Source organism: Oncorhynchus clarkii, chromosome 6 (genome assembly GCF_045791955.1).
Source record: "Oncorhynchus clarkii lewisi isolate Uvic-CL-2024 chromosome 6, UVic_Ocla_1.0, whole genome shotgun sequence".
Taxonomy (NCBI): domain Eukaryota; kingdom Metazoa; phylum Chordata; class Actinopteri; order Salmoniformes; family Salmonidae; genus Oncorhynchus; species Oncorhynchus clarkii.
In genome coordinates, this window is record NC_092152.1 from 7,940,576 (window position 1) to 8,012,664 (window position 72,089).

The 72,089-nt window shown below is 43.8% G+C and overlaps 3 protein-coding genes across 3 annotated transcripts; all 3 read left to right on the forward strand.

Annotated features, from left to right (window-relative positions):
* The first annotated feature begins 4,556 nt into the window (after positions 1 to 4,556).
* LOC139411849 (golgin subfamily A member 6-like protein 22) lies at positions 4,557 to 6,833 on the forward strand. Its single transcript, XM_071158591.1, has 2 exons — positions 4,557 to 5,608; positions 6,116 to 6,833. Exons 1-2 carry the CDS (start codon positions 4,557 to 4,559, stop codon positions 6,831 to 6,833), a joined length of 1,770 nt encoding a protein of 589 aa, XP_071014692.1.
* Positions 6,834 to 19,616: 12,783 nt separating this feature from the next.
* LOC139411850 (trichohyalin-like) lies at positions 19,617 to 24,193 on the forward strand. Its single transcript, XM_071158592.1, has 3 exons — positions 19,617 to 20,668; positions 21,959 to 23,058; positions 23,643 to 24,193. The coding sequence occupies exons 1-3, from the start codon at positions 19,617 to 19,619 to the stop codon at positions 24,191 to 24,193; spliced, it is 2,703 nt and encodes a 900-aa protein (XP_071014693.1).
* A 13,809-nt stretch (positions 24,194 to 38,002) lies between these two features.
* On the forward strand, positions 38,003 to 42,090 carry LOC139411851 (trichohyalin-like). Its single transcript, XM_071158593.1, has 3 exons — positions 38,003 to 39,054; positions 39,856 to 40,955; positions 41,540 to 42,090. The coding sequence occupies exons 1-3, from the start codon at positions 38,003 to 38,005 to the stop codon at positions 42,088 to 42,090; spliced, it is 2,703 nt and encodes a 900-aa protein (XP_071014694.1).
* Positions 42,091 to 72,089: the final 29,999 nt, after the last annotated feature.

The following is a 72,089-nucleotide window of genomic DNA, read 5'->3' on the forward strand; positions in this document are numbered from 1 at the left end:
TCCTATGAACGTCATAATTGGTGCTCAAATCAAAATCTAATTTTATTGGTCACAACACATGGTTAGTAGATGTTATTGGGAGTCTAGCGAAATGCTTGTGCTTCTAGTTCCGACAGTGCAGTATTATCTAACAAGTAATATCTAACAATTTCACAAATACCTAATAGACAATCCTTTTACATGGAAATGCCCTACTGTACCTCTAGAGATACTATCTAGGCTACTGGCCTCTCCAGCTTCAGCCTGAATCCCACCCATGATGAGAGGAGGTTTACTGGACACACAGGGAGAAACTACAGTCTGAATCACACCCATGATGAGAGGAGGTTTACTGGACACACAGAGAGAAACTACAGTCTGAATCACACCCATGATGAGAGGAGGTTTACTGGACACACAGGGAGAACCTACAGTCTGAATCACACCCATGATGAGAGGAGGTTTACTGGACACACAGGGAGAAACTACAGTCTGAATCACACCCATGATGAGACTACCTTTAAGGCATAAGGGTTTGGTTAATGTTAGGGTTAAGGTTAGGGTTAATGTTAGGGTTGAGGTTAGGGTTAAGGTTAGGGTTAATGTTAGGGTTAATGTTAGGGTTAGTGTTAAGGTTAGGGTTAATGTAAGGATTAAGGTTAGTGTTAAGGTTAGGGTCCGTTTTAGGATTTGGTCAGACGGGCTGTCAATGGGATGTTGGTCAGAAAAGTCCATGTAGTTTTTCCCTTCTCAAACCTGTCCTCCCCCTAACCAGTTCATATCATGTATTCCACCACCAGGACACCTGATTCACTAATTAGAGGTTTGGATGATTAGTTGACCAGTGGAACAAAGTGGACTGGATCTAGGTGAACTATGTGGAGAGTCTTCCAGGGACAGTACAGTACAGACTGAGAAGCTAACAACAGTGTAGTTTACTCAACTCATTCAAACTATCATGAATATTGTTTAGAGAGAAGATCTGCACAAGGGCAAAAAGTTTAAGATATAGCAAGAGAGGACAATATGGTGCAAGGTAGCCAAAGTGGAATCAAAAGTCATAGGCCTAATCATCAATCAAATATGAAATATAAAACCAAAATATAATCTACATATAAAGACAACATGTCATCTACATGTGTTATAGAATAGCTCCCTTCTCACATCCCAGGTCATGTTTGGACTGGAACGTGACAACTCAACGGGCTATGCGCATCTCACCAATAGCCTACAGACAACTTTCCTGAGTGCAATGTCATTAATGTGACCGATATGTACAGTATAATAAGCATATTGGAGAAGGAAAAGATCCCACCTCTGACACACAGCAGAGACATCGCTGCTGAGATTTCCCCTGGAGCAAGAGTCCCTCAAGAATTTAAAAACAGTCATTGCGTTACAATGAATGTCCTCCCCAAACGCTTGTTGCATCGTGAACTATCCTCCCAGTCCCTTGGGAGTTCAGCGGATGGATGATGCGCCGCTGCCATTTACTTGGATGAGAAGTTGGACGAACGCTCCTCCAGCTCACGATACGAAATGGTGGAGAACTACAGTGTAATGATGTGTCGTTCACGAACGAACGGCTCTTTTTGAACGGATCTTTTTGTTGAACCTCGGGAACCGAATTGCATCGGTGAAAGAGCCATTCATCTGGCTCTATGATTTGCAAACTGCTACTACTGCTTGTTGAGATCAGAACAACGTTTTTCTGTAGATAAATTACAACATCATTATCTAAAGGGGATGAATCCTCACTGCAGAAATAATAAAGAGTGGGGAGAGAGTTGTGATTGAATGTTTGTTTGTACAGTTATGGCTGTAATGTTATTATTTTGTGTTCTCACTAAACACCCACATTTGTATTTGTGTGGGAAATGTTTGTAGGCTGAGGTTGCTGTTTGTATTTCATTGAACTTTAGGCCCATACAAAGACAAATCACACAACATAGACTACCAAATAACCTTAGGCAAAAATACACGAAATAAAAGTCAAGTGAAAATAGTTATAAATGACTTTATCAATTATGAGTAGCTAAACATTATCGACTTTTGGACACTGATGCGCAGGAGAACCCCTAGCTGTCAATCAAGCAGGCGCGGTGAACGGATTATGACGCTCAAGCGTTCCAAATGACGCAACAATACAGCTCCAGACCAGAGAAAGTTAATGCCGAGGATATTATTCGGTTCAACACTAAAACTGAGGTTTGACACGTGTGATTTGAGGTGAGTCAAATATTTACAAAAGTTTACAATACATTAACCATCCGCTTCGTTATTTCTGTTGCTATCAATCACTCCATCTGTATCTACTCTTCTGTCTGTCTGTCGGACTATCTGAATTGTCTGTGTACTGTCTAGCCAGCATATGCCAGAAAGGCTCATATTCACAAAGTCTCATAGAAGGAGTGCTGATCAATAATCAGTTTGGTCTTTTAAATTAAACTGAATACGTTTTGATGGACAGGAGGCGACCTGATCCTAGATCAGCACTCCTCCCCTGAAACACTTTGTGAACACAATCCAGGTGTACTGTGATTATGAAGTTGTGATGAGGTATTATTATATTAGTTGTGCTGATGCATGATGGGTTGTAGGCTAGAGCTTGAGCGACTCAACTCTGAAGACTGTTTCTGAATTCACTGACCTGGTGAGTAAATGTTGTGTACAATGGCACCATCTAGTGACAGAAACATAGAAACACACATTGTTGCTGAACGAAGGCATCTCTTTATTTTCCAGAAATAAAACGTGTAGACCTTTCCTGCAGTCTCTGACGAGATGGACACCTCTTCTTCTTCTGGACGATCTCCGTCTCCTACTGGGACTGTCTTCTTACCCCCTCCTATCATGTGGAACAGTCTGTAAGTCATTCATCACATAACCTAGCTCTGGTCCAGGGCATTATGTGCGGCTTGCTGAAGGAAGGCTCAGTGTCTGCAAGCTGTACGTAACGCCCTGGACCAGAGCTACACATTACCCACCTCTGGCCATCATGGACAGTCAACTCATCACATTCACATACTGTGAGTCACAGTTGTGTGATTTGTGTTATTAAAGACAGTTAAATTGAGCAGAAGTTGAATTATTATTTTAATATTGTAGTAAATTGTCTGAGTTCACTTCCTAAATAATGTGTTGACATTCCTTTGCTCCCAGCTACAAGCAGGCAGAGATGGAGGTTTACTTCCCGAGAGAAGAGAAGAAGACCTATACAGAGAAGGAAGCCCACATGCTTGAGTTGATGGGGAAGGATCGAACGATCCGAAATCAGAAGAAGGAGATGGGCAGACTTCAAGTGTGCCTCTGGGAGGAGGAAAAGAAGAAGAGGAATGGTGGAACAGAGAAGGACAAGATCATTGAACAATTAGAGTCTGAGACAGACCATCTCCGAGCCCTTTTAAAAGACGAAAGGAGGAGAAGAAGAGTAGAAAGGGGTATCATGAAAGAGTGGAAGGCTGAGATCCTGAGACTGAGGGAGGCAGAGAGCCAGAGGGAGGCAGAGAGCCAGAGGGAGGCAGAGAGCCAGAGAGAGGAAGAGAGCCAGAGAGAGGCAGATAGAGAGAGAGATGCAGAGAGAGAGAGAGAGGCAGAGATACAGAGAGAAGCAGAGAGACAGAGAGAAGCAGAGAGACAGAGGGAGGCAGAGAGACAGAGAGAGGCAGAGAGACAGAGAGAGGCAGAGAGACAGAGAGAGGCAGAGAGACAGAGAGAAGCAGAGAGACAGAGAGAAGCAGAGAGACAGAGGGAAGCAGAGAGAGCCACAGAAGCAATGGAGTACCAGAGAAAACTGCAGGAGATCCACAGACTCAAACAACTGCTGGATCTACTGATGGTGGACCTACAACTGGCCCACGTAAGACATGTCATTGTTATTATTAAAAGGCAGTGTATATTTACCCAGCTGAAAATGAATAGTGGCAGACAGCGGTACGCTAACCCAATGTTAACTTTTATTCCTTTCCTTAACCCTTACCTTAACCTCACTGAAACTATACCTAACCTTTACCTTAACCCAACCCTAGGTCCTGAACCTAACCTTCATTTATCTCAACCCCTATGCCTTTCTTCTGCCGGTTGAATATCCACTTCCTTATTAACGTCATTACTGTTGTTGTTGTTGATAACTGTATCTGTGCAGGTTGTAAATAGTTGCATTAGTGAAGCATCATTTGTAGGAGTAATTTCTACAAGCATAAACATCAGAGGCAACATTGTTGTAACATCACACAAATTGTAACAGGAATTTCTCAAACCCCTAACTGAATGAGCAAGAAGGTTGTGTGTTTGTATTTGTACACATTTTGGACATAATTGATTCCATAAAATGTCTCATAATTTTTTCAAACCATGTCAATACATTAATTGACAATGAATTGTCCAGATGAATTGATCAACATGACCCTGCTATTGATGTTGTCCAGTGTTTGATTCAATTACCTAGCTCTAGGTTGTATTTCTGTGTATCATTCTCTGCAAATCCTTTGAAAGTATGTCTTGGTAATAGATTATCACTAATTTAACCTTTTAAAATGAAGCAAGAGATTGAGAGATTGAGGCTATGGCAGAAAGTCATGGAGGAGCAGCGACCAAGACTGGCCTGGAACAACAAACCTATTGAAACAGGAAGAGAGAGGGAAAGAGAGAGGGAAAAAGAGAGAGAAAGGGAGATGGAAAGTGAGAATAAAGCAGAATTGGAAAGACAAGAAATGAAGAAGAAAGTGGAACAGGCAGAAGAAACGATAAAAGCGTTAGAACGAGAGATTGAGAGATTGAAAGAGATTGAGAAGGAAATCATATTTGAAAGAGAAAGAGACATGCGTATTGCAGAGAATGAGAAAGTCAAACTGGTTAACGAAAAGGTAAAAGAGTTAGAGAGAGAGGTTGAGAGACTGAAAGAAGATATGACAACAAAAGAGTTTCAATACAAAATCAAATTTGAAAGAGCGAAAGAAGCGTTTAGAAGACAGAATGAGAGAGTGAAACAGGTTAACCAAAATGTACTAGTGTTAGACAGAGAGGTTGTGAGAATGAAAGAAGAGATTAGATTGAAAGACGAGACTGAACCAGAGAGAACATTTGATAGAGACAGAGAGAGAGAAAATGATTGGAGACGAAGTGAAGAGGAGTTGAAAAATAGAGTGGAGAGAGAGATGGAGATGGAGACAGCCCTCATCAATGACAAAAATACGTCTGAATTGGAGGAAGTCTTCAAGAAAATCAAGGAACAGCAGATAGAATTAGAAAATATGGAAACCGACAAATATAAATGGAAACAGAACCAAATGGACATGGAGGAGAAGATGGAGGGTGAGCACAACAAACAGAAAGAGGTAGAAAGAAAGAGAATGGAGAAAATACCAAAACAGAGACAAGAAGAAGATGAGAAGAAGAAGGAGATGGAGAGAGAAGAAGAAGAGGAGAGACGCAAACAGAAGCACATAGAGATGGAAGAGGAAGAAAGAGAGAGGGAGAAAGAGAGACAGAGACAGATCAAAAGGAAGAGAATGGAGAAGAGACAGAAAATTATGGAAAGAGAAGAAGAGAGACAGAGAGAGATTGAAAGAGAGATTGAAGAAGAAAGATGTAAACAGAAGCAAATAGAGATGGAAGAGGAAGAACGAGAGAGGGAGAAGAGACAGAGAGAGATCAAAAGAGAGAATGATGAAGAAATGTGTAAACAGAAGCAAAAAGAGATGGAAGAGGAAGTACAAGAGAAGGAGAAAGAGAGACAGAGAGAGATCAAAAGAAAGATCATGGAAAAGAGACAAAAACATATCGGAAGAGAAGAAGAGAGACAGAAAGAGATTGAAAGAGAGAATGAAGAAGAAAGATGTAAACAGAAGAAAATAGAGATGGAAGAGAAAGAAAGAGAAGAAGAGAGACAGAAAGAGATTGAAAGAGAGAATGAAGAACAACTATTTAAACAGAAGCAAATAGAGATGGAAGAGGAAGAAAGAGAAGAAGAGAGACAGAGAGAGATCAAAAGAGAGAATGATGAAGAAAGATGTAAACAGAAGAAAATAGAGATGGAAGAGGAAGAAAGAGAAGAAGAGAGACAGAGAGAGATCAAAAGAGAGAATGATGAAGAAAGATGTCAACAGAAGCAAATAGAGATGGAAGAGGAAGAAAGAGAAGAAGAGAGACAGAGAGCGATCGAAGAGAAAGAGAGACAGAGAGAGATTGGAGAGAAAGAAAGACGACAACAACAAGTGGAGAGAAAGATAATGTTTGAGAGAGATCAAGAAGAAGAAAATATATGGAAACAGAAGCAAATTGACATGGAGAAGGAGGGAAGAGAGAGGGAGAACAAGAGACAGAGAGAGATAGAAGAGATACACAGACGACAACAACAAGAGGAGAGACAGAAACAAAAGGAGAAGGAGAAAGAAAGGGAGAAAGACAATGACAATCAGAGAGAGATGGAATTAAAAGATCAGCAACAGAAAGAGATGGAGAAAGAAAAGATGATTATGAGAGATAGGGAGGAAGCAGGAAGAAGAAAGGAAGGGCAGAAAAATATTTTGGGGGAAATTGAGGGACAGAATGAACTGGAGATAGAACAGGAGAGAGAGATGGAAGAAAAGCAGGAAGTGATTAAGGAAGCAGAGGAAGAGTACAGGGAAAGAGAAGAGAGAGGAAAGGAAGTAAGCATGAAGAAACATGTAGTAGTTAATGTTAAAGCAAAAGCACGGGAAGTCTTCAATAGGCGTAAAGAGAGGAGGTTAGAAGTGTTGAAGGGGGAACGAGAACACAGAAAGAGGACAACAAATCAGGAGGGAGAAGGAGGAAAGACGGCTGGAGATGGAAAGAAAACAGGAGAGGGCAAGACAACAAGAGGAGCAGGATAAAAAACGAGAGATTGAAATTGCTAGACAGAAAGAAATGTTGAGACTAAGAGAGGAGGAGAGGCAGAGAGAGGAAGAGAGAGAGGAGGAGAGAAAGAAAGCCATTAAATCCCATTTATCTTTAATCAGAGAGAGAGAAAAAATAATACAGGCAAAAAAAAGAGAGGAGATGGTGGAAGAGGAAAGAAGGGAGATCCTTGAGTACAAGAGGGGTGACTTAGAGGAGGAGGAGAAGGAAGATGACAAGGAGGACATTCTCTCACCCGATAAAAGTATCCGAAGGAGAGCCGTGGGCTGGGTGAATAAAAAATGGGAGAAGAGGAACCTCAGAAAGATAGAGAGAACGTATCAGAGAGAGGCTGAGGAGGGCTATAAGATCGTCCACATAGGTAAGACCTGTTTTCCCTCTACTTATGACATTATCCTCTTTAGTCTCCTCTACACACATTTGTTCCACACCAGTCATCATGTTGCATCATTGTTTCAATATAAAACTACTGTCCAAAGAATATGTTAGCTGACATGGCTCATTGAGTGACTGACTGACATAACAAGAAAAATACTGCTGATAACAACCACGTTTTTAAATGGTACCTTGTGTCATCTACTAGTCTAACTCTCAAGACTAAGTAGAGACCCAGAAAGAGTTCCTAAAAACACACACACAAAAACGTGTTTTGGGGGGATCCGGGGGCTACTAGTGGCCATGGGGCCCTAAGCGATCACATATGCCCTGGCACTATACAAAGAATAGGTGCCATTCTGGACTCATGTTCAACTTAGGGCCAGGTCAATTCGGGATGGGAATTATTGCACTTTATTGACAAATTCCATGCCTTGCTCAACTGAAAAGAGTAAAGAATCATTGAGATCCAATTGTGTTTTCTATTCTTCATTCCCTGTGTCCATTACATTTAAGTTGATACCAGATCCACTAAGATGAATGTGAACTCTACTTCTTCTCCCCTCCCAGCCATCCCTGGACACACAAGGCTAACATCCACCATGACCCGGGCAGAGAGAGAGAGGGAGAAGAGGAAGGAGCTGCTGAAGGCTGAGGAGAGAAGGAAGAAGATGGAGGATTTCAATAAGCAGTGGAGAGAGCGGTCCCTGCTTAAAAAACAGACTCATCAACAACTGAAGGAGGAGAGGGAGAGGATGAAGGAAAACTACCTGGATCAGATGAATCTGGAGGCTGATGCTCAAATCAACACCCGGTGTCTAACCACCCAACACAGCCACGATTACAACCACGGTCAGGAGTTGCCCGGGTGGGCCAATGGCCAACAAGTAAGCCAAGAGCCCACTGGATCTGCTGATGGCCACCAGGAAAGGCCAAGGAGGCAACAGGCATGGGCAGAGAACCAGGAGGGGAGTTCAGAGAACCATCAGGGGGGGCCAGACAGCCAGCAGCTAGAAGCTCCAGAAGAGGCTGAAACATCAGAGCGAATATCCAAGACAAAGAAAAAGCCAAGCATCTGGAAGAAAATTAGGATGAGGTAAAGAATGTTTAAACATCTATTCATGTTTTACACTGTTAATATACATGCCATCACTTTAAAAAGTGACATTATCCAAATGTGAGGGTTTAGTGTACATGCAACACACATGTAAATATATAGATACTTACCTGTCTCTGTGATGTCTGACAGCATTCTGCCTAGAGCTGGAACTCGATGAAGCCACAGTTCCACTGAGGTTACGTTGGTAATTAAAAGTGTCGCCCAATAATTCCTCCTCCTCTTTAAGTCATCGAGCCACATTTCTTCCTCAAAACATTATAGTCTCCTCAAGCCAGCAAGTATCCTCTTTATCAGGCAACAAACCATCGAAGGTCAGTGACCCTCCTCCCAAGAACAGAGACTCTCATCTGTATCCTAGTTAAATTAATCTCTGCTTACCACCTCTACAGTCTTAGAAAATATCCCAAAAATGGAAATGGTTTCAACAGAAGTCCTCCCCTCAGACCAGTGGCTCCACAGACCAGAGTTTCTCATCTTTATTCAAGTTGAATGCAACTCTGATCATTTCCACCACCTCTCCTGTTAAGGGGAGGTGCTGAAAAGGAGGTCTGGGAGGAGGTCTGCAGGTAGCCTGGACCGGACCGGTAGCAGCTAAGTTGCTGGCTCCATCCCCGGGCAGAGCTGCTCAAGTCAGGCCAGTGATGTTTGATGATGTCATTTTTGTTAGCAAAGTTTTACTCTTTAATAAAAACATTTAGTAAAAAAGCAATATTGTTGTTACGGTGTGGATTGTTTTGTTATTTATTAGAATTGAAACATCCAGTAGTCATGGTAGATGTTAGACTTTCAATGAGACACCTAACATTCCATCAGTTTGATACAATGTGTGACATGTTATATTAGAGAGGAGTCCTCTATACACATCTATTTTAGACCATAGGAGAAATATCAGATTGAAATAGCTTCTCTAAGAATCTGAGGAGAGAGCAACAGTAGATGCATCGTTAGCTCTCCCACCTCCAGTTCAGTACTCCTCCAGTTCAGTACCAATTGAGTACCTTTTGGGGGGTGTAACTTTATATTTCACCTAATTCTAACATTCTGTCATAAGGAGCACATGTTCAACTTAATAAAAAACATGTTTTCCATCTCAAAGTAACAAATACATACTATAGTAAGTGCCTATTAAGTGCCAAATAAAGTGACAGGGTTGACTGTAACAGAGTTGACTATTTCATCTAGAATCAACCATAGATCCCCATGTGACAGGGGGAATGGAATGCAAGCTTACCAAACACATGTAAATAGTTTAAACATTTCTAGACTGTCTATCTATAGGTAACAGGGTTGGTGTGTTATAATTCACCCACCCAGTGGTGATTGCAGCATGTACATCTTGGTGGGGAAAACTCCCCCAAAATGTTTTAGATGAATACCAGCAAAGCCACTACACAACACAACACTAAACAATACATTAATTGCACTATAAATTTAACAAACGGTGCCCACAAACTGTTAGGGTCGACATAAAGCTGTCCCAACAGCAGAGCTTTCTTTTCAGCACCATGGAGAGAATCCTTTTTAAAAAACATAGCTGATATGGCTGACTTGCTTAAACAAATGTGGTTTCTACTGACAATTGAGATGTACAAACTATGGCATAAGGGGACAACGAGTGGACTACAGGATATCTGTAATTTAGATTAAGACAATGAGAGACCTAGGATGGACGTCGTCAATATAACTATTTGTTCAGCACTTTTGAAATGTACAGCGACAGAATTTTGAACATGGGCCATTCTTACAGTATTCTCCCTGTACACCAAGTCATAACTGCATATAAGCAGACAATGAAAGCTCTTACAATATTTGATGATTACATTTCTCTAAAACAGGCTATAGTCTACATGTACAAGACTCCCTAAATTTTATCAGCATATTGATTGCGCAACCAGGGGTGGAAAGACCTTGGATCATTAAACTCTAACTTCCGCGACGCATATAAGGCCCTGCCACGCCCCCCTTTCGGAAAAGCTGACCACGACTCCATTTTGTTGATCCCTGCCTACAGACAGAAACTAAAACAAGAGGCTCCCACGCTGAGGTCTGTCCAACGCTGGTCCGACCAAGCTGACTCCACACTCCAAGACTGCTTCCATCACGTGGACTGGGACATGTTTCGTATTGCGTCAGACAACAACATTGACGAATACGCTGATTCGGTGTGCGAGTTCATTAGAACGTGCATTGAAGATGTCGTTCCCATAGCAACGATTAAAACATTCCCTAACCAGAAACCGTGGATTGATGGCAGCATTCGCGTGAAACTGAAAGCACGAACCACTGCTTTTAATCAGGGCAAGGTGTCTGGTAACATGACCGAATACAAACAGTGCAGCTATTCCCTCCGCAAGGCTATCAAACAAGCTAAGCGTCAGTACAGAGACAAAGTAGAATCTCAATTCAACGGCTCAGACACAAGAGGCATGTGGCAGGGTCTACAGTCAATCACGGACTACAGGAAGAAATCCAGCCCAGTCACGGACCAGGATGTCCTGCTCCCAGGCAGACTAAATAACTTTTTTGCCCGCTTTGAGGACAATACAGTGCCACTGACACGGCCTGCAACGAAAACATGCGGTCTCTCCTTCACTGCAGCCGAGGTGAGTAAGACATTTAAACCTGTTAACCCTCGCAAGGCTGCAGGCCCAGACGGCATCCCCAGCCGCGCCCTCAGATCATGCGCAGACCAGCTGGCCGGTGTGTTTACGGACATATTCAATCAATCCCTATACCAGTCTGCTGTTCCCACATGCTTCAAGAGGGCCACCATTGTTCCTGTTCCCAAGAAAGCTAAGGTAACTGAGCTAAACGACTACCGCCCCGTAGCACTCACTTCCGTCATCATGAAGTGCTTTGAGAGACTAGTCAAGGACCATATCACCTCCACCCTACCTGACACCCTAGACCCACTCCATTTTGCTTACCGCCCAAATAGGTCCAGAGACGATGCAATCTCAACCACACTGCACACTGCCCTAACCCATCTGGACAAGAGGAATACCTATGTGAGAATGCTGTTCATTGACTACAGCTCGGCATTCAACACCATAGTACCCTCCAAGCTCGTCATCAAGCTCGAGACCCTGGGTCTCGACCCCGCCCTGTGCAACTGGGTACTGGACTTCCTGACGGGCCGCCCCCAGGTGGTGAGGGTAGGCAACAACATCTCCTCCCCGCTGATCCTCAACACTGGGGCCCCACAAGGGTGCGTTCTGAGCCCTCTCCTGTACTCCCTGTTCACCCACGACTGCGTGGCCACGCACGCCTCCAACTCAATCATCAAGTTTGCGGACGACACAACAGTGGTAGGCTTGATTACCAACAACGACGAGACGGCCTACAGGGAGGAGGTGAGGGCCCTCGGAGTGTGGTGTCAGGAAAATAACCTCACACTCAACGTCAACAAAACTAAGGAGATGATTGTGGACTTCAGGAAACAGCAGAGGGAACACCCCCCTATCCACATCGATGGAACAGTAGTGGAGAGGGTAGCAAGTTTTAAGTTCCTCGGCATACACATCACAGACAAACTGAATTGGTCCACTCACACAGACAGCATTGTGAAGAAGGCGCAGCAGCGCCTCTTCAACCTCAGGAGGCTGAAGAAATTCGGCTTGTCACCAAAAGCACTCACAAACTTCTACAGATGCACAATCGAGAGCATCCTGGCGGGCTGTATCACCGCCTGGTACGGCAACTGCTCCGCCCTCAACCGTAAGGCTCTCCAGAGGGTAGTGAGGTCTGCACAACGCATCACCGGGGGCAAACTACCTGCCCTCCAGGACACCTACACCACCCGATGTCACAGGAAGGCCATAAAGATCATCAAGGACATCAACCACCCGAGCCACTGCCTGTTCACCCCGCGATCATCCAGAAGGCGAGGTCAGTACAGGTGCATCAAAGCTGGGACCGAGAGACTGAAAAACAGCTTCTATCTCAAGGCCATCAGACTGTTAAACAGCCACCACTAACATTGAGTGGCTGCTGCCAACACACTGACACTGACTCAACTCCAGCCACTTTAATAATGGGAATTGATGGGAAATTATGTAAATATATCACTAGCCACTTTAAACAATGCTACCTTATATAATGTTACTTACCCTACATTATTCATCTCATATGCATACGCATATACTGTACTATATCATCGACTGTATCCTTATGTAATACATGTATCACTAGCCACTTTAACTATGCCACTTTGTTTACATACTCATCTCATATGTATATACTGTACTCGATACCATCTACTGTATCTTGCCTATGCTGCTCTGTACCATCACTCATTCATATATCCTTATGTACATATTCTTTATCCCCTTACACTGTGTACAAGACAGTAGTTTTGGAATTGTTAGTTAGATTACTTGTTGGTTATTACTGCATTGTCAGAACTAGAAGCACATTTCTTCTCCAAAGGTTAGCTCTGACATGCTTGTGCCACCAGTGGCACCCTCAGAATGTGGTGAGTTCTGAGGGATGTTCTGAGGGATGCTCCAACAGCTCATTGGGTATAAACGGCGGTACATTCGAAATCGTTACCCTTGTTGACGGAGAGAAAAGCGCCGTAACTTGAATAAACATTCCTTTAAGAAGTACGCCATGCTCAACCATACGATCTACAAGACTCTCTTCTTTAAGAAGTACACCATGCTCAACCATACGATCTACAAGACTCTCTTCTTTAAGAAGTACACCATGCTCAACCATACGATCTACAAGACTCTCTTCTTTTAGAAGTACACCATGCTCAACCATACGATCTACAAGACTCTCTTCTTTAAGCAAAACCACCACCCCTTTATTCATCCGTGACGCATAAGCAACATTCTCATATCCCACCTTCTCTCCTACGGCGACCAGAAACTCCTCCACAGTGACAGTAGCTTCAGTAACACACCTAAAGCCGTGCTGAAGTGACAGGGACGGCATCCCCATGTGGGTCGCCACCCCCGCCAAAGCCAATTTCAACACGAAAAACAATGTACTTAATTCTACCACAACAACTAAATAAAAATACTGATAACCTCAATGATGCATAGGAAGAGAAAAAAGACACCACCAAGAAAAATAAATGTAAAAGAAAAAGCAGGATATGTAACTCTACACAACACTCACTCATACAATTCCCAGCATGCACCAAACACTCTCAGCATGCAGAGAGAGATTGTCCAGACAGACTGTTTTAACACTGTTAATTTGACCACCAGAGAAGAGAAAGAAAACTGTTATGAGCTGAACAATATGCCAGTGGAAAGGAGGACAGTACCAGGTGACCCAATTGTGGTTTGTGACTATTATGATTTCCCATTTCAGCCAATTCAGTTGCAGTAATTCGGTTACAGATTTCTTGGTAATTCCACTAGCATTTTGGTAACGGAATTACGAATTTTAATCACTTAATAATTCACCCAAAAAATATACATCAGAAAAATCACTAGAACTAATTGTTAGCCCCACCATTACTTCTGTGAACTTTCATTATCCCCCTCCTCACAATGACAAATGTGAAAATATCTTGAAGTTATGTGGGTTTTTAGTAACGGAATTACAAGGCACAAGGTAATATTTCTGAAACTTAAAGAAGGTTAATGATTTCTCCAAAACCAAATGTAAGTGTTGATATTAGTAGTCAGGGGTCCTTATGTCAACATGATTCTGTTTTTATGTAGTTCTGATATTGGACCTTTTAAGACTTTTTCTGGTGATGTTTTCTAAGATCCCTTTTCCATCTGTTTACCCAGAAATCAAAGCCTTCACTGGTTGAAAAATGTATCTAGAATTACATTTACCAAAAATATACACTCTTAGATTTCATTTGACAGCCAATTACACATGCTCCTATGAACGATGCGTTGGTGCTCAAATCAAATCAAATTTTACTCTTCACAACACATGGTTAGCAAATGTTATTGCGACTGTAGCGAAATGCTTGTGCTTCTAGTTCTGAAAGTACAGCAATATCTAACAAGTAATATCTAACAATTTCAAAACAAATACCTAATAGACAATCCTTTCACATGGAAATGCCCTACTGTACCTCTAGAGATACTATCCAGCCCCAACTAGTAATAAAGTGGTCGGGCTGGTTGCTACTGGCCTCTCCAGCTTCAGCCTGAATCCCACCCATGATGAGAGGAGGTTTCCTGGACACACAGGGAGAAACTACAGTCTGAATCACACCCATGATGAGAGGAGGTTTACTGGACACACAGGGAGAAACTACAGGCTGAATCACACCCATGATGAGAGGAGGTTTACTGGACACACAGGGAGAAACTACAGTCTGAATCACACCCATGATCAGAGGAGGTTTACTGGACACACTGAGAGAAACTACAGTCTGAATCACACCCATGATGAGAGGAGGTTTACTGGACACACAGGGAGAAACTACAGTCTGAATCACACCCATGATGAGAGGAGGTTTACTGGACACACAGGGAGAAACTACAGTCTGAATCACACCCATGATGAGAGGAGGTTTACTGGACACACAGGGAGAAACTACAGTCTGAATCACACCCATGATGAGAGGAGGTTTACTGGACACACAGGGAGAAACTACAGTCTGAATCACACCCATGATGAGAGGAGGTTTACTGGACACACAGGGAGAAACTACAGTCTGAATCACACCCATGATGAGAGGTTTACTGGACACACAGGGAGAAACTAGTCTGAATCACACCCATGATGAGAGGAGGTTTACTGGACACACAGGGAGACAGGGTTAAGGTTAGAGTCCGTTTTAAGTTTTGGCCAGACAGGCTGTCAATGGGATGTTGGTCAGAAAAGTCCATTTAGTCTTTCCCTTCTCAAACCTGTCCTCCCCCTAACCAGTTCATGTCATGTATTCCACCACCAGCACACCTGATTCACTAATCAGAGGTTTGGATGATTAGTTGACCAGTGGTACAAAGTGGACTGGATCTAGGTGAACTATGTGGAGAGTCTTCCAGGGACAGTACAGTACAGACTGAGAAGCTAACAACAGTGTAGTTTACTCAACTCATTCAAACTATCATGAATATTGTTTAGAGAGAAGATCTGCACAAGGGCATAAAGTTTAAGATATAGCAAGAGAGGACAATATGGTGCAAGGTACCCAAAGTGGAATCAAAAGTCATAGGCCTAATCATCAATCAAATATGAAATATAAAACCAAAATATAATCTACATATAAAGACAACATGTCATCTACATGTGTTATAGAATAGCTCCCTTCTCACATCCCAGGTCATGTTTGGACTGGAACGTGACAACTCAACGGGCTATGCGCATCTCCCCAATAGCCTACAGACAACTTTCCTGAGTGCAATGTCATTAATGTGACCGATATGTACAGTATAATAAGCATAGTGAAGAAGGAAAAGATCCCACCTCTGACACACAGCAGATACATCGCTGCTGAGATTTCCCCTGGAACAAGAGTCCCTCAAGAATTTAAAAACAGTCATTGCGTTTCAATGAATGTCCTCCCCAAACGCTTGTTGCATCGTAAACTATCCTCACAGTCCCTTGGGAGTTCATCGGATGGATGATGCGCCGCTGCCATTTACTTGGATGAGAAGTTGGACGAACGCTCCTCCAGCTCACGATACGAAATGGTGGAGAACTACAGAGTAATGATGTGTCGTTCACGAACGAACGGCTCTTTTTGAACGGATCTTTTTGTTGAACCTCGGGAACCGAATTGCATCGGTGAAAGAGCCATTCATCTGGCTCTATGATTTGCAAACTGCTACAACTGCTTGTTGAGCTCAGAACAACGTTTTTCTGTAGATAAATTACAACATCATTATCTAAAGCGTGTGAATCCTCACTGCATAAATAATAAATAATGTGGAGAGCGGGTCAATCTGGTCCACGAGGATTTATTTCATGCTTAAAAACGAATTCTTCTTTTTTTACGCGCATTTTACGATCTGACTTAATGGAAGCCTACCTTTTGTTCTTTACATTTAATATTAGCAGTTTTTTCATTGTTTTAGATTGATTTTAAGCGTTTTGAAGGAAGATCCGTTTATGAGCCAAATGAACCCGCTCTTTTACTTGAACGGAGCCAAATGTGCCGGTTCACTGAAAAGACTCAGAAAGCCCATCACTACGACAGCGGAGAGATGAGATCCAAAGAGAGCACCACAATCAACAGACACACTCAACAGATAGGCGGTAAGGGCGTTGGGATTTGACTGTCACAGGGACAAACTAATAAGAGGTTATACTCCATTGGAATAGGCGGTTCTTGAGGTAACGGTGGTCAATTGAAAACGGATCAACTGGATTCTTGTACCCCGGAGAACAGGTGTAGTCCAGCAGTTGGTGATGGTGACATACTGAACAGTTCGACCTGGACAGGTGCACCAGAGTTGTGATTGTATGTTTGTTTGTACAGTTATGGCTGTAATGTTATTATTTTGTGTTCTCACTAAACACCCACATTTGTATTTGTGTGGGAAATGTTTGTAGGCTATGGTTGCTGTTTGTATTTCATTGAACTTTCATTGAACTTTAAGACAAATCACACAACATAGACTACCAAATAACCTTAGGCAAAAATACACGAAATAAAAGTCAAATGAAAATAGTTATAAATGTCTTTATCAATTATGAGTAGCTAAACATTATCGACTTTTGGACACTGATGCGCAGGAGAACCCCTAGCTGTCAATCAAGCAGGCGCGGTGAACGGATTATGACGCTCAAGCGTTCCAAATGACGCAACAATACAGCTCCAGACCAGAGAAAGTTAATGCCGAGGATATTATTCGGTTCAACACTAAAACTGAGGTTTGACACGTGTGATTTGAGGTGAGTCAAATATTTACAAAAGTTTACAATACATTAACCATCCGCTTCGTTATTTCTGTTGCTATCAATCACTCCATCTGTATCTACTCTTCTGTCTGTCTGTCGGACTATCTGAATTGTCTGTGTACTGCTAGGCAGCATATGCCAGAAAGGTTCTTTCACATAGGCTCATATTCACAAAGTCTCATAGAAGGAGTGCTGATCAATAATCAGTTTGGTCTTTTAAATTAAACTGAATACGTTTTGATGGACAGGAGGCGACCTGATCCTAGATCAGCACTCCTACCCTGAAACACTTTGTGAACACAATCCAGGTGTACTGTGATGAGATATTATTATATTAGTTGTGCTGATGCATGATGGGTTGTAGGCTAGAGCTTGAGGACTCAACTCTGAAGACTGTTTCTGAATTCACTGACCTGGTGAGTAAATGTTGTGTACAATGGCACCATCTAGTGACAGAAACATAGAAACACACATTGTTGCTGAACGAAGGCATCTCTTTATTTTCCAGAAATAAAACGTGTAGACCTTTCCTGCAGTCTCTGAGGAGATGGACACCTCTTCTTCTTCTGGACGATCTCCGTCTCCTACTGGGACTGTCTTCTTACCCCCTCCTATCATGTGGAACAGTCTGTAAGTCATTCATCACATAACCTAGCTCTGGTCCAGGGCATTATGTGCGGCTTGCTGAAGGAAGGCTCAGTGTCTGCAAGCTGTACGTAACGCCCTGGACCAGAGTGACACATTACCCACCTCTGGCCATCATGGACAGTCAACTCATCACATTCACGTACTGTAAGTCACAGTTGTGTGATTTGTGTTATTAAAGTATTAATTGATTATTATTAAAGTATTAAAGTATTATTAATTGAGCAGAAGTTAAATTATTATTTTAATATTGTAGTAAATTGTCTGAGTTCACTTCCTAAATAATGTGTTGACATTCCTTTGCTCCCAGCTACAAGCAGGCAGAGATGGAGGTTTACTTCCCGAGAGAAGAGAAGAAGACCTATACAGAGAAGGAAGCCCACATGCTTGAGTTGATGGGGAAGGATCGAACGATCCGAAATCAGAAGAAGGAGATGGGCAGACTTCAAGTGTGCCTCTGGGAGGAGGAAAAGAAGAAGAGGAATGGTGGAACAGAGAAGGACAAGATCATTGAACAATTAGAGTCTGAGACAGACCATCTCCGAGCCCTTTTAAAAGACGAAAGGAGGAGAAGAAGAGTCGAAAGGGGTATCATGAAAGAGTGGAAGGCTGAGATCCTGAGACTGAGGGAGGCAGAGAGCCAGAGGGAGACAGAGAGAGAGAGAGATGCAGAGAGAGAGAGAGAGGCAGAGATACAGAGAGAAGCAGAGAGACAGAGAGAAGCAGAGAGACAGAGGGAGGCAGAGAGCCAGAGAGAGGAAGAGAGCCAGAGAGAGGCAGAGAGAGAGAGAGATGCACAGAGAGAGAGAGAGGCAGAGATACAGAGAGAAGCAGAGAGACAGAGAGAAGCAGAGAGACAGAGGGAGGCAGAGAGACAGAGAGAGGCAGAGAGACAGAGAGAGGCAGAGAGACAGAGAGAGGCAGAGAGACAGAGAGAAGCAGAGAGACAGAGAGAAGCAGAGAGACAGAGGGAAGCAGAGAGAGCCACAGAAGCAATGGAGTACCAGAGAAAACTGCAGGAGATCCACAGACTCAAACAACTGCTGGATCTACTGATGGTGGACCTACAACTGGCCCACGTAAGACATGTCATTGTTATTATTAAAAGGCAGTGTATATTTACCCAGCTGAAAATGAATAGTGGCAGACAGCGGTACGCTAACCCAATGTTCACTTTTATTCCTTTCCTTAACCCTTACCTTAACCTCACTGAAACTATACCTAACCTTTACCTTTACCTTAGGTCCTGAACCTAACCTTCATTTATCTCAACCCCTATGCCTTTCTTCTGCCGGTTGAATATCCACTTCCTTATTAACGTCATTACTGTTGTTGTTGTTGACTGTATCTGTGCGGGTTGTAAATAACTGCATTAGTGAAACACCATCTGTAGGAGTAATTTCTACAAGCATAAACATCAGAGGCAACATTGTTGTAACATCACACAAATTGTAACAGGAATTTCTCAAACCCCTAACTGAATGAGCAAGAAGGTTGTGTGTTTGTATTTGAACACATTTTGGACATAATTGATTCCATAAAATGTCTCATAATTTTTTCAAACCATGTCAATACATTAATTGACAATGAATTGTCCAGATGAATTGATCAACATGACCCTGCTATTGATGTTGTCCAGTGTTTGATTCAATTACCTAGCTCTAGGTTGTATTTCTGTGTATCATTCTCTGCAAATCCTTTGAAAGTATGTCTTGGTAATAGATTATCACTAATTTAACCTTTTAAAATGAAGCAAGAGATTGAGAGATTGAGGCTATGGCAGAAAGTCATGGAGGAGCAGCGACCAAGACTGGCCTGGAACAACAAACCTATTGAAACAGGAAGAGAGAGGGAAAGAGAGAGGGAAAAAGAGAGAGAAAGGGAGATGGAAAGTGAGAATAAAGCAGAATTGGAAAGACAAGAAATTAAGAAGAAAGTGGAACAGGCAGAAGAAACGATAAAAGCGTTAGAACGAGAGATTGAGAGATTGAAAGAGATTGAGAAGGAAATCATATTTGAAAGAGAAAGAGACATGCGTATTGCAGAGAATGAGAAAGTCAAACTGGTTAACGAAAAGGTAAAAGAGTTAGAGAGAGAGGTTGAGAGACTGAAAGAAGATATAACAACAAAAGAGTTTCAATACAAAATCAAATTTGAAAGAGCGAAAGAAGCGTTTAGAAGACAGAATGAGAGAGTGAAACAGGTTAACCAAAATGTACTAGTGTTAGACAGAGAGGTTGTGAGAATGAAAGAAGAGATTAGATTGAAAGACGAGACTGAACCAGAGAGAACATTTGATAGAGACAGAGAGAGAGAAAATGATTGTAGACGAAGTGAAGAGGAGATGAAAAATAGAGTGGAGAGAGAGATGGAGATGGAGACAGCCCTCATCAATGACAAAAATACGTCTGAATTGGAGGAAGTCTTCAAGAAAATCAAGGAACAGCAGATAGAATTAGAAAATATGGAAACAGACAAATATAAATGGAAACAGAACCAAATGGACATGGAGGAGAAGATGGAGGGTGAGCACAACAAACAGAAAGAGGTAGAAAGAAAGAGAATGGAGAAAATACCAAAACAGAGACAAGAAGAAGATGAGAAGAAGAAGGAGATGGAGAGAGAAGAAGAAGAGGAGAGACGCAAAGAGAAGCACATAGAGATGGAAGAGGAAGAAAGAGAGAGGGAGAAAGAGAGACAGAGACAGATCAAAAGGAAGAGAATGGAGAAGAGACAGAAAATTATGGAAAGAGAAGAAGAGAGACAGAGAGAGATTGAAAGAGAGATTGAAGAAGAAAGATGTAAACAGAAGCAAATAGAGATTGAAGAGGAAGAACGAGAAAGGGAGAAAGAGAGACAGAGAGAGATCAAAAGGAAGAGAATGGAGAAGAGACAGAAAATTATGGAAAGAGAAGAAGAGAGACAGAGAGAGATTGAAAGAGAGATTGAAGAAGAAAGATGTAAACAGAAGCAAATAGAGATGGAAGAGGAAGAAAGAGAGAGGGAGAAAGAGAGACAGAGAGAGATCAAAAGAAAGATAATGGAAAAGAGACAAAAACATATCGAAAGAGAAGAAGAGAGACAGAAAGAGATTGAAAGAGAGCACGAAGAAGAAAGATGTAAACAGAAGAAAATAGAGATGGAAGAGAAAGAAAGAGAAGAAGAGAGACAGAGAGAGATTGAAAGAGAGCACGAAGAAGAAAGATGTAAACAGAAGCAAATAGAGATGGAAGAGGAAGAACGAGAGAGGGAGAAAGAGAGACAGAGAGAGATCAAAAGAAAGAGAATGGAGAAGAGACAGAAAAACATGGAAAGAGAAGTGAGACAGAAAGAGATTGAAAGAGAGCACGAAGAAGAAAGATGTAAACAGAAGCAAATAGAGATGGAAGAGGAAGAACGAGAGAGGGAGAAGAGACAGAGAGAGATCAAAAGAAAGATAATGGAAAAGAGACAAAAACATATCGAAAGAGAAGAAGAGAGACAGAAAGAGATTGAAAGAGAGAATGAAGAACAACTATTTAAACAGAAGCAAATAGAGATGGAAGAGGAAGAACGAGAGAGGGAGAAAGAGAGACAGAGAGAGATCAAAAGAAAGAGAATGGAGAAGAGACAGAAAAACATGGAAAGAGAAGTGAGACAGAAAGAGATTGAAAGAGAGAATGAAGAACAACTATTTAAACAGAAGCAAATAGAGATGGAAGAGGAAGAAAGAGAAGAAGAGAGACAGAGAGAGATCCAAAGAGAGAATGATGAAGAAATGTGTAAACAGAAGCAAAAAGAGATGGAAGAGGAAGTACAAGAGAAGGAGAAAGAGAGACAGAGAGAGATCAAAAGAAAGATCATGGAAAAGAGACAAAAACATATCGGAAGAGAAGAAGAGAGACAGAAAGAGATTGAAAGAGAGAATGAAGAAGAAAGATGTAAACAGAAGAAAATAGAGATGGAAGAGAAAGAAAGAGAAGAAGAGAGACAGAAAGATATTGAAAGAGAGAATGAAGAACAACTATTTAAACAGAAGCAAATAGAGATGGAAGAGGAAGAAAGAGAAGAAGAGAGACAGAGAGAGATCAAAAGAGAGAATGATGAAGAAAGATGTCAACAGAAGCAAATAGAGATGGAAGAGGAAGAAAGAGAAGAAGAGAGACAGAGAGCGATCGAAGAGAAAGAGAGACAGAGAGAGATGGGAGAGAAAGAAAGACGACAACAACAAGTGGAGAGAAAGATAATGTTTGAGAGAGATCAAGAAGAAGAAAATATATGGAAACAGAAGCAAATTGACATGGAGGAGGGAAGAGAGAGGGAGAACAAGAGACAGAGAGAGATAGAAGAGATACACAGACGACAACAACAAGAGGAGAGACAGAAACAAATGGAGAAGGAGAAAGAAAGGGAGAAAGACAATGACAATCAGAGAGAGATGGAATTAAAAGATCAGCAACAGAAAGAGATGGAGAAAGAAAAGATGATTATGAGAGAAAGGGAGGAAGCAGGAAGAAGAAAGGAAGGGCAGAAAAATATTTTGGGGGAAATTGAGGGACAGAATGAACTGGAGATAGAACAGGAGAGAGAGATGGAAGAAAAGCAGGAAGTGATTAAGGAAGCAGAGGAAGAGTACAGGGAAAGAGAAGAGAGAGGAAAGGAAGTAAGCATGAAGAAACATGTAGTAGTTAATGTTAAAGCAAAAGCACGGGAAGTCTTCAATAGGCGTAAAGAGAGGAGGTTAGAAGTGTTGAAGGGGGAGCGAGAACACATAGAAAGAGGACAACAAATCAGGAGGGAGAAGGAGGAAAGACGGCTGGAGATGGAAAGAAAACAGGAGAGGGCAAGACAACAAGAGGAGCAGGATAAAAAACGAGAGATTGAAATTGCTATACAGAAAGAAATGTTGAGACTAAGAGAGGAGGAGAGGCAGAGAGAGGAAGAGAGAGAGGAGGAGAGAAAGAAAGCCATCAAATGCCATTTATCTTTAATCAGAGAGAGAGAAAAAATAATACAGGCAAAAAAAAGAGAGGAGATGGTGGAAGAGGAAAGAAGGGAGATCCTTGAGTACAAGAGGGGTGAGTTAGAGGAGGAAAAAGAAGATGACAAGGAGGACATTCTCTCACCCGATAAAAGTATCCGAAGGAGAGCTGTGGGCTGGGTAAACAAGAAGTGGGAGAAGAGGAACATCAGAAAGATAGAGAGAACGTATCAGAGAGAAGCTGAGGAGGGCCATAAGATCGTCCACATAGGTAAGACCTGTTTTCCCTCTACTTATGACATCATCCTCTTTAGTCTCCTCTACACACATTTGTTCCACACCAGTCATCATGTTGCATCATTGTTTCAATATAAAACTACTGTCCAAAGAACATGTTAGCTGACATGGCTCATTGAGTGACTGACTGACATAACAAGAAAAATACTGCTGATAACAACCACGTTTTTAAATGGTACCTTGTGTCATCTACTAGTCTAACTCTCAAGACTTAGTAGAGACCCAGAAAGAGTTCCTAAAAACACACACACAAAAACGTGTTTTGGGGGGATCCGGGGGCTACTAGTGGCCATGCGGCGCTAAGCGATCACATATGCCCTGGCACTATACAAAGAATAGGTGCCATTCTGGACTCATGTTCAACTTAGGGCCAGGTCAATTCGGGATGGGAATTATTGCACTTTATTGACAAATTCCATGCCTTGCTCAACTGAAAAGAGTAAAGAATCATTGAGATCCAATTGTGTTTTCTATTCTTCATTCCCTGTGTCCATTACATTTAAGTTGATACCAGATCCACTAAGTTGAATGTAAACTCTACTTCTTCTCCCCTCCCAGCCATCCCTGGACACACAAGGCTAACATCCACCATGACCCGGGCAGAGAGAGAGAGGGAGAAGAGGAAGGAGCTGCTGAAGGCTGAGGAGAGAAGGAAGAAAATGGAGGATTTCAATAAGCAGTGGAGAGAGCGGTCCCTGCTTAAAAAACAGACTCATCAACAACTGAAGGAGGAGAGGGAGAGGATGAAGGAAAACTACCTGGAGCAGATGAATCTGGAGGCTGATGCTCAAATCAACAACCGGTGTCTAACCACCCAACACAGCCACGATTACAACCACGGTCAGGAGTTGCCCTGCTGGGCCACAGGCCAACAAGTAAGCCAAGAGCCCACTGGATCTGCTGATGGCCACCAGGAAAGGCCAAGGAGGCAACAGGCATGGGCAGAGAACCAGGAGGGGAGTTCAGAGAACCAGCAGGAGGGGCCAGAGAACCATCAGGGGGGGCCAGACAGCCAGCAGCTAGAAGCTCCAGAAGAGGCTGAAACATCAGAGCGAATATCCAAGACAAAGAAAAAGCCAAGCATCTGGAAGAAAATTAGGATGAGGTAAAGAATGTTTAAACATCTATTCATGTTTTACACTGTTAATATACATGTCATCACTTTAAAAAGTGACATTATCCAAATGTGAGGGTTTAGTGTACATGCATCACACATGTAAATATATAGATACTTACCTGTCTCTGTGATGTCTTACAGCCTTCCTGACGTGCTGTCGGCCTAGAGCTGGAACTCGATGAAGCCACAGTTCCACTGAGGTTACGTTGGTAATTAAAAGTGTCGCCCAATAATTCCTCCTCCTCTTTAAGTCATCGAGCCACATTTCCTCCTCAAAACATTATAGTCTCCTCAAGCCAGCAAGTATCCTCTTTATCAGGCAACAAACCATCGAAGGTCAGTGACCCTCCTCCCAAGAACAGAGACTCTCATCTGTATCCTAGTTAAATTCATCTCTGCTTACCACCTCTACAGTCCTAGAAAATATCCCAAAAATGGAAATGGTTTCAACAGAAGTCCTCCCCTCAGACCAGTGGCTCCACAGACCAGAGTTTCTCATCTTTATTCAAGTTGAATGCAACTCTGATCATTTCCACCACCTCTCCTGTTAAGGGGAGGTGCTGAAAAGGAGGTCTGGGAGGAGGTCTGCAGGTAGCCTGGACCGGACCGGTAGCAGCTAAGTTGCTGGCTCCATCCCCGGGCAGAGCTGCTCAAGTCAGGCCAGTGATGTTTGATGATGTCCTTTTTGTTTGCAAAGTTTTACTCTTTAATAAAAGCATTTATTAAAAAAGCAATATTGTTGTTACGGTGTGGATTGTTTTGTTATTTATTAGAATTGAAACATCCAGTAGTCATGGTAGATGTTAGACTTTCAATGAGACACCTAACATTCCATCAGTTTGATACAATGTGTGACATGTTATATTAGAGAGGAGTCCTCTATACACATCTATTTTAGACCATAGGAGAAATATCAGATTGAAATAGCTTCTCTAAGAATCTGAGGAGAGAGCAACAGTAGAAGCATCGTTAGCTCTCCCACCTCCAGTTCAGTACTCCTCCAGTTCAGTACCAATTGAGTACCTTTTGGGGAGTGTAACTTTATATTTCACCTAATTCTAACATTCTGTCATAAAGAGCACATGTTCAACTTAATATAAAACATGTTTTCCATCTCAAAGTAACAAATACATACTATAGTAAGTGCCTATTAAGTGCCAAATAAAGTGACAGGGTTGACTGTAACAGAGTTGACTATTTCATCTAGAATCAACCATAGATCCCCATGTGACAGGGGGAATGGAATGCAAGCTTACCAAACACATGTAAATAGTTTAAACATTTCTAGACTGTCTAACTATAGGTAACAGGGTTGATGTGTTATAATTCACCCACCCAGTGGTGATTGCAGCATGTACATCTTGGTGGGGAAAACTCCCCCAAAATGTTTTAGATGAATACCAGCAAAGCCACTACACAACACAACACTAAACAATACATTAATTGCACTATAACTTTAACAAACGGTGCCCACAAACTTTTAGGGTCGACATAAAGCTGTCCCAACAGCAGAGCTTTCTTTTCAGCACCATGGAGAGAATCCTTTTTTAAAACCATAGCTGATATGGCTGACTTGCTTAAACAAATGTGGATTCTGCTAATAATTGAGATGTACAAACTATGGCACAAGGGGACAACGAGTGGACTACAGGACATTTGTAATTTAGATTAAGACAATGAGAGAGCTAGGATGGATGTTGTCAATATAACCATTTGTTCAGCACTTTTGAAATGTACAGCGACAGAATTTTGAACGGGCCATTCTTACAGTATTCTCCCTGTACACCAAGTCATAACTGCATATAAGCAGACAATGAAAGCTCTTACAATATTTGATGATTACATTTCTCTAAAACAGGCTATAGTCTACAAGTGCCCAATCAAGTCAGAGCAGTAGGCTACGTTATGAGAGGGGAAAGGGACAAAATTATTAGGGTGAGGCACATGGGCTACTAACAGCTTACTACACAACATACACTTAGTATTACTTTCTTAGATACAGTATACATATCTCCCTGTAACGATATTCGTCTTCCTCTGACGAGGAGTATGAAGGATCGGACCAATATGCAGCGTGATACGTGTCCATGTTGATCATTTATTAACATTGAACACAAAAAACAAAATAACAAGGACAACGAACGAAAACAAAACAGATCTGTCTGGTGAAGACACAGAGACAGAAAACAATCACCCACCTCTAAAATGGGGAAAACAGTATGATTCTCAATCAGAGACAACGAACGACATCTGTCTCTGATTGAGAACCATACCAGGCCAAACACATAAATACTACATAGAAAAAATAACATAGACTCCCCACCCCAACTCACGCCCTGACCAAACTAACACAAAGACATAATAAAGGAACTAAGGTCAGAACGTGACACTCCCAGGCATATTACATAATTTATAGAGAAGCTTCCAACCACTCAGGAGTCATGCTGAATAGCAGGCTAGTGATTGCTTTGTTAAGCTTGAAGTTAGCCACTGATTCCTTCCAAACCACTCATTGTTGAATTTGCGATTTCCAACTTTTTGTGTTTATTTGGAAAGGTTGATGAGCACTGATACTTTTTATCTATAATTTCTCTTCATATGACAAGGATTGAAAAGGATTTGCCAGTAGATTGTTGACTGGATGCATGATGATGACTGCTAGCTTGGTAGCTATGATTTTGAAAATATGATGTTGAACCAATCACGGCGCAACCAGAGAACATTGTGCAGCTTTATTAACTCAATGATTTTTTAAAAAGTAGACATTGCTAAAATAACATGCAAAGCAGGCAACATATAAATATATATATTGTTGTTAAACACGTGGGGCTCAAAACGGGTGTGGCTCCGCCCCACCTGCCCTAAATGACGGCTCGCCACTGACAATACTATAATCAAAGATGATTCTATGATGAATACATTATTATTAAAAGATGAGCTCAACGTTTTTATTGGTGAATCAATATTGAATGATTTAATCATACAGTGTTTTACAGTGGTGAAGTTAGCTTTATATTAAAGATTCAGACTTTGCTCTTCAAACCTCTTCAACGGAACATGCAAGGTTGACTAGGCTACCGGGGGCGGCAGGTATCCTAGTGGTTAGAGTGTTGGGTCAGTAACCGAAAGGTTGCTAGATAGAATCCCCGAGCTGACAAGGTAAAAATCTGTCATTCCTCCCCTGAACACGGCAGTTAACCTACTGTTCCTAGGCCGTCTTTGTAAATACGAATTTATTCTTAACTTAATTGCCTAGTTAAATAAAGGTTAAATGAAAAAATATATATATATTAATGTAATATTCTAAATTGGCTGATGATAGTGAATAAGTTAAACCCCTTGTTTTTACCATTCGGTGTCATATTTACCTTTTTGGAGGTGAAATGTAGCTAAAAATGTGCCATCCTCTGCTCAGAGGGTTAAGGAACCGTCTTAAAACTGCATCGCATACAATTGCCTGTAAATGAAAAATATCAATACCTTCTCAACGACATGACAGAGATCTCAAACAAATTTGACACTGTTAAGAGACCTCTTTTCTCGAATGCAATTAGTTACATTTTTTTTTACTTCTATAAAATCTACTAAAAGTAAAACAAGTTACTTTACATAAAAATACTTTTAAAAAATCAATATCTTCCACCCCATTAGACTTTCATGAAAACAACACACTGTTATTGGTTGAGGGACGTCATCCCTCCAATCAACAGCAATTTGTGTTTGTATTTGTCGGCTTTGGATACTTTTTTACAAACATTCTTTAAATTTGCATGAATAATACTTTAACATGTCAATAGATTCCACCCTGTAGTGTCTTAACACTTAGTACTTATTTATGTAATAAGAAAGACTCAGAATACAAGCAATTGAACTGGAGCTTCACATTTACTCAAACTAGTTAGTACCAGAATAACATAGAACAATACTGCGCACGACCAAGGGTGCTCCATCCTTAAAGGGGACATCAGTAAATAACAGAACATAACATTCCTTCTCTTAGTCCTTCTCTTAGAGTTACTTTTACCAAACCACAACTGAAACATTTCCCAGAACTTGTTGTAGTTATTTTGCATCTTTTAATTTGAACTTGAACAGTTCGTTTTTGTTTGTTTCTTTCTAAGTCTAGTCTGTCTGGTGGACGGTGCCTTCGTTCTGGGTAGCGCCTCAGATTGTCTGGAGGCTCCTGAACATCCTCAGTGTGTGCTTGTTCCATTATAGCGTCTGCTATAGCAGCACCTTCATCAACACGTTCCCTTCTTTCAGCCTGGGGTCTCTCTACTGCCCCACCGTCCTCTACAGTTCCCTGTGTGTCACTCTCAGGAGCTCTCTGTGCCTGTTCTCTCTCGATTGTTGTGCTGTTTTCCCTGGAATGCATTTGGTTAATGTGACGCCGCCACATTATGTCTGGGCTCACTTGAACCTGGTAAGTTCTGGGTCCCGTTTGTGTGTGTACGGCCCCTCTTGTCCATTTCCCTCCTCTTCTGTATTCTCGCACCATCACTTCCTGTCCTGTTTGGAGATGGCGCTCCCGGCCACCGGAGAGCATCTTGGCTTGTTTGTTCAGCACTTCATTACGTCTGTTTGGCTTCATGATGTCCAGCTGTGTGCGGAGAGGCCTCCCGAACATCAGTGCGGCTGGGCTTTCATTTGTCGTGGCATGTGGGGTGTTTCGGTAGGAGGCCAGGAACTTGGCCAGTTTTGTTTACAAAGTCCCTTCGTCTCGTTTTGCTGCACGGAGTCCTTGCTTTAGGGTTTGCACAAAGCGTTCTGCCAGCCCATTGGTGGCAGGGTGGTACGGAGCTGAGGTTGAGTGTTTGATTCCATTTACTGACATGAATCTTGTAAACTCGTCACTTACAAAAGCTTGCGCGTTGTCACTTACCAGCTGCAGTGGCAAACCGAAGCGTGCAAACGTTGTTCTGAGACACTCTATCGTCTGAGCTGAGGTGGAGGAGTCAGTGCAAAACACCTCTGGCCATTTGGAATGGGCATCAACTATAACCAGAAACATGTGCTTTTCAAAAGGACCAGCGTAGTCCACATGAATTCTCTGCCATGGCTCTGCGGGCCATTCCCATGGGTGGACTGGGACAGGAGCAGGCATGTGAAGGGTTTCCAAACATCCACTACAGTTCTTTGCCATATTTTCTATCTGTTGGTCCAGACCTGGCCACCAGAAGTGGCTCCTTGCGAGCAGCTTCATTTTGACAATTCCAACATGACCTTCATGTAGTTGCTGCAAGACTAGATGTTGGCATTTCTGGGGTATCATGACTCTCATTCCCCACATCAAACATCCTTGGTACGTTGTAATTTCGTTTCTCCGCTGGAAATACGGAGTCAGCTCCTTTCTGCCAGTAGCTGGCCATCCTGACATGGTGTAGGTGTACACTTTTGACAAGGTCACATCTTTCCTTGTCTCCTGTTTGATAACTGTGCTTGTGACTGGTAGGGCCTCGAGCTGAGCGGTATGGAACATGTCCACTGCATCCACCCTCCTTTGTCTTTCTCTTGTACACGGCAGTCTGGATAATCCATCTGCATTTGTGTGGAGGGATGACGGCTTAAACTCAATGTCATACATATGACTGGCAAGGAACAGGGCATATCGCTGTAACCTGGCTGCTGTCATTGCCGGAATGCCTTTCTTTGGACTGAAAATGGAAAGCAATGGCTGGTGATCTGTAACCAGTGTGAAACGCTTGCCATATAGGTATGGGTGGAATTTCTTGCCGCCCCACACTAGTGCCAGTGCTTCTTTGTCGATTTGTGAGTAGTTTTTCTCTGCATCATTCAATGTTCGTGACGCAAATGCAACTGGCCTCTCTGACCCATCTTTCAGTGTGTGTGAAAGGACTGCCCCTAATCCATAAGGGGACGCATCACAAGCCAACTTCACTGGCATTTCAGGGTCGTAGTGCATCAGGACCTGTTCAGATGTTATGAGCCGTTTTGCCTCCAGAAATGCATTTTCACACTGCTCTGTCCACCGCCGTGTCCTATTCTTTTCCAGGAGCTGATTTAGAGGCTGGAGTACTGCTGAAAGGTTTGGGAGGAATCTTCTGTAGTAATTGATCAGTCCCGTGAAAGATCTTACTTCTGTGATATTTTGTGGTCGTGGTGCCTGTACCACTGCCTCGATTTTGTCCTGTGTTTTGTGCAATCCATTGCAGTCAATCTCATGTCCACAGAAGACAATCTTGTCTTTGAAGAACTCACACTTCTTTAAGTTTGCCTGTAGACCATACTCTTTCAGTCTTTTCAGGACCTCTTCCAGGTTAGCCAGGTGCTCTTTGTCGGTGCGTCCTGTTATGATCATGTCATCCAGGATACACTGGGTTCCTGGGATTCCTTGCAAAATCTGGTCAATAGTTCGTTGCCAAATGGCTGGGGCTGATGCAATGCCAAAAACCAGGCGGTTATACCTGTATAGACCTTTGTGTGTGTTTATTGTCAGGTACTGTTTGGAACTCTCTTCAACCGGTAGCTGCAGGTAAGCCTGTTTCAGATCGATTTTACTGAAGTGTTTCCCACCAGCTAGTGCAGCAAAGATGTCATCCAGACGTGGTAGGGGGTATTGGTCCACATGCAACATTGAATTCACAGTTACCTTGAAGTCCCCACACATTCTAACAGACCCGTCTTTCTTCACAATAGGAACTATGGGTGTGGCCCATTCGCTTCTGTCCACTTTCGTCAGGATCCCTGTATCCTGCAAGCGATCGATTTCCGCTTCCACCTTTGGTCTCAGGGAGTATGGAACAGATCTGGCTTTGCAGAATTTGGGGGTTGCGTCATCTCTTAGTACAAGTTTGGCTGTGAAGCCTTTTACTGTTCCCATCTGATCACTGAAAACGGTGTTGTATTTCTTCCACAAGTGCTCCAGTGTTTGGTCTGTACCTTTCTCTCTGGACTGGAACGTGTGGAGCATTTTCAAGTCACACCAGTTCAGCTTTATTTTTGAAAGCCATTCCCTGCCAAATAATGGGGGGGCAGTTCCAGGCACCACATACAGCTGTAACTGCTGTGTTTGCCCCCCAAATAATGCACTCTGACCTGCAACGCCCCCATTGGGCTCAATCTCTCTCCTGAGTATGTCTTCAGCAACACATTTGTGTTCTTCAGCTTGATAGCCTTAAAGTGCTCATTGTAGACAGTAGTGGAAATTATAGACACTGCAGATCCTGTGTCCAGCTCCATTTTGAGGGGTTTGCCTTCGATATCTGGTGTCACCCATATTATGCTACTGCTGGGAGAAGTCACTGTGTTTAACTCCATTGTACCAATTAATCGTTCATCTGAATCACTGCCACTGTTCTCTGCTAGTGCATTCACCAACCCTTTAATTTTCTCAGTTTTACTGTTGTGACTGAATTTTGCTTTGCATGCTCTTTGAATGTGCCCCCTTCTACTGCATTTGTGACAAATTTCGTCTTTGAAACGGCAGTCCTCTGCTCTGTGACCATCTCTGTCACACCTGTTGCATTTTTCGGCCACACGGGGGCGCTGTCGACTGCGTGAAAATTTGTGACAGGTCAGTACTTCTTTTACTTTGCAACTCAAATGCATCTTTAGTCACGATTTCCATAGCCACAGCAATTTCAACAGCCTTTGCAAACGTGAGCTCTGATTCTGTGAGCAAATGTTTCTGAATGTGTTCATGTTTCAGTCCACACACAAATCTATCCCTTAATGTGTCATTTAGGTTCTCTCCCAACTGGCAATGTTCAGACAGTTTCTTCAACACTGCTACATATGTACTAACACCTTTCCCCTCATTCTGATCTCTCTTGTGGAAACGAAAACGTTCCGCGATGAGGAGTGGTTTAGGTGATAGGTGATTTTGCAATATCTCCACAATCTCTGTGAATGTTTTATTTGAGGGCTTCAGAGGGGCAGTCAGATCTCTTAGCAAACTGTATGTTTTTGGCCAATTAAACTCAACAACGCTGGTACTCTTTTGTTATCAGCAATGTCGTTTGAAATGAAGTACTGTTCCAGTCGTTCAATGTAAGTTGCCCAGTTTTCTTGCGTGCCATCAAACACATCTATTTTCCCGATGCTAGCCATTCTCTTTACCTCCGGTTCCACGGGTCTTTGATCTGCCGCCTCGTTCTCGTCAGCTCTCCCCTCGTCTTCACTGCTTGCTAGCTGTTGTGCTACAGGGTCAAAATCTTCCTCTCTTCCTACGAACTCCATCTGTATTCGTGATGCACACTGCAGGTAATCATCCTCGTCGCCATTGTAGTGTCTTAACACTGAGTACTTATTTATGTAATAAGAAAGACTCAGAATACAAGCAATTGAACTGGAGCTTCACATTTACTCAAACTAGTTAGTACCAGAATAACATAGAACAATACTGTGCATGACAAAGGGTGCTCCATCCTTAAAGGGGACATCAGTAATTAACAGAACATAACATAATGCAACAATAGAGTTGTAATGGATACTTGGTTTTGATGCAGCGACCAATTTGGCAACGGAATTATGAGTTGTAATCACTTAATAATTCACAAACAAAATATACATCAGAAAAATCACTAGAACTAATTGTTAGCTCCACCATTACTGGTTACTTCTGTGAACTTTCATTACCCCCACTCCTCACAAAGACAAATGTGAAAATAAAAGTTATGTGGGGTTTTGGTAACGGAATTACAAGGCACAAGACAATATTACCAAAACGATTTCTCCAAACCCAAATGTAAGTGTTGATAATAGTAGTCAGGGGTCTTTATGTCAACATGATTCTGTTTTTATGTAGTTCTGATATTGGACCTCTTTAGACTTTTTCTGGTGATGTTTTCTAAGATCCCTTTTCCATCTGTTTACCCAGAAATCAAAGCCTTCACTGGTTGAAAAATGTTTCTAGAATTACATTTACCAAAAATATACACTCTTAGATTTCATTTCACACCCAATTACACGTGATCCTATGAACGATGCGTTGGTGCTCAAATCAAAATCACATTTTATTGGTCACAACACATGGTTAGTAGATGTTATTGCGAGTCTAGCGAAATGCTTGTGCTTCTAGTTCCGACAGTGCAGTATTATCTAACAAGTAATATCTTACAATTTCACAACAAATACCTAATAGACAATCCGTTTACATGGAAATGCCCTACTGTACCTCTAGAGATACTATCCATCCCCAACTAGTAATAAAGTGGTCGGGCTGGTTGCTACTGGCCTCTCAAGCTTCAGGTTGAATCAAACCCATGATGAGAGGAGGTTTACTGGACACACAGGGAGAAACTACAGGCTGAATCACACCCATGATGAGAGGAGGTTTACTGGACACACAGGGAGAAACTACAGTCTGATGACTGATGAGACTACCTTGAATGCTTAAGGGTTTGGTTATTGTTAGTGTTTAGGTTAGGGACCGTTTTAGGTTTTGGTCAGACAGGCTGTCAATGGGATGTTGGTCAGAAAAGTCCATTTAGTCCATTTAGTCCTTCTCAAACCTGTCCTCCCCCTAACCAGTTCATATCATGTATTCCACCACCAACACACCTGATTCACTAATCAAAGGGTTTGGATGATTGGTTGACCAGTGGTACAAAGTGGACTGGATCTAGGTGAACTATGTGGATAGTCTTCCAGGGACAGTACAGTACAGACTGAGAAGCTAACAACAGTGTAGTTTACTCAACTCATTCAAACTATCATGACGATTGTTTAGAGAGAAGATGTGCACAAGGGCATAAAGTTTAAGATATAGCAAGAGAGGACAATATGGTGCAAGGTAGCCAAAGTGGAATCAAAAGTCATAGGCCTAATCATCAATCAAATATGAAATATAAAACCAAAATATAATCTACATATAAAGACAACATGTCATCTACATGTGTTATAGAATAGCTCCCTTCTCACATATCCCAGGTCATGTTTGGACTGGAACGTGACAACTCAACGGGCTATGCGCATCTCCCCAATAGCCTACAGAAAACTTTCCTGAGTGCAATGGCATTAATGTGACCGATATGTACAGTATAATAAGCATAGTGAAGAAGGAAAAGATCCCACCTCTGACACACAGCAGAGACATCGCTGCTGAGATTTCCCCTGGAGCAAGAGTCCCTCAAGAATTTTAAAACAGTCATTGCGTTACAATGAATGTCCTCCCCAAACGGTTGTTGCATCGTGAACTATCCTCCCAGTCCCTTGGGAGTTCATTGGATGGATGATGCGCTGCTGCCATTTACTTGGATGAGAAGTTGGACGAACGCTCCTCCAGCTTACGATACGAAATGGTGGAGAACTACAGTGTGGTGATGTGTCGTTCACGAACGAACGGCTCTTTTTGAACGGATCTTTTGTCGGGAACCGAATTGCATCGGTGAAAGAACCATTCATCTGGCTCTATGATTTGCAAACTGCTACTACTGCTTGTTGAGCTCAGAACAACGTTTTTCTGTAGATAAATTACAACATCATTATCTAAAGGGGGTGAATCCTCACTGCAGAAAAAATAAATAGTGGGGAGAGTGGGTCAATCTGGTCCACGAGGATTTATTTCATAATTAAAAACGAATTCTTCTTTTTTTACGCGCATTTCACGATCTGACTTAATGGAAGCCTACCGTTTGTTCTTTACATTTAATATTAGCAGTTTTTTCATTGTTTTAGATTGATTTTAAGCGTTTTGAAGGAAGATCCGTTTATGAGCCAAATGAACCCGCTCTTTTACTTGAACGGAGCCAAATGTGCCGGTTCACCGAAAAGACTCAGAAAGCCCATCACTACGACAGCGGAGAGATGAGATCCAAAGAGAGCACCACAATCAACAGACACACTCAACAGGCAGGCGGTAAGGGCGTTGGGATTTGACTGTCACAGGGACAAACTAATAAGAGGTTATACTCCATTGGAATAGGCGGTTCTTGAGGTAACGGTGGTCAATTGAAAACGGATCAACTGGATTCTTGTACCCCGGAGAACAGGTGTAGTCCAGCAGTTGGTGATGGTGACATACTGAACAGTTCGACCTGGACAGGTGCACCAGAGTTGTGATTGTATGTTTGTTTGTACAGTTATGGCTGTTCTGTTATTATTTTGTGTTCTCACTAAACACCCACATTTGTATTTGTGTGGGAAATGTTTGTAGGCTATAGTTGCTGTTTGTATTTCATTGAACTTTAGGCCCATACAAAGACAAATCACACAACATAGAATTCCAAATAACCTTAGGCAAAAATACACGAAATAAAAGTCAAGTGAAAATAGTTATAAATGACTTTATCAATTATGAGTAGCTAAACATTATCGACTTTTGGACACTGATGCGCAGGAGAACCCCTAGCTGTCAATCAAGCAGGCGCGGTGAACGGATTATGACGCTCAAGCGTTTCAAATGACGCAACAATACAGCTCCAGACCAGAGAAAGTTAATGCCGAGGATATTATTCGGTTCAACACTAAAACTGAGGTTTGACACGTGTGATTTGAGGTGAGTCAAATATTTACAAAAGTTTACAATACATTAACTATCCGCTTCCTTATTTCTGTTGCTATCAATCACTCCATCTGTATCTACTCTTCTGTCTGTCTTTCGGACTATCTGAATTGTCTGTGTACTGCTAGGCAGCATATGCCAGAAAGGTTCTTTCACATAGGCTCATATTCACAAAGTCTCATAGAAGGAGTGCTGATCAATAATCAGTTTGGTCTTTTAAATTAAACTGAATACGTTTTGATGGACAGGAGGCGACCTGATCCTAGATCAGCACTCCTACCCTGAAACACTTTGTGAACACAATCCAGGTGTACTGTGATTATGAAGTTGTGATGAGGTATTATTATATTAGTTGTGCTGATGCATGATGGGTTGTAGGCTAGAGCTTGAGGACTCAACTCTGAAGACTGTTTCTGAATTCACTGACCTGGTGAGTAAATGTTGTGTACAATGGCACCATCTAGTGACAGAAACATAGAAACACACATTGTTGCTGAACGAAGGCATCTCTTTATTTTCCAGAAATACAACTTGTAGACCTTTCCTGCAGGCTCTGAGGAGATGGACACCTCTTCTTCTTCTGGACGATCTCCGTCTCCTACTGGGACTGTCTTCTTACCCCCTCCTATCATGTGGAACAGTCTGTAAGTCATTCATCACATAACCTAGCTCTGGTCCAGGGCATTATGTGCGGCTTGCTGAAGGAAGGCTCAGTGTCTGCAAGCTGTACGTAACGCCCTGGACCAGAGTGACACATTACCCACCTCTGGCCATCATGGATAGTCAACTCATCACATTCACATACTGTAAGTCACAGTTGTGTAATTTGTGTTATTAAAGACAGTTAAATTGAGCAGAAGTTGAATTATTATTTTAATATTGTAGTAAATTGTCTGAGTTCACTTCCTAAATAATGTGTTGACATTCCTTTGCTCCCAGCTACAAGCAGGCAGAGATGGAGGTTCACTTCCCGAGAGAAGAGAAGAAGACCTATACAGAGAAGGAAGCCCACATGCTTGAGTTGAGGGGGAAGAATCGAACAATCCGAAATCAAAAGAAGGAGATGGACAGACTCCAAGTGTGCCTCTGGGAGGAGGAAAAGAAGAAGAGGAATGGTGGAACGGAGAAGGACAAGATCATTGAACAATTACAGTTTGAGACAGACCATCTCCGAGCCCTTTTAAAAGATGAAAGGAGGAGAAGAAGAGTAGAAAGGGGTATCATGGAAGAGTGGAAGACTGAGATCCTGAGACTGAGGGAGGCAGAGAGCCAGAGGGAGGCAGAGAGCCAGAGGGAGTCAGAGAGTCAGAGGGAGGCAGAGAGCCAGAGAGAGGCAGAGAGACAGAGAGAAGCAGAGAGACAGAGAGAAGCAGAGAGACAGAGAGAAGCAAAGAGACAGAGAGAGGCAGAGCGAGAGAGGGAGGCAGAGAGACAGAGAGAAGCAGAGAGACAGAGAGAAGCAGAGAGACAGAGGGAGGCAGAGAGAGAGAGGGAAGCAGCGAGACAGAGGGAAGCAGAGAGAGCCACAGAAGCAATGGAGCACCAGAGAAAACTGCAGGAGATCCACAGACTCAAACAACTGCTGGATCTACTGATGGTGGACCTACAACTGGCCCACGTAAGACATGTCATTGTTATTATTAAAAGGCAGTGTATATTTACCCAGCTGAAAATGAATAGTGGCAGACAGCGGTACGCTAACCCAATGTTAACTTTTATTCCTTTCCTTAACCCTTACCTTAACCTCACTGAAACTATACCTAACCTTTACCTTGACCCAACCCTAGGTCCTGAACCTAACCTTCATTTATCTCAAACCCCTATGCCTTTCTTCTGCCGGTTGAATATCCACTTCCTTATTAACGTCATTACTGTTGTTGTTGTTGATAACTGTATCTGTGCAGGTTGTAAATAACTGCATTAGTGAAACATCATTTGTAGGCGTAATTTCTACAAGCATAAACATCAGAGGCAACATTGTTGTAACATCACACAAATTGTAACAGGAATTTCTCAAACCCCTAACTGAATGGGCAAGAAGGTTGTGTGTTTGTATTTGTACACATTTTGGACATAATTGATTCCATAAAATGTCTCATAATTTTTTCAAACCATGTCAATACATTAATTGACAATGAATTGTCCAGATGAATTGATCAACATGACCCTGCTATTGATGTTGTCCAGTGTTTGATTCAATTACCTAGCTCTAGGTTATATTTCTGTGTATCGTTCTCTGCAAATCTTTTGAAAGTATGTCTTGGTAATAGATTATCACTAATTTTACCTTTTAAAATGAAGCAAGAGATTGAGAGATTGAGGCTATGGCAGAAAGTCATGGAGGATCAGCGACCAAGACTGGCCTGGAACAACAAACCTATTGAGACAGGAAGAGAGAGGGAAAGAGAGAGGGAAAAAGAGAGAGAAAGGGAGATGGAAAGTGAGAGAAAAGCAGAATTGGAAAGTCAAGAAATGAAGAAGAAAGTGGAACAGGCAGAAGAAACGATAAAAGCGTTAGAACGAGAGATTGAGAGATTGAAAGAGATTGAGAAGGAAATCATATTTGAAAGAGAAAGAGACGTGCGTATTGCAGAGAATGAGAAAGTCAAACTGGTCAACGAAAAGGTAAAAGAGTTAGAGAGAGAGGTTGAGAGACTGAAAGAAGATATGACAACAAAAGAGATTCAATACAAAATCAAATTTGAAAGAGCGAAAGAAGCGTTTAGAAGACAGAATGAGAGAGTGAAACAGGTTAACCAAAATGTACTAGTGTTAGACAGAGAGGTTGTGAGAATGAAAGAAGAGATTAGATGGAAAGACGAGACTGAACCAGAGAGAACATTTGATAGAGACAGAGAGAGAGAAAATGATTGGAGACGAAGTGAAGAGGAGTTGAAAAATAGAGTGGAGAGAGAGATGGAGATGGAGACAGCCCTCATCAATGACAAAAATACGTCTGAATTGGAGGAAGTCTTCAAGAAAATCAAGGAACAGCAGATAGAATTAGAAAATATGGAAACAGACAAATATAAATGGAAACAGAACCAAATGGACATGGAGGAGAAGATGGAGGGTGAGCACAACAAACAGAAAGAGGTAGAAAGAAAGAGAATGGAGAAAATACCAAAACAGAGACAAGAAGAAGATGAGAAGAAGAAGGAGATGGAGAGAGAAGAAGAAGAGGAGAGACGCAAACAGAAGCACATAGAGATGGAAGAGGAAGAAAGAGAGAGGGAGAAAGAGAGACAGAGACAGATAAAAAGGAAGAGAATGGAGAAGAGACAGAAAATTATGGAAAGAGAAGAAGAGAGACAGAGAGAGATTGAAAGAGAGATTGAAGAAGAAAGATGTAAACAGAAGCAAATAGAGATGGAAGAGGAAGAAAGAGAGAGGGAGAAAGAGAGACAGAGAGAGATCAAAAGAAAGATAATGGAAAAGAGACAAAAACATATCGAAAGAGAAGAAGAGAGACAGAAAGAGATTGAAAGAGAGCACGAAGAAGAAAGATGTAAACAGAAGCAACTAGAGATGGAAGAGGAAGAACGAGAGAGGGAGAAAGAGAGACAGAGAGAGATCAAAAGAAAGAGAATGGAGAAGAGACGGAAAAACATGGAAAGAGAAGTGAGACAGAAAGAGATTGAAAGAGAGAATGAAGAACAACTATTTAAACAGAAGCAAATAGAGATGGAAGAGGAAGAAAGAGAAGAAGAGAGACAGAGAGAGATCAAAAGAGAGAATGATGAAGAAATATGTAAACAGAAGCAAAAAGAGATGGAAGAGGAAGTACAAGAGAAGGAGAAAGAGAGACAGAGAGAGATCAAAACAAAGATAATGGAAAAGAGACAAAAACATATAGAAAGAGAAGAAGAGAGACAGAAAGAGATTGAAAGAGAGCACGAAGAAGAAAGATGTAAACAGAATCAAATAGAGATGGAAGAGGAAGAACGAGAGAGGGAGAAAGAGAGACAGAGAGAGATTAAAAGAAAGAGAATGGAGAAGAGACAGAAAAACATGGAAAGAGAAGTGAGACAGAAAGAGATTGAAAGAGAGAATGAAGAACAACTATTTAAACAGAAGCAAATAGAGATGGAAGAGGAAGAAAGAGAAGAAGAGAGACAGAGAGAGTTCAAAAGAGAGAATGAAGAAGAAAGATGTCAACAGAAGCAAATAGAGATGGAAGAGGAAGAACGAGAAGAAGAGAGACAGAGAGCGATCGAAGAGAAAGAGAGACAGAGAGAGATGGGAGAGAAAGAAAGACGACAACAACAAGAGGAGAGAAAGATAATGTTTGAGAGAGATCAAGAAGAAGAAAATATATGGAAACAGAAGCAAATTGACATGGAGGAGGGAAGAGAGAGGGAGATCAAGAGACAGAGAGAGATAGAAGAGATACACAGACGACAACAACAAGAGGAGAGACAGAAACAAAAGGAGAAGGAGAAAGAAAGGGAGAAAGACAATGACAATCAGAGAGAGATGGAATTAAAAGATCAGCAACAGAAAGAGATGGAGAAAGAAAAGATGATTATGATAGAAAGGGAGGAAGCAGGAAGAAGAAAGGAAGGGCAGAAAAATATTTTTGGGGAAATTGAGGGACAGAATGAACTGGAGATAGAACAGGAGAGAGAGATGGAAGAAAAGCAGGAAGTGATTAAGGAAGCAGAGGAAGAGTACAGGGAAAGAGAAGAGAGAGGAAAGGAAGTAAGCATGAAGAAACATGTAGTAGTTAATGTTAAAGCAAAAGCACGGGAAGTCTTCAATAGGCGTAAAGAGAGGAGGTTAGAAGTGTTGAAGGGGGAACGAGAACACATAGAAAGAGGACAACAAATCAGGAGGGAGAAGGAGGAAAGACGGCTGGAGATGGAAAGAAAACAGGAGAGGGCAAGACAACAAGAGGAGCAGGATAAAAAACGAGAGATTGAAATTGCTAGACAGAAAGAAATGTTGAGACTAAGAGAGGAGGAGAGGCAGAGAGAGGAAGAGAGAGAGGAGGAGAGAAAGAAAGCCATTAAATCCCATTTATCTTTAATCAGAGAGAGAGAAAAAATAATACAGGCAAAAAAAAGAGAGGAGATGGTGGAAGAGGAAAGAAGGGAGATCCTTGAGTACAAGAGGGGTGACTTAGAGGAGGAAAAAGAAGATGACAAGGAGGACATTCTCCCACCCGATAAAAGTATCCGAAGGAGAGCCGTGGGCTGGGCGAATAAAAAATGGGAGAAGAGGAACCTCAGAAAGATAGAGAGAACGTATCAGAGAGAGGCTGAGGAGGGCTATAAGATCGTCCACATAGGTAAGACCTGTTTTCCCTCTACTTATGACATTATCCTCTTTAGTCTCCTCTACACACATAAGTTCCACACCAGTCATCATGTTGCATCATTGTTTCAATATAAAACTACTGTCCAAAGAATATGTTAGCTGACATGGCTCATTGAGTGACTGACTGACATAACAAGAAAAATACTGCTGATAACAACCACGTTTTTAAATGGTACCTTGTGTCATCTACTAGTCTAACTCTCAAGACTAAGTAGAGACCCAGAAAGAGTTCCTAAAAACACACAAACAAAAACGTGTTTTGGGGGGATCCGGGGGCTACTAGTGGCCATGGGGCCCTAAGCGATCACATATGCCCTGGCACTATACAAAGAATAGGTGCCATTCTGGACACTTGTTCAACTTAGGGCCAGGTCAATTCGGGATGGGAATTATTGCACTTTATTGACAAATTCCATGCCTTGCTCAACTGAAAAGAGTAAAGAATCATTGAGATCCAATTGTGTTTTCTATTCTTCATTCCCTGTGTCCATTACATTTAAGTTGATACCAGATCCACTAAGATGAATGTGAACTCTACTTCTTCTCCCCTCCCAGCCATCCCTGGACACACAAGGCTAACATCCACCATGACCCGGGCAGAGAGAGAGAGGGAGAAGAGGAAGGAGCTGCTGAAGGCTGAGGAGAGAAGGAAGAAGATGGAGGATTTCAATAAGCAGTGGAGAGAGCGGTCCCTGCTTAAAAAACAGACTCATCAACAACTGAAGGAGGAGAGGGAGAGGATGAAGGAAAACTACCTGGAGCAGATGAATCTGGAGGCTGATGCTCAAATCAACACCCGGTGTCTAACCACCCAACACAGCCACGATTACAACCACGGTCAGGAGTTGCCCTGGTGGGCCACAGGCCAACAAGTAAGCCAAGAGCCCACTGGATCTGCTGATGGCCACCAGGAAAGGCCAAGGAGGCAACAGGCATGGGCAGAGAACCAGGAGGGGAGTTCAGAGAACCAGCAGGAGGGGCCAGAGAACCATCAGGGGGGGCCAGACAGCCAGCAGCTAGAAGCTCCAGAAGAGGTTGAAACATCAGAGCCAATCTCCAAGACAAAAAAAAAGCCAAGCATCTGGAAGAAAATTAGGATGAGGTAAAGAATGTTTAAACATCTATTCATGTTTTACACTGTTAATATACATGTCATCACTTTAAAAAGTGACATTATCCAAATGTGAGGGTTTAGTGTACATGCAACACACATGTAAATATATAGATACTTACCTGTCTCTGTGATGTCTTACAGCCTTCCTGACGTGCTGTCTGCCTAGAGCTGGAACTCGATGAAGCCACAGTTCCACTGAGGTTACGTTGGTAATTAAAAGTGTCGCCCAATAATTCCTCCTCCTCTTTAAGTCATCGAGCCACATTTCCTCCTCAAAACATTATAGTCTCCTCAAGCCAGCAAGTATCCTCTTTATCAGGCAACAAACCATCGAAGGTCAGTGACCCTCCTCCCAAGAACAGAGACTCTCATCTGTATCCTAGTTAAATTCATCTCTGCTTACCACCTCTACAGTCCTAGAAAATATCCCAAAAATGGAAATGGTTTCAACAGAAGTCCTCCCCTCAGACCAGTGGCTCCACAGACCAGAGTTTCTCATCTTTATTCAAGTTGAATGCAACTCTGATCATTTCCACCACCTCTCCTGTTAAGGGGAGGTGCTGAAAAGGAGGTCTGGGAGGAGGTCTGCAGGTAGCCTGGACCGGACCGGTAGCAGCTAAGTTGCTGGCTCCATCCCCGGGCAGAGCTGCTCAAGTCAGGCCAGTGATGTTTGATGATGTCATTTTTGTTAGCAAAGTTTTACTCTTTAATAAAAACATTTATTAAAAAAGCAATATTGTTGTTACGGTGTGGATTGTTTTGTTATTTATTAGAATTGAAACATCCAGTAGTCATGGTAGATGTTAGACTTTCAATGAGACACCTAACATTCCATCAGTTTGATACAATGTGTGACATGTTATATTAGAGAGGAGTCCTCTATACACATCTATTTTAGACCATAGGAGAAATATCAGATTGAAATAGCTTCTCTAAGAGTCTGAGGAGAGAGCAACAGTAGACGCATCGTTAGCTCTCCCACCTCCAGTTCAGTACTCGGGTCATTCCACCAATTGAGTACATTTTGGGGAGTGTAACTTTTATTTCACCTATTTCTAACATTCTGTCATAAAGAGCACATGTTCAACTTAATATAAAACATATTTTCCATCTCAAAGTAACAAATACATACTATAGTAAGTGCCTATTAAGTGCCAAATAAAGTGACAGGGTTGACTGTAACAGAGTTGACTATTTCATCTAGAATCAACCATAGATCCCCATGTGACAGGGGGAATGGAATGCAAGCTTACCAAACACATGTAAATAGTTTAAACATTTCTAGACTGTCTATCTATAGGTAACAGGGTTGATGTGTTGTAATTCACCCACCCAGTGGTGATTGCAGCATGTACATCTTGGTGGATGTGGTTTCTACTGACACTTGAGATGTACAAACTATGGCACAAGGGGACAACGAGTGGACTACAGGATATCTGTAATTTAGATTAAGACAATGAGAGAGCTAGGATGAACGTCGTCAATATAACTATTTGTTCAGCACTTTTGAAATGTACAGCGACAGAATTTTGAACATGGGCCATTCTTACAGTATTCTCCCTGTACATCAAGTCATAACTGCATATAAGCAGACAATGAAAGCTCTTACAATATTTGATGATTACATATCTCTAAAACAGGCTATAGTCTACATGTGCACCACCAAGTCAGAGCAGTAGGCTAAGTTATGAGAGGGGAAAGGGACAACATTATTAGGGTGAGGCACATGGGCTACTAACAGCTTACTACACAACATACACTTAGTATTACTTTCTTAGATACAGTATACATATCTCCCTGGCATATTACATCATTTATAGAGCAGCATTCAATACATTTTTGGACACCTTGTTGTGCTCACTTGAACAGGAAGGTGTAGCGGCGGTTTGGCATGAAAGTCTGTCATTCTCTGGATTTATGCTGCTTTCAAGACAACTGGATAAGGCAGTTAACCTACTGTTCCTAGGTAGTTGTTGTAAATAAGAATTTGTTCTTAACTGACTGAACTAGTTAAATAAATAAAAAAACATATGTAAATCTAATATTCTAAATCAGCTGATGATAGTGAATAAGTTAAACCACTTGTTTTTACCATTCGGTGTCATAATCACTTTTTGGAGGTGAAATGTAGCTAAAAATGTGCCATCCTCTGCTCAGAGGGTTAAGGAACCGTCTTAAAACTGCATCGCATACAATTGCCTCTAAATGAAAAATATCAAAACCTTCTCAACGACATGACATAGAGATCTCAAACAAATTTGAAACTGTAAAGAGACCTCTTGAATGCAATTAGTTACATTTTGTTTTACTTCTCTAAAATCTACAAAATGTAAAATAAATCACTTTACATAAAAGTACTTCAAAAAAACATCAATATCTTCCCCTCCATATAACTTTCATGAATACAACCAACTGTTATTGGTTCAGGGACCTCATCCCTCCAATCAATAGCAATTACTTTTGTATTTCTCGACTTTGGTGATATTCTACCAACTTAAATTGACTTTATATTAAAGATACTTTCTTAAAACGTCTATAGCTTCCACCCCATATTACTTTAATGAATACAAACAACTATCATTGGTTCAGGAACCACATCCCACTAATAAACATCAACTACTTTTTGTATTTTTTTAAAACTTTTTATATTTTTTAATGAATTTGAATGGACTTTACCTGAAAAATGCTTCCCTAAAACTTCAGTAGCTTCCACTTTTATGAAAACAACAAACTGATATTGGTTCACAGACCTCTTCCCTCCAATCCACGGTAATTACGTTTGGACTTTTGGACATTACAAATGAAGTCAAATTGAAAACATTATTGGTGTTGTTGAATTAGGTTTTCATAATAGCAAGCTAGGACTGATGGTTTGGTTATCTAAACTAGCAAGTATGTTGGTTTGTTACCAAGGCAACTACTGTAGCTATCTAGTTAACTTGCTAGCTACTTCAATGGATGTTGAACACATTTCTACCGGCAAATGTGTTAAATTATAGCCATGGTATAAAAGGGATAATCAACTCAGGGCTTTATGGTTCTCTGGAAAATAATGCAAGTCCATGGAAGGTCAGTTCCACAGTGTTCATTATTTACCATAGAACTCATAGTCCCTCGTTGATTATCCCTTACATCACTTTATGAGCTGGATTTGCCTTTCTTTGCAACAGTGGAAGCTGCTGAGGAGACGATGGCTCATAATAATGGTTGGAATGGAGTCAATGGAGTGGGTTCAAACACATCAAAGATGTTTCCATGTGGTTGATACCACTCAATTGACTTCATTCTAGACATTATTATGAGTTGTCTTCCCCTCAGCAGCCTCCACTGCTTTGCAATTAGTTTGTTCGTTTTCAGTTGTTAGCATTTAGCTAACAGCGTCTATGTGAATTTGTTATCAGATTGTGCTAATTTGTTAGCATTCTGGTAATAGAGTGCAATAGGTTTTTCTTGTGTTTTTAGCACCCCCTCATGTGCTATGCCGGTAATACTGTAAATCCCAGTATGAGAGAAGGATGGTATGACAATATGAAAATCTGGATACCGCCCAACCCTACCTACCACAACTACCACGCCTACATACCTCATCTACCAAACCTACCTACCACAACTACCTACCACAACTACCACACCTACCTATCACAACTACCACATCTACCTACCACAACTACTATAACTACCACACCTACCTACACACCTACCTACCACATCTACCTACCACGCCTACCTACTACAACTACCACACCTACCAACCACAACTACCACACCTACCTACTACAACTACCACACCTATCTATCACAACTACCACATCTACCTACCACAACTACCACGCCTACGTACCACATCTACCAAACCTACCTACCACAACTATCACGCCTACCTACCACAACTGCCACACCTACCTACTATTGTGTTAAATATACTATGGTGTTAAATGCTGAGCTGTAGTCGATAAACAGCATTCTTACATAGGTATTCCTCTTGTCCAGATGGGTTAGGGCAGTGTGCAGTGTGATTGCGATTGCCTACCACAACTACCACACCTACCTACCACACCTACCTACCACTACTACCACACCTGCCTACCACAACTACCACCCAATGTACCACAACTACCCCACCTATCTACCAAAACTACCATACCTACCTACCACAACTACTACACCAACCTACCACAACTACCACATCGACCATCACCACAACTATCACATCTACAGTCACCACAACTAAAAAACCTACCATCAACAAACCCACCTAACACAACTACCACATATACCTACCACAACTACCACAACTACCTACCACAACTACCACACTTGCCTAGCACAACTACCACACTTACCTAACACAACTATCACAACCACCTACTACAACTACCACATATACCTACCACAACTACCACAACTACCTACCACAACTATCACACTTACCTAGCACAACTACCACACTTACCTAGCACAACTACCACAACTACCACATCTACCTACCACAACTTCCACGCCTACCTACTACAACTACCACACCTACCTATCACAACTACCACATCTACCTACCACAACTACTATGCCTACGTACCACATCTACCAAACCTACCTACCACAACTACCATGCCTACGTACCACATCTACCAAACCTACCTACTACAACTACCACACCTACCAACCACAACTACCACACCTACCTACTACAACTACCACACCTACCTACCCCAACTACCACACCTACCTACCACAACTACCACCCAATGTACCACAACTACCCCACCTACCTACCAAAACTACCATACCTACCTACCACACCTACTACACCAACCTACCACAACTACCACATCTACCATCACCACAACTAAAACACCTACCATCAACAAACCAGGGATGTTCTCTGTTTAGTGAGTCCTCCAGATCAGAGGCAGTAGGGATGACCAGGGATGTTCTCTGTTTAGTGAGTCCTCCAGATCAGAGGCAGTAGGGATGACCAGGGATGTTCTCTGTTTAGTGAGTCCGCCAGATCAGAGGCAGTAGGGGTGACCAGGGATGTTCTCTGTTTAGTGAGTCCTCCAGATCAGAGGCAGTAAGGGTGACCAGGGATGTTCTCTGTTTAGTGAGTCCACCAGATCAGAGGCAGTAGGGGTGACCAGGGATGTTCTCTGTTTAGTGAGTCCTCCAGATCAGAGGCAGTAGGGGTGACCAGGGATGTTCTCTGTTTAGTGAGTCCACCAGATCAGAGGCAGTAGGGGTGACCAGGGATGTTCTCTGTTTAGTGAGTCCTCCAGATCAGAGGCAGTAGGGATGACCAGGGATGTTCTCTGTTCAGTGAGTCCTCCAGATCAGAGGCAGTAGGGATGACCAGGGATGTTCTCTGTTTAGTGAGTCCTCCAGATCAGAGGCAGTAGGGGTGACCAGGGATGTTCTCTGTTTAGTGAGTCCTCCAGATCAGAGGCAGTAGGGATGACCAGGGATGTTCTCTGTTTAGTGAGTCCTCCAGATCAGAGGCAGTAGGGGTGACCAGGGATGTTCTCTGTTTAGTGAGTCCTCCAGATCAGAGGCAGTAGGGGTGACCAGGGATGTTCTCTGTTTAGTGAGTCCTCCAGATCAGAGGCAGTAGGGGTGACCAGGGATGTTCTCTGTTTAGTGAGTCCTCCAGATCAGAGGCAGTAGGGGTGACCAGGGATGTTCTCTGTTTAGTGAGTCCTCCAGATCAGAGGCAGTAGGGGTGACCAGGGATGTTCTCTGTTTAGTGAGTCCTCCAGATTAGAGGCAGTAGGGATGACCAGGGATGTTCTCTGTTTAGTGAGTCCTCCAGATCAGAGGCAGTAGGGGTGACCAGGGATGTTCTCTGTTTAGTGAGTCCACCAGATCAGAGGCAGTAAGGGTGACCAGGGATGTTCTCTGTTTAGTGAGTCCACCAGATCAGAGGCAGTAGGGGTGACCAGGGATGTTCTCTGTTTAGTGAGTCCTCCAGATCAGAGGCAGTAGGGGTGACCAGGGATGCTCTCTGTTTAGTGAGTCCACCAGATCAGAGGCAGTAGGGGTGACCAGGGATGTTCTCTGTTTAGTGAGTCCTCCAGATCAGAGGCAGTAGGGATGACCAGGGATGTTCTCTGTTCAGTGAGTCCTCCAGATCAGAGGCAGTAGGGATGACCAGGGATGTTCTCTGTTTAGTGAGTCCTCCAGATCAGAGGCAGTAGGGGTGACCAGGGATGTTCTCTGTTTAGTGAGTCCTCCAGATCAGAGGCAGTAGGGATGACCAGGGATGTTCTCTGTTTAGTGAGTCCTCCAGATCAGAGGCAGTAGGGGTGACCAGGGATGTTCTCTGTTTAGTGAGTCCTCCAGATCAGAGGCAGTAGGGGTGACCAGGGATGTTCTCTGTTTAGTGAGTCCTCCAGATCAGAGGCAGTAGGGGTGACCAGGGATGTTCTCTGTTTAGTGAGTCCTCCAGATCAGAGGCAGTAGGGGTGACCAGGGATGTTCTCTGTTTAGTGAGTCCTCCAGATCAGAGGCAGTAGGGGTGACCAGGGATGTTCTCTGTTTAGTGAGTCCTCCAGATTAGAGGCAGTAGGGATGACCAGGGATGTTCTCTGTTTAGTGAGTCCTCCAGATCAGAGGCAGTAGGGGTGACCAGGGATGTTCTCTGTTTAGTGAGTCCTCCAGATCAGAGGCAGTAGGGGTGACCAGGGATGTTCTCTGTTTAGTGAGTCCACCAGATCAGAGGCAGTAGAGATGACCAGGGATGTTCTCTGTTTAGTGAGTCCTCCAGATCAGAGGCAGTAGGGGTGACCAGGGATGTTCTCTTGATAAGTGTGTGAATTTGAATATTTTCCTGTCCTACTAAGCATTCAAAATATAACGAGTATTTTTTGGATGTTTAGGGAAAATGTATGGAGTAAAAAGTACATTATTTTCTTCAGGAATGTAGTGAAGTAAAAGTAAAAGTTGTCAGAAATATAAATAGTAAAGTACAGATACCACAAAAAAGTACTTAAGTAGTACTTGAAAGTATTTTACTTTCCCCCTTTCTCTGTTTCTCATCTCTCTGGTAAGAAGAGGGGCGGGGGCGTATGATTTGATTTTGATATCTCTCGTCCTCATTTTTCATCTCTGTTTTTCATCTCTCTGGTAAGAAGAGGGGCGGGGGCGTATGATTTGATTTGATATCTCTCGTCCTCATTTTTCATCTCTGTTTCTCATCTCTCTGGTAAGAAGAGGGGCGGGGGCGTATGATTTGATTTGATATCTCTCGTCCTCATTTTTCATCTCTGTTTCTCATCTCTCTGGTAAGAAGAGGGGCGGGGGCGTATGATTTGATTTTGATATCTCTCGTCCTCATTTTTCATCTCTGTTTCTGAGCATGTGCTTTGCAGAAGTTTATTTTTCAGATTGGTGAAAAACACCATGGCATTTCGTATCTAGGATTTTTCGATCACAGCTTTGCTTTCAATATTTTGGAGAAATGTAATGCCACAGAATGATTGTAATACAATATGCCATGTCACTGGAAGATGTAATGCTCTTTTAAACAGCTGCAGTATTCTTCACCCTTCCTCATGTCCTCCTCCACTCTGGTTTCTGGAACACTTCCTCATGTCCTCCTCCACTCTGGTTTCTGGAACACTTCCTCATGTCCTCCTCCACTCTGGTTTCTGGAACACTTCCTCATGTCCTCCTCCACTCTGGTTTCTGGAACACTTCCTCATGTCCTCCTCCACTCTGGTTTCTGGAACACTTCCTCATGTCCTCCTCCACTCTGGTTTCTGGAACACTTCCTCATGTCCTCCTCCACTCTGGTTTCTGGAACACTTCCTCATGTCCTCCTCCACTCTGGTTTCTGGAACACTTCCTCATGTCCTCCTCCACTCTGGTTTCTGGAACACTTCCTCATGTCCTCCTCCACTCTGGTTTCTGGAACACTTCCTCATGTCCTCCTCCACTCTGGTTTCTGGAACACTTCCTCATGTCCTCCTCCACTCTGGTTTTGGTTTCTGGAACACTTCCTCCCTCACCACCAGGCAACTGGACTTGTTTTGGATGGAGTGAACCACAGAGTGAACATCAGAGTGGCCATCAGAGTGAACATCAGAGTCAACTGCAGACTGAACCGCAGAGTGAACATCAGAGTGACCATCAGAGTGAACTGCAGACCTAACGGCAGAGTGAACATCAGAGTGACCATCAGAGTGAACCTCACAGTGAACCGCAGAGTGAACATCAGAGTGAACATCAGAGTGAACTGCAGAGTGAACCGCAGAGTGAAAATCAGAGTGAACATCAGAGTGAACTGCAGACTGACCATCAGAGTGAACATCAGAGTGACCATCAGAGAAAACATCAGAGTGACCATCAGAGTGAACATCAGAGTGAACATCAGAGTGACCATCAGAGTGAACATCAGAGTGACCATCAGAGTGAACATCAGAGTGAACATCAGAGTGACCATCAGAGTGACCATCAGAGTGACCATCAGAGTGACCATCAGAGTGAACATCAGAGTGAACCGCAGAGTGAACATCAGAGTGACCATCAGAGTGACCATCAGAGTGAACATCAGAGTGACCGTCAGAGTGAACGGCAGAGTGACCATCAGAGTGAACCGCACAGTGAACCGCAGAGTGAACATCAGAGTGAACTGAAGAGTGAACCGCAGAGTGAAAATCAGAGTGAACATCAGAGTGAACTGCAGACTGAACGGCAGAGTGAACATCAGAGTGACCATCAGAGTGAACCGCAGAGTGAACATCAGAGTGAACAGCAGAGTGAACCGCAGAGTGAAAATCAGAGTGAACATCAGAGTGAACTGCAGACTGAACATCAGAGTGACCATCAGAGTGAACATCAGAGTGACCATCAGAGTGAACATCAGAGTGACCATCAGAGTGAACATCAGAGTGACCATCAGAGTAAACATCAGAGTGACCATCAGAGTGAACATCAGAGTGACCATCAGAGTGAACATCAGAGTGAACATCAGAGTGAACATCAGAGTGAACATCAGAGTGAACCACAGAGTGAACATCAGAGTGAACATCAGAGTGACCATCAGAGTGAACATCAGAGTGACCGTCAGGGTGAACTGCAGAGTGACCATCAGAGTGAACCGCAGAGTGAACATCAGAGTGAACATCAGAGTGACCATCAGAGTGAACATCAGAGTGACCGTCAGAGTGAACTGCAGAGTGAACATCAGAGTGAACTGCAGAGTGAACCGCAGTGAAAATCAGAGTGAACATCAGAGTGAACATCTGAGTGAACTGCAGGCTGAACGGCAGAGTGAACATCAGAGTGAACATCTGAGTGAACTGCAGACTGAACGGCAGAGTGAACATCAGAGTGAACATCTGAGTGAACTGCAGGCTGAACGGCAGAGTGAACATCAGAGTGAACATCAGAGTGAACTGCAGGCTGAACGGCAGAGTGAACATCAGACTGAACATCAGAGTGAACATCAGAGTGAACATCAGAGTGACCATCAGAGTGAACTGCTGAGTGACCATCAGAGTGAACCGCACAGTGAACCGCAGACTGAACATCAGAGTGAACCGCAGAGTGAACATCAGAGTGAACCGCACAGTGAACCGCAGACTGAACATCAGAGTGAACCGCAGAGTGAACATCTGAGTGAACTGCAGACTGAACGGCAGAGTGAACATCAGAGTGACCATCAGAGTGAACTGCAGACTGAACATCAGAGTGAACATCAGAGTGAACATCAGAGTGAACTGCAGACTGAACATCAGAGTGAACTGCAGACTGAACATCAGAGTGAACCGCAGAGTGAACATCTGAGTGAACTGCAGACTGAACGGCAGACTGAACATCAGAGTGAACTGCTGAGTGACCATCAGAGTGAACCGCACAGTGAACCGCAGACTGAACATCAGAGTGAACCGCAGAGTGAACATCAGAGTGAACCGCACAGTGAACCGCAGACTGAACATCAGAGTGAACCGCAGAGTGAACATCTGAGTGAACTGCAGACTGAACGGCAGAGTGAACATCAGAGTGACCATCAGAGTGAACTGCAGAGTGAACATCAGAGTGAACATCAGAGTGAACATCAGAGTGAACTGCAGACTGAACATCAGAGTGAACTGCAGACTGAACATCAGACTGAACGGCAGAGTGAACATCTGAGTGAACTGCAGACTGAACGGCAGACTGAACATCAGAGTGAACTGCAGACTGAACATCAGAGTGACCATCAGAGTGAACATCAGATTGACCATCAGAGTGACCTTTAGAGTGAACATCAGAGTGAACTGCAGACTGAACATCAGAGTGAACTGCAGAGTGACCATCAGAGTGAACTGCAGACTGAACATCAGAGTGAACTGCAGACTGAACATCAGAGTGAACTGCAGACTGACCATCAGAGTGAACTGCAGACTGAACATCAGAGTGAACTGCAGAGTGACCATCAGAGTGACCATCAGAGTGACCATCAGCGTGAACATCAGAGTGACCATCAGAGTGACCATCAGAGTGACCATCAGAGTGAACTGCAGACTGAACATCAGAGTGAACATCAGAGTGACCATCAGAGTGAACATCAGAGTGACCATCAGAGTGACCATCAGAGTGACCATCAGAGTGAACATCAGAGTGACCATCAGAGTGAACATCAGAGTGACCATCAGAGTGACCATCAGAGTGAACATCAGAGTGAACATCAGAGTGACCATCAGAGTGAACATCAGAGTGACCATCAGAGTGACCATCAGAGTGACCATCAGAGTGAACATCAGAGTGACCATCAGAGTGAACATCAGAGTGAACATCAGAGTGAACATCAGAGTGACCATCAGAGTGAACATCAGAGTGAACATCAGAGTGACCATCAGAGTGAACATCAGAGTGACCATCAGAGTGAACATCAGAGTGAACATCAGAGTGACCATCAGAGTGAACATCAGAGTGAACATCAGAGTGAACATCAGAGTGACCATCAGACTGAACATCAGAGTGACCATCAGAGTGACCATCAGAGTGAACATCAGAGTGACCATCAGAGTATGTTCCTCACCTGCCTTTATCTGCTGTTTTGTATTCCTCCTATTTCATTCAGTTGATCTGTTACTTTGGCAGCCTGTCCTTCTCTTTACTCTTGTTACCAGTACTTGTTCTGGTCTGGAAGAGGACTTTCATGACATCTTTGTCTATCTTAGTCTCTGTCTTTCAGTCTCTCTCTCTCTCTCTCTCTCTCTCTCTCTCTCTCTCTCTCTCTCTCTCTCTCTGTCTCTCTCTCTCAGCCTCTCTCTCTCTCTCTCTCTCTCTCTCTCTCTCTCTCTCTCTCTCTCTGTCTCTCTCTCTCAGCCTCTCTCTCTCTCTCTCTCTCTCTCTCTCTCTAATGTGTCGTTTCAGTAATACATGTGCTGCTGTTCTTCTGCCTGGTCAAATAACTAGAAGAGAATGAAAGAGTTGTTTTAGTACAGACCGTCTGCACTGGTTCTCTGTTAGTTGGCCACTAGATGGAGCTCTAGGCTCTCACTTTTTCAACCTTCTGCCTGCCAGGCGTTCAACTCACTGTCAAACAAACGTGTCATCGTTCTTCTGCCTGTGTCCTTCATTATTTACATTTGCAGTATTTCTCTGATTGCTCAGGCACCATCTTTGAAACTATAGGCTCTTTTGGCAAAACTCTACACTCTAACCACAAAACCTTACACCAAAACAGCAAAATGTTATACATCTCTTGCAAAAACAAACAATTCTTTCAAAACTCTTCAAACTCTTAATTTATTTTGGTTTTGTTACGTCAATACAGTAGACACAAACCATCGTTTGAGTAAAACCCACGAAGCACCAACCACTCACTGATAGTATAAACGAAAAACACTTGTGGCTTTTTTTTTCAGTGTGCAGGGCATAGCAGTTTGCAATCAGGTTTTGTCATGTAATACACACACATATACACACACACACACACACACATACACACACACACACACACACACACACACACAGGTATCCACATGTGTAAAGTATGAATGTGTAAACAAAACACTCTATCAGTACAAATAAAACGTGTTGTCTCGACGAAGGCAACGTGGATGGTATCACTGGAGTGCCGTATCCAGGCCTGGCAATGACCCCTGGGGAAAAAAAAGCCTCCTCCATTGCCTGTAGATGGGGTAAGGGGTATGTCTTGATGGGGCTGGCGATCATACACCATCCAACGCCATGCAGAGGAGAATAGGATTCAACAACGGAGAGTATGGGGGGGGAAGATTGAGTGCGATGGAAAGTGGATGACCTGTGAACCATTTGCGGAACACAGCAGCCCGGTGGAAACTAACATTGTCCCAGATGATAACGTACCTGGGCTGCTCTGGGTCCCTGGTCATTAGGCTTTAGTCTGTATGTGGAGGGGGTCCAGAAATGTGATAAGGTGTGCAGTGTTGTACGGGCCTAGGATTGCATGATGGTGAAGGACACCGTTTTGACTAATAGCCGCACACATTGTTATGTTGCCACTACGTTGTCCCGGGACGTTGATGACGGCACGGTGTCTGATGATATTTCTGCCGCAGCCTCTTGTTTTTTTGCAAGGTTGAAACCTGCCTCGTCCACATATATTAGCTCACGATGCACTGCATCTGATTCTAGCTCCATGACTCTCTGAAAGAGACAAGACCAAACAATGTAACGCAGTAGGAAAAGACAGGGATCAGTCACTACGATGTAGCACCATACACCTCCAGATCCAGTACCAATGATAGGATAGTATAGCTTACCTGCACATATTCATATCTCAGTTGTTTTACAACGGTCTGAGTTTCTTTTCGAAAGGGACTCTGTACTGCTGCTTCATCCTAATTCTATTGTGTTTCAGTAGACGAGACAGTGCAGAGAGACTCACTCTGTTTCAGTAGATGAGACAGTGCAGAGAGACTCACTCTGTTTCAGTAGACGAGACAGTGCAGAGAGACTCACTCTGTTTCAGTAGACGAGACAGTGCAGAGAGACTCACTCTGTTTCAGTAGACGAGACAGTGCAGAGAGACTCACTCTGTTTCAGTAGATGAGACAGTGCAGAGAGACTCTCTCTGCAGACGTTTTGGAATATGGTGCTATCTGCCATTATGTCTATCTGACTCCTCTGAGTCTCGGTGCTATCTGCCATTATGTGGTCCTGCAGCTCTCTGAGTCTGGGTGTTATCTGTCATTATGTGGTCCTGCAGCTCTCTGAGTCTGGGTGTTATCTGTCATTATGTGGTCCTGCAGCTCTCTGAGTCTGGGTGCTATCTGTCATTATGTGGTCCTGCAGCTCTCTGAGTCTGGGTGTTATCTGTCATTATGTGGTCCTGCAGCTCTCTGAGCCTGGGTGCTATCTGTCATTATGTGGTCCTGCAGCTCTCTGAGTCTGGGTGCTATCTGTCATTATGTGGTCCTGCAGTTCTCTGAGTCTGGGTGCTATCTGTCATTATGTGGTCCTGCAGCTCTCTGAGTCTGGGTGTTATCTGTCATTATGTGGTCCTGCAGCTCTCTGAGTCTGGGTGCTATCTGTCATTATGTGGTCCTGCAGTTCTCTGAGTCTGGGTGCTATCTGTCATTATGTGGTCTTGCAGCTCTCTGAGTCTGGGTGTTATCTGTCATTATGTGGTCCTGCAGCTCTCTGAGTCTGGGTGCTATCTGTCATTATGTGGTCCTGCAGTTCTCTGAGTCTGGGTGCTATCTGTCATTATGTGGTCCTGCAGCTCTCTGAGTCTGGGTGCTATCTGCCATTATGTGGTCCTGCAGCTCTCTGAGTCTGATGCAGTTAATTGCAATGACCATATTTACAATGTGGGTCCCCTGCTCTGGGGTGAACAGTCAACCTCTTCCACCATACTGGTTTTCTTGCAGTTCTGTAATAACGTTTGAATGGTTTTAGTGATAGATCCTTCTCATTATGAAAGTACAGTACATATTACTGTACCATTAAGACTACAGCCCTTACAGTTACTTACCGGTTCTCATTTAGAAATGTCTTAATGATACCTGCAACAGTATAGCGGCTCAGATTTGGTTGAACCTGTTGCCCAGCCTCCCTCATGCTCATCCCATGGTTGACAACATGGTTAACCACAGTTATTCTGATTTCATCCGTTATTGTATTCCTGACTCCCCTTCCTCTTCCTTATCCTCTCATTCTTTCCTGTCCTACTTCACCTCTTCCTCCTCCTCCTCCTACTTCTTCACCTCCTCATCCTCCTCTTCCTCTTCCTTCTCCTTGTCCTCCTCTAGTTCTCACCCCTCTTTACTCTCTGTCCCATATTGGCCTCCATTGTTGTCCAAACCGAATGTTTACCTGTCGCCTATTTAGCTGAAGCTCTGATTTGTAAGTGAACTCATTATCTGAAAGTGTTTTCACGTGTCAATGTGGAAAGGCAATTGGCAAAATAGTGTAGCAATGTAAAGACCAATGTTTTACAGTTTTGCTAGAAGTGTGTTATTAAATTGCAAACTGAGTGTAAAGCAGAGTTGTGCATTCAGTTTGGCACACTCGGTAAATGCATTGGCTACAAGTGTTAATGGTGTCAGATATAGTGCTTCAATAATCACTGTCAGTGTTTAATAACTTGGTTTTCTTTTTTGTTCTTTTTCACGATTTTCCATTCCTCCCTTCATCATCTCTCATCTCTCATGGACGGTCCAACAGTAAGAACAGAGTCCCAGTAGACTCAGGTATGGGTGTGGAGGACTGGGAGAGCCAGTGCAAGATGTCAGAGAGTGTAGTCCTGGATGACTACCTGGAGCCGGTGCAGAAGGAGTAAGAGGATGAGGACTATTATTTATCATATCAGCAGTGGGCCTGGAGGAGAGGCCAAAAGCTCCGGGTTCTACCGGACGATGGAGTGTGATGCCATGTCTTCTGAGGAGGTAGATGCCACTGGAGGAAGCGTGACTTCGGCAGCAGAGAGGCGCGTCTGGTCTATAAAGAAGCCGACAGCTACGAGGACCTCTCCTCTCCTGAGATTGATATCAACCCCTACCGTCAAGCAGCTCTGTCAGCAGTTAAACATCAAGGAGGGGCTCCTGTACAGGACCAGGATCTGGGCCAAGACCTCTCTGGGGGACACACACTGGAGGACTATGAAGCCTTCCAGGAAGGCAGAGAGAGGAGGCAACCAGGTTCGGAAGCAACCAGGTTCGGAGGCAACCAGGTTCGGAGGCAACCAGGTTCGGAGGCAACCAGGTTCGGAGGCAACTAGGTTCGGAGGCAACCAGGTTCGGAGGCAACCAGGTTCGGAGGCAACCAGGTTCGGAGGCAACCAGGTTCGGAGGCAACCAGGTTCGGAGGCAACTAGGTTTGGAGGCAACCAGGTTCGGAGGCAACCAGGTTCGGAGGCAACCAGGTTCGGAGGCAGGAGTGAGTACAACTTGGTGGGGTTTGATGAGGTGTTGTTCTCCCTGGGGTCCGAGGGAGACCTGGATGCCCTGACGTTTCTGGATAGTGATGTCACTTATGACTATGAAAACTACTACTACCCAGAGGGGTACACGTCCCCGTACGGAGGACAAGGACAAGGCTACTATCCAGGACATGGACCAGATCCCAAGTTGTCTCCAGTGGAGGAACTTTAGAACCTGGTCCACTCTGTGTCTGAGTATCTTCAATGTAGCTGACAAGGCGGAGGAGATCAGCAAATATGGATCGCTGCCTAAATCGACTAGCAGGAGGAAGCTCCCAGTATTGCCAACCCGGAGCGAAACCACCACAGACCGAGGAGGCTAAGACTGAGGAAGCAAAGACAAAAGAGGCTAAGAGCGAAGATGACAAACCAGCCAAAGTTAAAGAGCACACAGCAGTTGAGCACAGTATTACTGGGGTGAAGAATGCAATGAGTTCAATGACTTCATTGTTAAGCTCCATCACAGGTTCCAAGGCAACTGCCGAATCAACTGAAGCATTTAATATTGCAGCTCCATCCACCTCCCCAGTTCCTCCACAGGCTGAGTCTGGCATCTCCAAACTATCCTTCATCCCCAAGCCTACTGGTTCTACTCCCCAAAGTGCAGTTGTTCCACCTTCATCTCAGGTGCCGCCGTCTACCTCTTTTGTTGACTCAATGCTAGGATGTCTTAGCCCCTCGAGGCTTGAATAGGCAGTGAAGGCCAAACTAAGGAGGCCAGCACTAACCAGCCTTCATCAATGTTTGGCTCAATGCTAGAAAGGATTAGTCCACTGAGTCCATCAACTCCCCAAGAGGCACAAGGCACTAAAGGCCAAACTCAGGAGGCTCAGCTTAAAAGACGAGCCTCTCTATCAGTTCAGACTTGCCACTTTGACTCAGCACTAGAAAACTCTATCAAAGGTACAATTGTCATCTCCTCAAAACCATGTAAGAGGTTAAGGGAGATGCCACCCGAGAATGAGGCAATGTCCCCCTCAGTTGTTACCAGAAATGCCTAATCACCATGGATCTGTTGATCTGTCCTTGAAATGTGTGTCCCCGGAAACTCAGGGACAGCAACCATCTCAGTTATGTTCTCCAACTGTTGTTGAGCAGCATCTTCAGCAAAGTCCAACTGGTACTCATTCTCGTTCTGTTATGAGGCAGCCGATTGACAACAGGAGAGTGAGCTTTGCCCACGTACCATCGCATTCAACCCAGTCCATCAAATCCATGTACAGAACTGCCCAAGCTAATCAGGACACAGCACCTGTCAAATCCACATTGGACATCAAATCAAATCAAATTTTATTTGTCAAATACACATCGAAAACATATCCCCAAAACCATGTCCTCAGCCAAATGGTAATTGAGCTGAGGTGCTACCAGAGAATATTGATAATGAGGCAATGTCCTTATTGAAGAGAAGATCCTCAGCTGTAGCTCCTTTACCGGAAATGTCTAATCGTCATGGATCTGTTGACCTGTCTTTAAACGTTGTGTCCCTAGAAAGTCCAACTGTAACTCCTGCCCTGAGTACTGATCCAAGGCAGCTGGTTGAAAACAGAAGGGCATTCTTTGCTCAGGAACCATCTCCTTCAAACCAGTCCATTGAATATACATAAACAACTGGCCAAAGTTATCAGGCCACAGCACCAGCCAACGCAATGAAAGACACACGGGATATGAACCCAAAACCATCCCCCCAATAAAAGCTGATGTGCCATCCGAGAATCTAGGTACTGAGGTAATGTCTTTATTGAACTGAACTGAAGCAATGTGTTTATTGAATAGAACTGAGCAATGTATTTTTTAACAGAACTGAGGCAATGTCTTGAACAGAAGACCGTCAACTGTTCATCTTTTGAAGTAAATGTCTAATAAACATGAATCTGTTAACCTGACCGTTAAAGTTGAGTCACCAGAAATTCTGAGACAACAACCACCACAGTTACGGCAAACCGTAACTCAAGCTCAACCACAGCAGGGTGTAGAGCAACAAAACCCTCTACAGAATACGGCTGGTGTCCTTGCCAGGAAACAGTTGCTGTCAAATCAACCACTCACTGTTCAAGCATATCAGGCCACATCAGCACCAACAAACTCTGTAAAAGCAACATTGGATATGTCTCCTAGGCCATCAATGTCATTGAAGGGGCAATCTGAAGAGACTGAGATCAACAAGACTGGAGTGATGTCACTGGTGAAGACCAAGATATTGTCAGGAAAGACTCTGTTGGTGTTCCAGTTAGTGGACCAGCCTCAAGTCACAATACAGGCGCAAACACAGCAGGTACCCTCCAGTTCTGTTTTACGGCAGCCACCTGCTATCGCTGCTTCAGTGCTTGTCCAGAGAACCTTCCCTGCCAAATTAATCCATGAGAGTATTGCAGCCCTCAGCTCCTCAACCTTACCAGACATCCTCAACTCCTCAGCCTTACCAGACTGCCTCAGCTCCTCCTCAGCCTTACCAGACAGCCTCAGCTCCTCCTCAGCCTTAACAGACAGCCTCAGCTCTTCCTCAGCCTTACCAGACATCCTCAACTCCTCCTTCGCCTTACCAGACAGCCTCAACTCCTCCTTCGCCTTACCAGATATCCTCAACTCCTCCTCAGCCTTACCAGATATCCTCAACTCCTCCTCAGCCTTACCAGACATCATCAACTCCTCAGCCTTACCAGACATCCTCAACTCCTCAGCCTTACCAGACATCATAAACTCCTCCTCAGCCTTACCAGACAGCTCCTCCTCAACCTTACCAGACAGCCTCAGCTCCTCCTCAGCCTTACCAGACATCCTCAACTCCCCAGCCTTACCAGACATCCTCAACTCCTCAGCCTTACCAGACAGCCTCAGCTCCTCCTCAGCCTTACCAGACAGCCTCAACTCCTCCTCAGCCTTACCAGACATCCTCAACTCCTCAACCTTACCAGATATCCTCAACTCCCCAGCCTTACCAGACATCCTCAACTCCTCAGTCTTACCAGACATCCTCAGCTCCTCCTCAGCCTTACCAGACGGCCTCAGCTCTTCCTCAGCCTTACCAGACTGCCTCAGCTCCTCCTCAGCCTTACCAGACAGCCTCAGCTCCTCCTCAGCCTTACCAGACTGCCTCAGCTCCTCCTCAGCCTTAACAGACAGCCTCAGCTCTTCCTCAGCCTTACAATACATCCTCAGCTCCTCCTCAGCCTTACCAGACATCCTCAGCTCCTCCTCAGCCTTACCAGACAGCCTCAGCTCCTCCTCAGCCTTACCAGACATCCTCAGCTCCTCCTTAGCCTTACCAGACTGCCTCAGCTCCTCCTTAGCTTTACCAGACTGCCTAAGCTCCTCCTCAGCCTTACCAGACAGCCTCAGCTCCTCCTCAGCCTTACCAGATATCCTCAACACCTCAGCCTTACCAGACAGCCTCAGCTTCTCCTCAGCCTTACCAGACATCCTCAGCTTCTCCTCAGCCTTACCAGACAGCCTCAGCTCCTCCTCAGCCTTACCAGACAGTCTCAGCTCCTCTCCTCAGCCTTACCAGACGGCCTCAGCTCCAGCAAACGCAATAAAATCTACATCAGTCTACTCAGTCTACTCAGTCTACTGAGTAATATGCTGCCTCATATTACAGCCTACGAAATGGTCTCTGCACCAGCAAACAGCACTAAGGCTCTTTGGATATGTCCCCAAAGCCAATCCAGATACAAGTTAGAAGTTAACAATGAGTCCTCTTGGACTGGATTAATGCCACTGGTTAAAAGCAGGTCCACCATCACCAGGATATAATCTATTGGTGTTCATTTGATTATGGAACCACCTTCTCAGCAACAACAACACCAACAGCAAATATTGCAACCTCCACAGCTCAAGACCTAGCACAGCAGAAGGAAAGACCAGGCATGCATGGAGTCCACACAACATAACCTCTATGTCACCCCATACACACCACAGAAATGGGGTTCTCTCACTTTCAAGGCAAACCAAACAATTACTACCAACCCCGCAATACACCTATTGACTTCTCTGCCAATCATAATCTACCCCAAAACTGTGACCACTCATTACACTGTATTGGATGATGGGCAGCCTATGGATTTTGCCTAATGTAAATAAAGAATCGTTTGAGAGGGGTTGTTGAGTGTGGAGATTAAAGATGACAGACCTGTAATCAGAATTGATCAAAGAGTAAAATATCTTTCCTCTCTAAGGGTTTCCATCTCCTCATTGGATAATCAGTCTACGCCTACAGCCTCTCATAGTGAGGTCAGACCAGCTGCCCCCGTTTCTCTAGGTCAGAAACCATTGCTCTCTATAGACCCCCCCCCCCCCCCCCATATCCGAACAGCCATATGTGCAACGTAGCATGCAGAGTTGCAAAGAAAAAGCCATATCTCAGACTGGCCAATAAAGAGAAAAGATTAAGATGGGCAAGAAAACACAGACACTGGACAGAGAAACTCTGCCTAGAAGGCCAGCATCCCGGAGTCATCTCTTCACTGTTGACGTTGAGACTGGACAGAGGAACTCTGCCTAGAAGGCCAGCATCCCGGAGTCATCTCTTCACTGTTGACGTTGAGACTGGACAGAGGAACTCTGCCTAGAAGGCCAGCATCCCGGAGTCACCTCTTCACTGTTGACGTTGAGACTGGACAGAGGAACTCTGCCTAGTAGGCCAGCATCCCGGAGTCATCTCTTCACTGTTGACGTTGAGACTGGTGTTTTGCGGGTACTATTTAATGAAGCTGCCAGCTGAGGATTTGTGAGGCATCTGTTTCTCAAACCTGACACTCTAATGTACTTGTCCTCTTGCTCTTTTGTGCACCAGGGCCTCACACTCCTCTTTCTATTCTGGTTAAAGACAGTTAACTCTCTTCTGTGAAGGGAGTAGTACACAGCGTTGTATGAGATATTCAGTGTCTTAGCAATTTCTCGCATGGAATAGCCTTCATTTCTCAGAACAAGAGTTTCAGCAGAAAGATCTTTGTTTCTGGACATTTTGTGCCTGTAATCGAACCCACAAATGCCGATGCTCCAGATACTCAACTAGTCTAAAGAAGGACCGTTTAATTGCTTCTTTATTCAGAACAACAGTTTTCAGCTGTGCTAACATAATTGCAAAAGGGTTTTCTAATGATCAGTTAGCCTATTAAAATGATAAACTTGGATTAGCTAACACAACGTGCCATTGGAACATAGGAGTAATGGTTGCTGATAATGGGTCTCTGTATCCCTATGTAGATATTCCATAAAAAATCTGGCAGCTACAATAAACATTTACATCATTAATAATGTTTACACTGTATTTATGATCAATTTGATGTTATTTTGATGGAGATAAAATTGTTTTTTCTTTCAAAAACAAGTATATTTCTATGTGACCCAAAATCTTTGAACTGTGGTGATACAGTGGGGTGAACAAGTATTTGATACACTGACAATTTTGCAGGGTTTCCTACTTACAAAGCATGTAGAAGTCTGTAATTTTTATCATAGGTACACTTCAACTGTGAGAGACGGAATCTAAAACAAACATCCAGAAAATCACATTGTATGATTTTTAAGTAATTAATTAGCATTTTATTGCATGACATAAGTATTTGATCACCTACCAAACAGTAAGAATTCCGGCTCTCACAGACCTGTTAGTTTTTCTTTAAAAAGCCCTCCTGTTCTCCACTCATTACCTGTATTAACTGCACCTGTTTGAACTCGTTACCTGTATAAAAGACACCTGTCCACACACTCAATCAAACAGACTCCAACCTCTCCACAATGGCCAAGACCAGAGAGGGTGTAAGGACATCAGGGATATAATTGTAGACCTGCACAAGGCTGGGATGGGCTACAGGACAATAGGCAAGCAGCTTGGTGAGAAGCCATCAACTGTTGGCACAATTATTAGAAAATGGAAGAAGTTCAAGATGACGGTCAATCACCCTCGGTCTGGGGCTCCATGCAAGATCTCACCTCGTGGGACATCAATGATCATGAGGAAGGTGAGGGATCAGGCCAGAACTACACGGCAGGACCTGGTCCATGACCTGAAGAGAGCTGGGACCACAGTCTCAAAGAAAACCATTAGTAACACACTACGCCGTCATGGATTCAAATCCTGCAGCGCACGCAAGGTCCCCCTGCTCAAGCCAGCGCATGTCCAGGCCCACTCCTCCATTCAGACCTTCTCCAGATCCTTCAGGTTTTGGGGCTGTCACTGGGCAATATGGACTTTCAGCTCCCTCCAAAGATGTTCTATTGGGTTCAGGTCTGGAGACTGGCTAGGCCACTCCAGGACCTTGAGATGCTTCTTACGGAGCCACTCCTTCGTTGCCCTGGCTGTGTGTTTCGGGTCGTTGTCATGCTGTCATGCCTCCGGCTGGAATCAGAGGCCCAACACCAGCATCATCTGGAAGAATGTTTTCAATGTTTGGTGTGTCCCACTGCTCAGCCACAACCTGGCCCAAGGGGTCCCCCACCTCAATAAAAAGGGCTATTTTCCATGTTTGGGAGGATCTGCTCCTCAACAACCACCCATGCCTAGAGGTCCACCTGGTCCCAGGCCAAGAGGTGCTCAAATTGGTCCAAGGTGTCCAATGAGTCTAAAAGGTCAAGGTCTTATGGGTCTAAGAGGTCAAGGTTCTATGGGTCCAAGAGGTCAACGTCCTATGGGTCTAAGAGGTATTCTATGGGTCCAAGAGGTCAAGGTCCTATGGGTCTAAGAGGTCAAGGTTCTATGGGTCTAAGAGGTCAAGGTCTTCTATGGGTCCAAGAGTTCAATGTCCTATGTGCCCAAGAGGTCAAGGTTCTATAGGTCTAAGAGGTCAAGGTCCTATGGGTCTAAGAGGTCAAGGTCCTATGGGTCTAAGAGGTCTTCTATGGGTCCAAGAGGTCAAGGTCCTATGGGTCTAAGAGGTCAAGGTTCTATGGGTCTAAGAGGTCAAGGTCTTCTATGGGTCCAAGAGGTCAATGTCCTATTTGCCCAAGAGGTCAAGGTTCTATAGGTCCAAGAGGTCAAGGTTCTATGGGTCTAAGAGGTCAAGGTTCTATGGGTCTAAGAGGTCAAGGTTCTATGGGTCTAAGAGGTCAAGTTTCTATGGGTCCGAGAGGTCTTCTATGGGTCTAAGAGGTCAAGGTTCTATGGGTCCAAGAGGTCAAGGTTCTTTGGGTCTAAGAGGTCAAGGTTCTTTGGGTCTAAGAGGTCAAGGTTCTATTGGTCTAAGAGGTCAAGGTTCTATAGGTTCAAGAAGTCAAGGCCATCCAGGCCCAAGAGGTCCCAAGGGTCCAAGGGGTGCTCCAATCGGTTCTGCTCATCGAAAGAGGCCCCCCAACTAGGACTTTGGTGGCCCTCCAGCCCAGCAGCAGCATCTGGAGGAATGTTCTCTATGTTTGGTGGCCCTCCAGCCCCAAGTAGCAGCATCTGGAGGAATGTTCACTATGTTTGGTGGCCCTCCAGCCCCAAGCAGCAGCATCTGGAGGAATGTTCTCTATGTTTGGTGGCCCTCCAGCCCCAAGCAGCAGCATCTGGAGGAATGTTCTCTCTGTTCAGTGGCCCTCTAGCCCCAGCAGTGACATCTGGAAGAATGTTATCTACATTTGATGGACCAAGTCCACAAACACCTCCCAATCAGATCAAATTAGATGCACTACCAGCAGCCTCTGACCCACCAGGGCCAGAGAGTGTAAGGTCTAAAGTCTCCTCCATATTCTCACTTGGTGGAGGAGATGATCAGAGCAAACTAGTGGTTTTGGAATCTTCTGTATGTTCTTCATGGAAGACAGGTTCAGGAAGATCTAACCCCTGAGTCTACACCTGCCGTGGCAGTGTCAGATGAGCCAAGAACTGATGAGAAACTCAAGACGGCATAACTCCATCAAAATATTCTCAGCCAGGGGTGAAAGATCTTCCAAAAGCAGATGAACTTACAGAAATGGAGCAACTTGCAGTTCAATCTACTGTCACTGAGTAACTGATAGACATTGGTAAGCTCTTTGAAGCCGATCAGCCAATAGAATCAACTGAACTTAAAGTGGATGATTCAGAACATCAAGTGGAATCTGAGAAATGCCCAGAATCTGAAACAGTAGTAGAAGCCGATAACCCAGTAGAATCACAGAACTCCTTGGAATCTGATGTGTTTCAGTGGAAAAAACAACAGCGGGAACAGAGAAAATGTGTTTGGAATCTGAAAGGACTTCTTTGGAACCAGATATTTCTGCTGTTGAAACTGAGAAGTCGGTGGAGTCAGACAACGATGCCTTGGAAACAACTATGCACACAGAAAAATCTGCTCTGGCAGAGGTTGAATCGGAAAAGACTGTAATAGAATCTGAGAAAGTAACTCTAAAATCTGAGAAAGTAACTCTAGAAGCAGAGCAAGTAACGGAGGTACCGGAAAACCCATGGAATCTGTTCCACCTCTGACTGAGGAGAGACCAGCTGAAATAATCCAGCCTTCAGTAACAGAGCAACCTCAGGTGACAGGACCTAATCCTCCACCACCAATGGTACAGCAGTATCCTCCTGGTCAGATGCATCAACAACAGCAGCCCAGACCAGGCATGGCAAGACCACCTGGCCCACCCGGTCAAAGAATGGCAGGTCCAAGAATGTGAGGACCCTGTATAGGAGGTCCTAGACGTCCTGGCCCAAGAATGGGTGGACCAAGACCACAATAGAGGATTTGGTGGCTTCATGTCCATGCTTGGTGCCTCTGCTGTCCCAAGCAAGCCAACATCTACTGGCAGCTTTTTTCATCCCCACAGACCTCATTTTTTGGGTCTTTGCCTGCTCCTCCTGCAGCTGGTCAGCCGCAGCAAAAAAAGCTCCTTCTTCGGTCTGCCAACCAACCTCCCCCACTGAGTCCCTGACTATTAACCTTCTTGGTTTGTTTAATAAGTCGCCAGAGAAACCAGCAGAAATCACAGGCCAACGGACCTTCTCAAAAGGAGAATGTCTCTGAGACAGGTGATGTAAAGGAGAGTTCTGAGGAGGAGAAAGCTGCTCTGCCTTGGCTTATTCTGTCCGGAGCAGCTGATGGTGCTTCATCTCTTGGATCCTTCTTTTCCTCAACATCTTCAACCTCGCCTGCTACAGCCAAAACATCACAGCCACCACAAGATGGCGGCCTCTTCTCTAATTTCAAAGGACTCTCGGTGGGTATATTTCAGGAAGAGAAAGGAGGAACTTCATGCGGCTGGATCTAAGTTTGGGAAATAACTGGGCTTCCCGTGGCAGAGTGGCCCTGAACCTCCCAAACCAGAATCCCCTCCTCCTGTGGTCACCACTCAGCCCAGAGCTCAGTGTGCTAGACCTGCTGATGCTGACGATGTTTTCAGCGAACCAGAGACAGACAAGCACTCGCCAGACTCCGACGCGAGAGAAGGTTCAGATCCCAGAGCCAACCCACACCTCCGGTAAAACGGGAAGCATGGACAAGAGCCCGGGGAGCAGCGAGACACAGACAATGCAGTCATGGATGCCTTCAGAGGCAATGTCCCTGGCAATGTCCATGTCAGAGGGATCAGACAATCCTCAATTACATATCACCCCTCCTGAAGTAGGCAAGGACACCCCCCCACCCCCCGAAACCCCCTCTACAGATCCCAACGCAGCACAGCCAATGGACTTACCCATGATGAAGGACCCCACTAAAAGGCTAGTAAAGGGTGCATGGTAAATGGTGAAGCCATTTATTATGCAATGACATCATAGACGTAGTTAGATTAGTACTGGTCGTTACCCTCCTCCATTCATCCAAACAACACAGTCCCCTTGTGTGTTGTATATTTGTTGTCTCTGTGTCAGCAGTAGCAAATTCTGTGTCAACCTTCCTTTTTTTCCTTTTTCCTGAATGTCTGTGAATTTAGCTTTCGTTTCATGATTGATGTTTTCGCACCCATTCGTCCCACACACACACATTGATTTTTTCAGATTCTGTCTCGTTAATAATTGAAAGACATTCTGCATACAATACAGTCATTATTTATAATTGCAATCCCTTTAATTAACTAAAGTCTAACCCAGGAAACACTGTCATCATAGCCATATAACAAACTAAAATATAATACTACAGGCTGGAAAGTGACTATAAAATATACAGAGAAGTTAGTTGGCACTTACAGTAGAACAGTAATGGCTTCTATAACAGTGACGGAATGCATAAAGAAGCAATCTGTCTTTATTTATTAGCTTTGATTGGCCACGCCTCCTCTGGCGTCCCCTAGGCTACTCTGAGTTATTCTCCTGGCCCGGCCGATTGGTTTATATGAATCGAGCGCATGGAGATTAATGCTGGCGCGGTGCACGCGACACAGTGGTGGCTGGACATGGAAATAAAAGAAACAGAGAGAAGTCATTTGGCCCAACGCCCAACGCAAAGTAAATCATGCTGCTGCCTAATGCTCTCAAACACTTCCTCATTAGAACACACACACACACACGCACACAGACACACACACCCACACACACACACGCACACACACACACACACACACACACACACTCTTCCGCATAACAGCAGCACCCTTTTTAACACCTGTGTTATTCCTTAGTCCATGCAGATCAAAACACCATGATAGTCCTTCCTGTTGTCCTCTAACGGGGAATCTTTTCTCTCAGGAACTATGTTGCTGAATGAGAGATGCTGAATGATAGATGCTGTGAAGATTGCTGATGGGTACATACAGTACATTCAGAAAGTATTCAGACCCCTTCCCTTTATCCACATTCTGTTACGTTAAATAACATGGACACATATACAGGAAGTAGCTTCTTCATCAACAAAGTCAGAGTTCAGCTGCTTGAGGTAGGGAGACCTCTACGATTCATCGCTCTCTCTCTCTCTCTCTCTCTCTGTCTCTCTCTCTCTGTCTCTCTGTCTCTCTCTCACTCTCTCTCTCTCTCTCTCTCTCTCTCTCTCTCTCTCTCTCTCTCTCTCTCTCTCTCTCTGTGTCTCTCTCTCTCTCTCTCTCTCTCTCTCTCTCTCTCTCTCTCTCTGTGTTTCTTTCTCTGTCTCTCTCTCTCTCTCTCTCTCTCTCTCTCTGTCTCTCTCTCTGTCTCTCTCTCACTCTCTCTCTCTGGGGGTGGTTGGTTGAGCTTCCCACTATGCTGGGGGTGGTTGGTTGAGCTTCCCACCATGCTGGGGGTGGTTGGTTGAGCTTCCCACCATGCCAGTGGTGGTTGGTTGAGCTTCCCACCATGCTGGGGGTGGTTGGTTGAGCTTCCCACCATGCCAGTGGTGGTTGGTTGAGCTTCCCACCATGCCGGTGGTGGTTGGTTGAGCTTCCCACCATGCCGGTGGTGGTTGGTTGTAATGTAAGTGGTATGTGAGATCTTCTCGTTTTGATCTGGTGATAATTTCAGAAAATATATTTTCCCTTGAACACCAGCTTACCAGCGGAGATGTTCTAATTTACGTTTTCCTGTCTGGCTTCAGGCTTCGTTGTAGCATTGAAGTTTTTTAAAATTCTGTGCCAAATATGATTTAGCTAAATGGACCTAGGCTGATGCTTTGATTCTGGAACCATGTCAGCCTGTCCGACAGCAACAACAAGGCTTTGGCCAAAGTGAGACGCACACACACTATCAGCCAAGCTTTGATTACAGTCTGCTCTTATGTGCACCGCAATATATCCATTCACTGCATTCTGTTCCTCTCCTATCTCCCATCCTTTTATCTCTCCCCTCCCTCCTCTCTCTCCCCTCCTCTCCCTCTCTCTCCCCTCCTCTCCCTCTCTCTCTCTCTCTCTCTCTCTCTCTCTCTCTCTCTCCCATCCTTTCTTCTCTCCCCTCCCCTCCCTTCTTCTCTCCCCTCCTCTCCTCTCTCCCCTCCTTTCCTCTCTCCTCTCTCTCTCCCCTCCTCTCCCTCTCTCCTCTCTCCCTCTCTCCTCTCCTCTCTCCCCTCCTTTCCCCTCCCCTCTCTCTCCCCTCCTCTCCCCCTCTCTCCCCCCCTCTCTCTCTCTCCCATCCTCTCTTCTCTCCCCTCCCCTCCCTTCTTCTCTCCCCTCCTTTCCTCTCTCCCCTCTCTCCTCTCCTCTCTCTCTCCCCTCTCTCTCTCTCCCTCCCATCCTCTCTTCTCTCCCCTCCCTTCTTCTCTCCCCTCCTCACAACATCTCTTCTCACCCCCTCCCCTCCTCTCATCTCAACCCCCAACTCACCCCCCCCCCCCCCCCCCCTCCTTCAGTGTGATAGGTTCTATCTGTCCATCTCTGATTGTCTGCAGGCCCAGATCTTTCTACACTACTCCTTTCTCGTTTTCCCCAGCCATACTTCTGCAACCTCTACACAATTCAAGGTTGTTTTTTTAATGATAATATATAATATACACATAAACTATTTTAATGAACTCTCCCGATGTTAATAATAATGTAGTCAGAACCAAAAACACATGTCAGACGGTATCTTAGATTTCTACAATGGTTGAAGGGGTGATGGCATCTTTTGGACTTGTAGGTGGTAGGTGGTATCTGGTATCCCCATTAAACAAGTGTGGTTCAAATCACAGCAAATCAAAGCAAATGTTATTGGTCACATGCACATATTTAGCAGATGTTATTGCGGGTGTAGCAAAAATGCATGTGTTCCTAGCTCCAACAGTGCAATAATATCGAATAATTCACAACAATACACACAAATTTAAAAGTATGGAATTAAGATATATATAAATATCAGGACGAGCAATGTAGGAGTGGCATTGACTAAAATACAGTAGAATACAGTATGTACATATGAAATGAGAAAAGCCACGTTAACATTATAAAAGTGGCTAGTGTTTCATTATTAAAGTGACCGGTGATTCCATGTCTTTGTATATAGGGCAGCAGCCTCTAAGGTGCAGGGTTGAGTAACCAGGTGGTAGACGACTAGTGATGTCCAAGACGTGATGATGATGAGAGGGAGGAAGATGGAGGGAGGAATAGAGGGAGGCAGAGAAAGAGAGGGAGGGAGGTGTTCAGTTCAGAAGAGATCAGCAGTGTTGATAATGGTACTAGCAGCAGTGGGGTGAGATAGACAGCAATAAAGAGAGAGAGAGAGTCACCTCTCCTATACAGGGGACTGTGTGTGACACCACCTCTCCCTCTCTTCCCCTCTCCCTCTACTCCCCTCTCCCACTCCTCTCTTCCCCTCTCCCTCTCTTCCTCTCTCCCTCTCTTCCCCTCCTCCCCTCTCCATCTACTCCCCTCTCCCACTCCTCTCTTCCCCTCTCCCTCTCTTCCTCTCTCCCTCTCTTCCCCTCCTCCCCTCTCCATCTCTTCCCCTCTCCCTCTCTTCCTCTCCTCCCCTCTCACTCTCATTTTCTTCCCTTCTCCCTCTCCTCTCTTCCCCTCTTCTCTTTTCCTCTCTTCCCCTCAACTTCTCTTCCACTCTCCCTCTCCTCTCTTCCTCTCTTCCCCTCAACTTCTCTTCCACTCTCCCTCTCCCTCTCTTCCCCTCTCCCTCTCTTCCCCATCAGCATACATTTGAGGGAATAGATAGGGCCTGTCCCCCTCCTGTTAGGTATTAATAATACATTCTATTTGACATAGATCCCTTTTATCTCCACAGCCCCATGGAGAATGACACAGAGATAATTTGTTTCATTCACCAGCATTAGACTGAACACTCACCTGTGTGATGAGGGAGAGGAGCCAGTTTGAGCCACAACACTCCATTCATCCCAAACGGCATCCGATTGACCTGGTCAAACGTAGTACACTATAAAGGGAAAGGGTGCCATTTTGTGCCACAACGCTCTTTCTATAAGACAGCATTATATGGTGGTATTGCTTGGAGGAATGCTATTTTCATGTTTGATCAGGGTCACTTGGTAGTTCAGTGTATAGGGAGGAGGCTGTCTCTCAGTGTACTGACTGTATGCAGCGGTATAGACACAGTAGATACCTATGACTCTGAATATTTGTATAAAGATGTGCAGGGCGCTCAACCAGCTGGAGGCGAGGTGCAATTAAAATTACATGTATTTTCATTGAAAAGGATTACCATTAAAAAACAATTTTTTTATTCAAATTAAAGGATTAATGATTCGGCCATCAATAGCTTTTATCAGAACCTGTGTGAAAATGTCGCCGACCGAGAGGGCTGCCTTGCTTCTTGCTCTTAGGAAGCTTTGCAGTATTTTTGAAAATGTTGATGTATAATTTTCTTACATTGTTAGCCCAGAGATGTTTTTGTGTTATTACATACAGCCGGGAAGAACTATTGGTTATCAGAGTGGCGGTAACTCACCAGCACTAACAACATCACGACCAGGAATACGACTTTCCCAAAGCAGATCCTTTGTTTGAGCCCCCCAGGGCAATTGAACTGATTCCAGAAGCCGATCCAAAACAACAACGGGGAAAGAGAGGTACTCGGAGTGGTCTTCTAGTCCGACTTAGGAGGCGCAGACACCACCCACATCTTCCGATTATATTACTCTCTAATATTCTGTCTCCGGATAATAAAAGTTGACAAGCTCAGGGCTCTCTTTCCAGAGAGATATAAGAGATTGCAACGTACTCTGCTTCACAGAAACACGGCTCTCTCGGGATATACTGTCCGAATCGATTCAGCCAGCATGGATTCTCAGTTCATTGCGCAGACAGGAATAAAGAACTCTCTGGGAAGAAGGGCGAGGGTGTATCTTTCATGATTAACAACT

What these genes read in the sequence shown, in the direction of transcription:
- LOC139411849 (XM_071158591.1), top strand. Translation starts at nt 4,557, where the DNA reads ATGGAGGAGCAGCGACCAAGACTGGCCTGGAACAACAAACCTATTGAA. An exon ending in ATGGAAGAGGAAGAACGAGA is followed by an intron (nt 5,609 to 6,115) that starts GAGGGAGAAGAG and finishes AGAGGAAGAAAG; the next exon opens with AGAAGAAGAGAGACAGAGAG.
- LOC139411850 (XM_071158592.1), top strand. Translation starts at nt 19,617, where the DNA reads ATGGAGGAGCAGCGACCAAGACTGGCCTGGAACAACAAACCTATTGAA. An exon ending in ATTGAAGAGGAAGAACGAGA is followed by an intron (nt 20,669 to 21,958) that starts AAGGGAGAAAGA and finishes AGAGGAAGAAAG; the next exon opens with AGAAGAAGAGAGACAGAGAG. An exon ending in CCATAAGATCGTCCACATAG is followed by an intron (nt 23,059 to 23,642) that starts GTAAGACCTGTT and finishes CTCCCCTCCCAG; the next exon opens with CCATCCCTGGACACACAAGG.
- LOC139411851 (XM_071158593.1), top strand. Translation starts at nt 38,003, where the DNA reads ATGGAGGATCAGCGACCAAGACTGGCCTGGAACAACAAACCTATTGAG. An exon ending in ATGGAAGAGGAAGAAAGAGA is followed by an intron (nt 39,055 to 39,855) that starts GAGGGAGAAAGA and finishes AGAGGAAGAACG; the next exon opens with AGAAGAAGAGAGACAGAGAG. An exon ending in CTATAAGATCGTCCACATAG is followed by an intron (nt 40,956 to 41,539) that starts GTAAGACCTGTT and finishes CTCCCCTCCCAG; the next exon opens with CCATCCCTGGACACACAAGG.